At 42.3% G+C, this 65,514-nt stretch overlaps 2 protein-coding genes across 4 annotated transcripts; one reads left to right on the forward strand and one right to left on the reverse strand.

Annotated features, from left to right (window-relative positions):
* Window positions 1–10,437: 10,437 nt before the first annotated feature.
* On the reverse strand, window positions 10,438–20,386 carry LOC123810919. Its single transcript, XM_045826761.1, has 5 exons — window positions 20,188–20,386; window positions 17,519–19,866; window positions 17,121–17,245; window positions 15,758–16,393; window positions 10,438–11,468 (listed from the first exon to the last, which is right to left on the reverse strand). Exons 1-2 carry the CDS (start codon window positions 20,384–20,386, stop codon window positions 19,412–19,414), a joined length of 654 nt encoding a protein of 217 aa, XP_045682717.1. The 3' UTR covers window positions 10,438–11,468; window positions 15,758–16,393; window positions 17,121–17,245; window positions 17,519–19,411.
* Window positions 19,865–59,005, forward strand: MORC2 (MORC family CW-type zinc finger 2). Of its 3 annotated transcripts, XM_045826818.1 has the most exons (27): window positions 19,865–21,366; window positions 28,655–28,708; window positions 30,647–30,681; window positions 36,137–36,205; window positions 36,735–36,825; window positions 40,329–40,437; window positions 43,925–44,084; window positions 44,196–44,307; window positions 44,815–44,940; window positions 45,530–45,609; window positions 46,347–46,429; window positions 46,957–47,042; window positions 48,157–48,297; window positions 48,395–48,549; window positions 48,664–48,792; window positions 49,321–49,426; window positions 49,738–49,870; window positions 51,560–51,634; window positions 51,717–52,097; window positions 52,656–52,787; window positions 53,274–53,328; window positions 53,731–53,872; window positions 53,984–54,208; window positions 54,300–54,393; window positions 57,249–57,437; window positions 57,530–57,622; window positions 58,739–59,005. In XM_045826818.1, exons 1-27 carry the CDS (start codon window positions 21,299–21,301, stop codon window positions 58,805–58,807), a joined length of 3,192 nt encoding a protein of 1,063 aa, XP_045682774.1. In that variant the 5' UTR covers window positions 19,865–21,298; the 3' UTR covers window positions 58,808–59,005. The 3 variants fall into 3 exon arrangements, with proteins under 3 accessions (XP_045682774.1, XP_045682776.1, XP_045682777.1); XM_045826820.1 differs by lacking the exon at window positions 57,530–57,622; XM_045826821.1 differs by lacking the exon at window positions 57,530–57,622 and having other exon boundaries at window positions 57,249–57,428.
* The last annotated feature ends 6,509 nt before the right edge of the window (window positions 59,006–65,514 follow it).

Below are 65,514 nucleotides of genomic sequence, written 5' to 3' on the forward strand. Positions count from 1 at the left end.
AGGCAGTGAAGCGGTGAGCCTCACATACATCTTAAGTGTTCCCAGGTTCTCAGACTGCCTGCCTGCTCTGATATAAATGAGAGATAACACACTTCCATCAATGGGAATTGGACCTTCTTAACCAAGGCTTCTCACCACATTTGCTAACAGGCCAACTGGCACAGCTAGCATCCAAACACCTACACACATGAGAGCCATGGAATGAGACATATTCTATTGCCACCAGCACTCCTGGCAGTGATGGGGCAAATAAAGAACTGATTTTCCTTATAAACCTTAGATTTTCCTTAGATTAAATATGATAAAATATGTGTGTCATTGACACTGGCAAGTTAAGTTTAAAAGGATGGCAAGAAAATGGCTGGCTCGCTGGTTGAGCCAAGAGGCTTCCAAGGTACTGTCACCTTAATAACATTACTAACAACTGCTATTTACTGAGGGATTATTAAGTGCCAGGCACGGTGCTCAGAACTGTGTGCTCATCATCTGTCCAAATCCTTACAATTTTTAAAGTAGTAACTGTTAGCTACTCCTTTTTTTTTTTTAAATGAATTAAGAAACTAGTTCAAAGAGGTTAAGTGCTTGTCAGTGTCCTCAGTTTTGCCAATGAAGAAGTTTCTGTGGCTCAGTCTACTGGAGTTAACAGGTTGTAAATTTCTGCCTCTTACAACACAATGTCATATTTCACTATATGTCAGGTGCTGGTAATAAGTTGAAATGGAGTGGTTTAGTCAGGACTCTCCATTTCATGAAGAGAAGACAAATCAAACTGAATAGGAAAGAATTGGATTTATTGGCTTGCAAAAAATGTCCAGGGTTAGTTTAGCTTCAGGCATGAGTGGATCCGGGGACAATAATGTTTTAAGGATTCTCTTTTTCAGTCCTTGTGTAGGTTCCATTCTCAGATAGGCAATCTGTGGTGGTGAGATGATTGCCAGTAGTGTCAGGCTTATAACCTCACAGTTCTAAAGTCAGTGGATTAAAAACAAAAGGAAATGCCTTTTTCAGTTATTTAAAACTCTGGGAGGTCCTCCAACCTCCCAGAATTAACTGTGTAAGATTGGTTTGGTTTAGATCATACAAGGTCTATCCAGAATGTATCCAGCCATGCAATATGGAAAAGAAATATTTATTGAAGAACATATACAATACAAGCAGCATTGTACATAGGACAATGATGCCTTAGTTCCCTTCAAAGTAGGCACCTTGGGACTTCACACAGTTCTCCCAATCACCATCAGCTGCCCCATTGTATTTTCCTGAATCTCATCCATGGTCTGAAATCTCTTCTCTTTCAAAGGTGATTTTAGTTTTGGAAAAATCCAGGAGTTGCAGGGCGCCAAATCTGGGCTGTAGTGGGGCTGAGTCACCTGGGTGATTTGATGTTTCGCCAGAACATTGCATAAGACATGATGCATGAGCAGGTACGTTGTGATGAAACTGCCAATCACCAGTTGCCCATAGCTGTGGCTTTCTAAATCACCCCAATATATTCAGTGGAGGAACGTTCAAGCTTAACATAAAATTTGATGCAGATTCTTTGCTCTACTTGCTCAGTCACTTTGAATGTGATGACCACACAGTACACATACTCACTCAACAGGCATCTACTGCCCACACTGACTAGTACAGTGAAGTCGTCATTGTTCACACATGCACATTCCAGTCCCCTCTCCTTGGCTGTCAGGTTACATTGATATCATGCAAATTGTTCTTGTTCTATTAACAATGGCTGGACTTTTCCCTGACTGACTGTGTATACTCATTCCTTACCCAGCTACCCTGAACAAGGGCTGCAGGGCTCTGGTAAGTCGGTCTGGGTAATGTGCTCAAACTGGAGCCAGGGATAGTTAGCCTATAGACACAAAGTAGAGGAGGGCTGGAAATCCAGAGGGCAATTGATGTGCAGTTATCAAAAGAAGTGGGGATGGGTATTGGGAGGACAAAAGCAACAGATGTCTATAGTAGTGGGGGTTCTAAGAGAATAAATGAGGGTCCCCTATCTAATAAGGCAAGGGGATGATTTATTAATTTATGATGGGGAATATAGGACTGGCTCAGGACTCAAACAGTCATCCACCCAGGGTACTTCCCTCCTGTCAGTGAGTTTAGCTTGGGGCAGTTTGCTTCAGTAGAATAAAATTAGAATAAATGGAATTAGATGTTCCTCAGAGATATTTCCATCACAGTATTTGTGGACAAATTAAGTTCAGTTGTGAGAGAAAAAACTTCATATACAAACTATGTAAAGAGGATATATGTTTATCTTGTAAAAGAAGTCTAGAGGTGAACATTTCAGGCCTGTATGGTTGGCTTCACATTCATCACGAACCTAGGCTCCTTCTTACTGTTGCTCCATCACCATTTACACAGAGCTCCTTCTCTTTCATGGTCCAAGTGACATGCTCAAGTTCTAGCCATCAAGCCCGTGTTCTAGCCAGCAGAATGGAAGATGGGCACACACTCTTTTAAGGACAAGTCCCAGAAGTTGCTCACACCCCACTGGCTAAAATTTAGTTTACCTGCAGTGGAAGTTGGGAAATGTGGTATTTATTTTTGGAAGATGAGACACAGGGAGACAATCAGTCTTTGTCAGAATGTGGCACCCTAATGGACAACCTTTTCTTGGCTTTAGAGAGTGACCTATCTAAAGGTTGAGGACCAGTCATCTGGAAATCTATCACCTTCAAAAGACAACCCTAAATATGTAAGATATATAACTGTTAATCTTTGTTGCCCTCTTCACCTTCTATTAGCATATCCCAATTCAAAAATATCCAGCTGCAATTTAATTGCCTCTTAAAAATTTCCTATGAGTAAGCTTTTTCTTAAAAACAAGGGCATGTGCTTCCCACAAGTAGTGAGATAGTGCCAACATTTATAAAATGCTGTTTCTCCAAACTCAATTTAAACCATTAATAGCCTGCTGTATGTACTCCTATATTTCTTTTATGATCATTTTTTTGACACATTTGTAGGTTTTGTTTTCACAAAAAATGGGTTCTCATGACATTCATGGATTACTTTGTAACTTTTGTTTTTTCCTTAAATATACATCATGGGCATGCCACAGGTTAAGAGCTAGAGAGTTGTCTCATTCTTTTCAACAGCTGTAGAATACTCCAGAGTGTAGCTGTTCTACAGCTCATTCAAACATTCTCTTTTGATGGACTGTCAAGTGGTTTCCATTTTTCTGCTACCACAGGCCATGCTGCAGCAAATTTCTTGTACTGATGTCCTTATATCTCAGTGCTTTTAGTTGTTTGAGAGAGTCTTTGATGTAGACTTCTGTGTTAAAAGATGCATTAAAAAATTTAATCGATATGGCCAGATTACCTTCTAAAAAGATTAGAACAATTCACATTACCACCAATGTACAAAAGTCTTCTCTTACCCTAATTCTTGTCTGCACTGGAGGTCATTATTTTTTAAAATTTTGCCATATGATAGGTGACTGATGGGACCTTGCTTGCTTTGATGTGTATCTCATTGACCATGTATACACTTGATCTTCTTTCATATGTTTATTGAAATGCATAACAGCATAATGGTTCAAAGCAGACTGGAGTCAGACCACTTGAGTTTTAATCATAGCTCAAAATGTGTGACTGCCTATTATTATGGCTTGGGCAAGTTATTTTTCTGAGCCTGTTTTTTTAGGTATAAAACAGGGATATTACATTTTTCATAGGGTAAGTTGTGAAGATAAAATGAGATAATACTTATAAAATGCCCGAAACAACGTCTAGCATGTAGCAAACAAGTAAATGATTAGTGGCTATTACTGCTGATCTTTTAGAAGTTTTCTGAGTTCCCTATTGGGTATTCTCTATTAGGGTGATTGTTTTGTAGTGATCAGTTTGTAGGAACTTTTGTATAGTAGAGACATTAATTCTCAATCTGTCACTTATGTCAGAAATAATTCCCCAGTCTTTCATGTTTCTTATATAGAACCAAGACCTCTGTTTCCCCCAAATTTCCATTTATATAATCAAATATGTCTATAATTTCCTTTAGGGCTTATAGGTTTACTAGTTCACTTATGATCTCCCATCACTATTGTAAAAAGTCTCCCCAAAATTCTTTCAATATTTCATTTTAACATTTAAATTTGTAGTCCTTCTGGTATGTATGTGTATGTATGTTGTGAGGTAGAGATTTCGTTACTCTCTGGGCACCTTACTGTAGCTCTATTTATATAGTAGTTATATCAGATTATAGAAACTTCATGGAAAGAGAAATTTGGAAGAAAATAAATTACAGTATTCATAGTGATAGGTAATAATTGGGTAGTTCTGAACATCAATGGGTTTCATTTTTAATGTATTGATTTTGGAGAGAGGAAGGAAGAGAAAAACATCCACTTGCTGTTCCACTTATTTATGCATTCACTGGCTGTTTTTTGTATGTACCCTGATCAGGGATTGAACCTACAACATTGGTGTATCACAACGATGCTCTAACTAACAGAGCTACCTGGCCAGGCCTGGGGTTTCGAATTATTTATTTATTTTAATATATTTTATTAATTATGCTATTACAGTTGTCCCAATTTTTCCCCCTTTACCCCCTTTCATACAGTACCCCTATTACCCCCAAGTTCTTTGGCTACTCCATTTCCTATACTGTTCTTAACAACCTCCTGCCTATTCTGTACCTACAAACTTGTACTTTTTAAAAAAAGATTTTATTTAAAAATATATTTTATTGATTATGCTATTACAGTTGTCCCATTTTCTTCTCCCCTTTATTGTTCTCTGCCTTCTACACCTCCCTCCCACCTGCATTCCCCCACCTTAGTTCATGTCCATGGGTCACACATATAAGTCCTTTGGCTTCTCCATTTCTCATACTATTCTTAATCTCCCCGTCTATTTTGTACCTATCATATATGCTTCTTATTCCCTATACCTTTTGCTCCATTCTTCCCCATTCCTCTCCCCGCTGATAACCTCCATGTGATCTCCATTTCTGTGAATCTGCTTCTGTTCTAGTTGTTTGCTTAGTTTTTGTTTTTGCTTTTTTAGGTTTGGTTGTTGATAGTTGTGTTTGTCGTCATTTTACTGTTAGTATTTTTTATCTTTTTCTTTTTCTTAGATAAGTCCCTTGAACATTTCGTATAATAAGGGCTTAGTAATGATGATGAACTCTAACTTGAGCTTATCTGAGAAGCACTTTATCTGCTCTTCCATTCTAAATGATAGCTTTGCTGGATAGAGTCATCTTGGATGTAGGTCCTTGCCTCTCAAGATTTCAAATACTTCTTTCCAGCCCCTCTTCTCCTACAAGGTTTCTTTTGAGAAATCGGCTCATAGTCTATGGGAACTCTTTTGTAGGTAACTGTCTCCTCTTCTCTTGCTGCTTTTAAGGTTCTCTCCTTATCTTTAATCTTGGGTAATGTAATTATAATGTGCCTTGGTGTGTGCTTCTTTGGGTCCAAGTTCTTTGGGACTCTCTGAGGTTCCAGGACTTCCTGGAAGTTTTTTCCTTTGCTAGACTAGGGAAGTTCTCCATTACTTTTTCAAATGAATTTTAAATTTCTTGCTCTTCCTCTTCTCCTTCTGGCACCCCTATGATTGGGATGTTGGAACATTTAAAGTTGTCCTGGAGGTTCCTAAGCCTCTCTTCATTTTGAATTGTTTCTTCCTCTTGTTCTGATTGAACGTTTATTTCTTCCTTCTGGTCCAAACCATTGATTTGAGTCAGTCCACTGAGTCACACCAGCCAGAGCTCTTCCTGCTGTTCTGACTTAACTTTTTCTTCTTCATTGTGTTCCAAATCATTGACTTGATTCTTGGCTTCATCCACTCCACTGTTGATTCCCTGTAAATTATTCTTTATTTCACTTAGTGTAACATTCATTTCTACCTGTGTCTTTTTTATTCTGTTGAAGTACCCAGTGTGTTCCTTGAGCACCCTAATAACCATGTTTTAAATTCTGCATCTGATAGATTGCTTATCTCCATTTTGTTTAGTTCTTGTTCTGGAGTTTTGTTCTGTTCTTCCATGTTAGCTATATTTATTTGCAGCCTCCTTGTATTTCTGTGTATTAGGTGGAGGTGCTTTGACTCTTAGTAGGTGGCCTAATGTAGAAAAGTGCACTGTAAGTTGGATGGAGTGGAGCCTTAGCTAATCGCCTGGGTGGGCAACCCATTTGAACCATGTTGATGGAGTTTCAGATATGGTTTCATCACTGTGGATCTGTGTGGGAGAGGGCTCAGAAAAGGGACAATGGCTGCTGCCTGGCCTCTGAAGTTTTGCCCAGGAGGATGTTGTCTCTGGGCACTCACCTTGATTCCAGACACTTCACTTTCTCCTCACATGCCACTGGTGCCCTTCAAGCTGCTGCCCCAGTGGTGCTGGAACTTAGAGGGGGGTGAGTCTGCCTATGTCCTAAGTCTGTGTGGACCCTTTAAGAAGACATGCCTGAGAATCCCACAGTTTCTTCTGCTTCCCCAATTCCCACTGGTTTTTACAGCCAGAGGTTATGGGAACTTATCATTATGGCATTGGAACCCTGTGCTGGGTGGTCTGGGATCCCTCACTCATCTCTCTCCCAGTTTTTGTCCACCACATGTGGGTGTTGGACTGCCCATTTCACATCTCCACCCTTCCTACCCATCTGAATGAATGTGACTTAATTCCTTGCTTATCAGACTTCTATACAGCTCCATTTTCTGACAATTCTGGATGACAGTTGTTTTGTAGTTAAAATTTTTGCTGTGGTTGTTCAAGGAAGAGGTGAGCTGTCTTTACCTATGCCTCCAACTCGTGATTTTGAGTTTTTATCTTTTTTAATGAAAATTTCTTTTTAAAAATGTGGAATTGTTTTGAAATAAATTATTACAGAAAACACCAATATATAAAACCAAGTTATGTTTGAAGTGGTGAAGATAGGGCTTGAGAAGGAACATAATGAAGAACCTTGTAAACAAGGATAAGATTTCAGAATAAAAGTCTAGAGTATATACTGGAAAAATGGGGGAACTACTAAAAGGTTTTAGGCAGCTGACACAATTAGATCTGTGTATCAAAGAGCACTCTAAACTGCTCTGCAAATAACAGTAGGGCAATGGTAGAGGCAGTGAAACCAATAGAAGGGCATCACAACAGTCTTAGCAAGATACTGTTCTTTGGACAAGGGTGATAAAAGTGAAGATGGTTTTGAGGTATATCTTCATGATACACCAAGAAAATTTAATGATTAATAGGAAAGTCTGGTGTGAAAGAGAAGATCAAGAAGCATCAAGAATAATGGCCACACTCTGGTTTAACAAACATGGCCAAGGGTGGTACCACTTGTCAAGAAAAGGGAACACTGGAAGAGAAGATTTTGAGGAGAAATTGATGGGGTCAGTGTGAGGCATCTGTATGTTAATCAAGTGGGGTGATATGCAGATGATAGGCGGACATTCAGATCTGAAGCTCAGGCAATACATCTGATGATAGGATTCCATAAGTTATCAACATACAATTGGAAACCAAAGCCATGGGAATGAGATTTTTGAGTCAATGGGGAAAGAACACCTAAGACATAAGAACACTGCATCAGTTGGGGTTCTCTGAATGTAAAGAACAAAAATCAACCCTGGCTACAGGATGTCTTTATATGGTTTTATGGAGATACCCTGTGCAGCTATATGTAGCAGGCTGCTCAGCCAATGTTATTTACTGAAAGGACATGAAGCAGTTCACAAAAATTAGAGCAGCTTAACCAGGAACCTGGGAAACTGGCGAAATCTCAGTAATAGGAACTCATACATCTCTTACATATTATCATCTGGTAGCATGCGAGAGGGGAATCTTCTCAAGGGAAAGGTGAGGAGTTATTTCAAAGGTGGAGGGGAAAAACAATGGGTAGCTAAATGTAGCTGTCTACTAGTGTAGCTACTAGTGTAGCTCCCTTGGCTGCCAGTACATGGATTCTTTGTCATGAACAATTTTATAAATGCTTCCATTCAACATACTGTAGAAAAGGGATTCATCATCTCCCCAAGGGAGATAATGTAATTTCTAGTTATCACACACAGTATCAAGTCTAAGATTTCTGGGTGATACTCATTCTCTAGTTCTTAACCCCATCTTGATAACCTACAATTTATGGATTTACTGATATAGTTAACATTCACCAATACATCCACACACATTAGTGAGGGGGATACTGCCAACAAAACCACTCAGTTCAAATGGAAGGGAAATTTGATCGGACTAACTTGGATCATGCTTGCACTTCAGCCAGGTGTTAGGGGCAAAGTATTGAAATGGAGAAGAGAGGTAGATAAAGAGACAAGGCAAATTAAGAGATATTGGTAAAGGCTATAGATCTTATTTCTACAGTAAGTCACAGAGCTGTAGCTGATACTTATCTCCTGTTATTCTGTATGCTCTATAGTTTTTCTTCAGGTAGGGTGTTGTTTTTTTTTTTTTTTTCCTTTTTGACTAATAATAGTAAGACCCCAACTTTTATTCCTGAGATATGCAGGGATTGGTATTTTCCAAGTCCTTTGAATGCTCCCAGATACCAGAATTCCACAAGCCTCTTTTCTGATTAATGCCTCTGCAAATTCCATCAGCATTGTGATTTTTGCAATTTGTGGAATTAAATTCTTGAGTTGCAGTTTTGGAATTAAACACAAAGAGATTCATTCATCCTGGATCCAGGAAGGCCTTTGCTCCTCCCCCGCCCCATGACTGCAGGTAAGTGTCTGGGTTAGAGCTTGTTGTCTTACTTTAAATTGTCCAATGTAACCCAAAGTAACTAACCATCCTAACTCAACAGTTTTGGCCTTTCTTATTCACTTCCAATGGTCCTATTGTTAACAGCTAAATAGTTATCCAAATCTTGCCTGCAACAGGCACACAATTCCAGATATCAAGGGGAGGTACCTTTACTTGCTTTTTGCTACTATTAAACTCTTCACTGCCACTGCTGTGTCCCCCCCCCCCCCCCGCCCGCCCCCCAGGGACATAGAGCTTGAGTTATTGCCTTTAATTCAATCTCAGTATAATAATCACTTTCAGACTGTCTATGTTCCTAAAGGTCTAAATACTACTACTTAACTGTTATTAACCTCAACAATCATTCAGTCATCTGGTTGTAAGCAACAGAAATCCTCTTTGGCTTATTGCCCCCACCCCCAAAAAAAAGAAAGAAAAAAAAAAAAGGAACATTATAAGGATATATGGTAGTCTACACAAAGGCAAATCTGGATAACCAGGCCTGATAGTAGGAATCAGGGCACCTGTGGGGATGTCCTTGCACCCACTCTTAAATGCTTTCCATCAGAATGACTCAGGTCCGATACTTTTGTCTGTCACCTGTCTTAAGACTCAAAATCCTAGCAGATGGGGAGTTTTGATTGGACAAGCTTGGAGCACACATCCAGTGTTAGCTAAGACGTCAAAATACTGTAATTTAGTTTCACTAATACCACAGAATGGGAAATAGTGGTCCAAAGGCAAAGTGGGGATCCATCACTAAAAGGGAAAATGATTTTGGGGAGGCCAAAGTAAAGGGATGTCTACTACATCATTCTTTTAATGATGGGAAGAGCCTTTGCACCTAAAGATGTCAAGATGCTGGTGGGAGTTGTATGTGCTGCTGAGAGTTTAATGTGTATGCAATGAACTTAGCAAAAAAAGAGAAAAGTTATTTTGGACCTTGATTGCAGTAAGACCAGAACACTCATATTTCAAAGAAAATGTGACTTTTCTCTTTCTGCCTAGTGTAAAAAATGCAAGAGGTCTTCATAAATTAACATTAGTTGAGAATTAAAACAATCTTTTGGTGACTAAAACCATAAAAATCTGGTAATTTGAATATGCCTGAACATTTAAAGTATACTTGAAAAATTCAGGGACAACTACTGAGCTGAGTTTCTCAAACAAGTAAAGGTACAGCAATCTGTCACTTTGAGTAATGGATGATGAGCATCTTTTATCAAAATATCACTAAGGTAAAGGTGGGCATTTAAAATTATTTGATGAAACAGGCTCAGTGTTAAGTAACTTGCCAAGGCCAAACAGTGAGCAGTAAAATTAATGATTCTTTACTTTTAAATAAAGTTTATGCGTACTGTGAGTTATGGAAAACAGTCCAATACAGAAATGTATCAAGTTCAAAATCTCATAATCTGTGCTATTCAAAGAAAGCCATTAATAGGCTTTTCTACATAATCATAAACACAAATTTTAAAATTAGTCCATTCTATATATTTCTTTATCAATAGCTTGTTTCATTCACTTAACATAACATGGCCATTTTCCCATGTCCATACACAATTGAGTGTACCTTACTCATTTTAAAAGACGTGATTTTTCTTAATATTTTCAGTGTGGCCATGACCTATAGTTTAATAAATATTTGGACCTGTCAGGCTTCAATACTGGTATAGTATATTAAGACTCAATTTCAAGCAATAGAGACCCAACTCAAAGTAACTTAAACAAAAGAGTATTTATTGGTTCACAAAACTGAAAAAATCCAGAGGATATACTAGCTTCAGGCACGGGTGGATCCAGGAGCACAAACATTGTCATCAGGACTCAAGTCTCCATCATTTGGCTCCGCTTTCCTCTGCACTGGCTTCATTTTCTGACTGGCTCATTTGATATGGTGGACTCCTGGTGGTCTGAGGTTTTTTTCATCCTACAAAGTTAAGCAACCTCAGTAAATTGAGTTTCTGAGCTTTTCTTCTTCCATAGTTCAGTAAAACTCCTAGGGTTGAGTATCACTGGATCAACTTGAATCACATGACCATTCCTGAATCAATCACTATGGTGAAGGAGATGATTGTTGACTGATCAGGTATGAACTATGTGTCCAACATGAAACTTAAGGTTAGATCAGACTGTCTGAACTATGCAGACTGAAAATAGATATGGTTCCAAGAAACATCAGGGAGTTGTTACAAAGAGATGGAATGAATTGCTGGTCAATTAAAAATAGTATCAGTGATAAGACCGGATATTCTAAAAGTTTAATCTTTGCTCATAAAGTTGAATGATAACAGCTGGCACTGTTACTTTCTTAATAAAAGCATTAAAACAAAAACAAAACCATCATGGGGATTATATACTGTACTCAGGAAACTTATTGGAATGGAATAATCATGTCCAGTAACATACTCTGGATGATTCAATAGTTTCAATGTAAGTAACATGAGTCGGAGAGCCCAACTATCAAGTTGACATAATGCAAGACAACTAGTCTCCCAATGGCAAATAGTATGTGAGGGTTTTCAAGTCAATGGTAAATTTTAAGTTCGTGTAAAGTTTTCTTGTGTTCAAGTCTTTTGCCAAGTTGAACATTTCTCATTTCTGAACTGGTGAATCAGACTCACTTCTATATTACTGCAGAAGAGAGAAACTGACTGCTTTTGATCTGCTGTACTCCTTCAGATCTGATAGAAGGGGTCCCAGGTGCTGAAAATGATCGAATATATACATGCTTAGAGGCTTCTTCTGCACTAAAAAAGGTTGCTGCTGGTCAAAGAGTATACAGCATGGTCCTTCCTGTTGAGAACATTAAAGTCCTGGTGGGGTGAGGTACAGGTTGCTTCTGTTAAAAAATCTTGGTGGAACTGGGTATAAAATAGGCTGAGATCAGTTGTAATCATCTTGAGGACAGCAAGTCTGATTACACAAACATGTCAACAAAGGCAGGCAGGGGCTAAGATAAATAGGTAAGTAGGGTACCTTCAGCAGGGCCAGCCATACCAATAACCAGGATATAATATGGAAGAACACAGAGTTTAATACCAAAGCTCTGAAAATTAGTTTTTACCCTGAGCACTCCAGGGTTAATCTATAGCGTTTACTCTGGATACAATTTTCTGACCTTAAATAGCCAGTTAGGTACAGCAGCTTTCATTTTCCTGCTCATTTGTCCAAGAATGTTCAGCTCAGGAGAAGGCTATATTCTCAGTCCAAGTGAGGTTCTGTTTAGGTGTTTATGCTACACTTGTGAGTAATAGGGTTTGTCAAAGTTGGCCCTACTTTCTTTGGTAATCAAGTCTCCATCTTCTATGATTCAGCACATCTCTGGGAATTAAAAGCAAGTCAAGGCCTCAAACTGGTTGAATGGTGCTGCTGGACAGACTTAGATGAGATTTGAGGCATGGAGATTAGTAGGTAAGTTCCTAGGCTTGATTTTTAGGCTTTTTCATCCATCAATTCTGACACACGGTATTCAACTAGACTCTTGAAAGGTGGTCATCTTCACTTTAAGCCCCTCATTTTGACTGAGTGGGACAGGATTAAAGGGAATGAATGGCAGTATAGATGTCTTTTTCTGTACAGGTGAAAAAAAATCCAGCCGATATTTTGAAGGTAGTAAGAAAACTGAGTTTGTAGATAATTTTTCTTCACAAATAATAGTTGTATATACAAGCAGGATAGTCATCTTTTATTTTTATTTGTTGATGGTGAGCAGTCTAGAGTAACCAGACTTAGGCCACTTAGACGATCTGCAGACCAAGTCATGTAATCATAATTAGTCTAGTGGATAAGAGAGATATAAAGAAACCATTCCCAACATTTAACCAGTGCATTCATGAAAGTAGTTGAGGACAGCTGGCTCTTAAGTCAACTGTGAAGTAAATGAGACTTTTCTCATGATATAAATCAAAGTCTAGTTGTTCAACATGATCTGGTCTGGAAGTTTATAAGCTGAATCCTTCCTGCAAAAACAGGTAAGTTGTTTCAATGCCTGAGAGCATCTCATGGCAAGGAATAAGTTGGCCACTCTGAATCAGTGTAAAACAGTATCGAGACAGCTAAAATTCCATGCACATATCCACAATGAGGGACTGTGGTCTTGTGGCATTAGGAAGCAGCAGCAGGAAGCTTGAGTCTCCTGATAAAATCCTTAGCGGTAGGCTTTGTAGATGTTTTTCATGTCTACATATCCAGGAAGGGAAAAAAAAAAGATGATACACCAACTTGAAAGTCCCAGCAAGTAAGCTACCACAGCCTAGTCAAAAGGCCTACCTCAAAATATCCTTAATACCTACAGCTGATGGTACCAGACATCATAGGACCCACCTTAAGGAAAAATGCTCAGTGGTATAAAAAATGTTCCAAATGGTCACATTTTAAATCACATACATGAGAAAAGATGTTCAAAGACTGTCTCTTGTAGATCAGGTCTTACATGTAGTTAGAGATCAGTATTCATAATTTTAGAGCAGAATATACCAGGCAGATATACTGATGGAGGAATTGTTTTAGCTTTTTAAAGGTTATTAGCTCATTTATCCCAGAAACAGAAGTTGAAATGAATAAAAACCAAATAGGAGTAACACCACCAATGGTTGAGTCATAGTAACTTGTAGTCTGAGAGTAAGATGAATGGAAAAAAAAAAAACAAAAAAAACAGGTACCCTTTTAGTTAATGTTGCCAATATTTGAATTTTGCTTCATAGTTAATGGTTATCACTTGCATATGAAATAGAGTACCACAGCTGATGATGGGAGGTCCACATGTACAAGTTGGTCTACTACAGCCTCAATGAGGCATCAGCTTCAACACCTGGCAATTCAGGTATTCAAGGAGAATCAAGACTTCAAACTCACATTTCAAGTACCACTAGAGCATCTGGTATTTGTGAAAGATGTTGGGCAAGGGGGTTTTTGTCAGTGTTAAGTACGTATGAATCACTCAGTCTATATCCAAACCCAGCAATCACTGGAAGTCCATCGGGGGTAGAGGGCTGTAATTTTAGGTCCAGTTGATAACCACTTTTAGCCCATATAACTTCTTGGGGGGGTGGGGCTGGACAAAGACATACTGATCTTCTTAGACTTTTTTGAGTTTGCCCACAGAAGTATTCCTAAGAATGTTCTGTACCACCTGAACATGGACTGTACTGAGTAGAGGTACAGATCAGAATACCATTCAGGTCAAACGTATTGTTGTTTAGGGCAGTGTTTTTCAAATGTGTTCTGAAGAATTCTAGGTGTTGTAAAGAAGTCCTTAGGTGTCACCATGGTAGTAAAGGAAGATGCTTGTAGCAGGTTTCAGGCCCCCTACTCCTGCTTCATCCAGAGCAGCTTCACTTTTACTTTAGGTTTCCGCATAGTTTTCATTCAAAGGGCTTCATGGCCACAAAGCCTTTGGAAAACCAATGATCTAAGAATAAGTTGTTCACAAAATGCTGAAATACAAAAAATGTCATAGAAACCAAACTGTAAGCAAAGCCTATAGTAAGCAAAGATGTTTCCTGTTCACTCTTCCCCTAAGGTGGGCTACATTTATAGAATTAAGAAATTAACATTCAAATCTGCTATAAATTCTCATTGCCTGAAACTAGGCTTGTGACTATGCTCAGAGAACAACACTATTGGTTTTAAGTGACAACAGCACTGGGGTTTTTGCAGTCAGCATACAGCTGCAAAATACATTCATTCCTTTGTAAATATTATTCTAAGAATTGCATGGCTGGATGACCTCTCTTCAAGTACTGATAAGATCTCAGTGGGCCACAACTCAGAAATTCTAAGAAAATATCTACTTTTCACCCCTCCTCCCCATTTTCCCCCTTTCCAATCTTCTCACCCACCTGAGATGCAATGCCCTTGAACTAGGTTTACAATACAATTTTAGGGACAGAGAAGTACATGGCCAAATGTTGTAGAACCCATCCAAATTCAGATGAATTAACTTTCCCCTAACCTCCCGCCACTCATATTCCCACAAATCTTCTAGAGATTCCCTTGACAGAAAAATCAAGGTAATGGTCAAGATAAAGGACTCTCAAATCATGGACATGTACTAATTCAAAGCAGTTATTGATAAAAAAAAGAGGGGGGAGGTTTCAAAGATGGTAGTTTATTCCTGGGGTTCATTGGCATTCAGGAAGCACTGGCTATGCCGTCTTAAGGCAGTTGCCTCATTTCATTAAAATGCTACAAAATAACATCCTCTGCTTGATTAACTTAGAACTAGGTTTAACAGTTAAATGAGATTTTTGCTAAGCCCTCTGTGATCTTCTAATACACTATATTGTATTACCAATCAGGGAAAGGACAATTTGCAGTATTTTTACCACCTTACTGGACTACAGAAACCATGTATGACATGTAATATGGACATGTCACCCATATAAACACACATGCATACACAGCATTGCTCTAAATGGATGGCTCATTTTGTGTAAATATTTGTTTGGGGATAAAAAACAATAGCTAAGATCTTGGGTGTCCTAGAGTCCAAGACTTAAAAACCAACAAAGAAGGGATCCCCAATCAATTAGTGTCTCTTTGGGAAGACCACAAAGATGGACAAAAGATCTCTAAGTAGCTTTGTGTTTCATGTTGGGCAGTGTTGCTATCAGATGAAGATGTGTCTTGTTGACTGGATAATCTATCATCATGGAAGACAGCCTGCTCCTAAGCCTTAGGGGTATTTTCATAGAATTCTGGTCTAGGTACAGTTTATGACATCCTGGTTGAGGGTACCTGATAAGGAGGCTGGAAAACTTTTCTGGGATTCTTAACCTGCAGTCATTTTAACCCTGTGGGTTAAGTAGAGGCTAACTTAATTCCAAGGAGAGAACTGGACTGGGAGTCAGAAGGCTTGGCTTCTACCACATGGTAGCTATGTCACCTTGGACAACCTTTCAAATCCCATTTCCTGATTTGCAGAAAGGGATTATAATTTATTGTGTGATTTTGATAATTGATATTAATACATGTAAAAGTGCTTTGAAACTGTAAAGTGCGATATAAACATAAGGGTTTACCATATAGGTTCTACCTGGATGTCTCAAGAGGCCTTTTCTGGAATCTGATTGAAGCCTTGTGAGATGCTGTTAGGTAAAGGATTCCTTTGTAAAATTTCTTACATTTGTGTGAGAAGTTCTGGTTCCTGAGTAATCCCAAAGAAGATGCTATGAGACCTTCATTGTGCCTTTGTTTTAATTCCAGTAAGTCAGAATATCTGCTTTCTCTTTCAGTAGGATACTACAGATCTGAAGTGGAAAAGAACAGTGTCCAGTGACATGGATGGGATTCTTGACGCTTCATATACTTCAAACATTTGAGACTGTGGGATGTGGTCCAATGTTGTTCTCAAGATGTTGCCATTCTTTAGACAGTGTTGAAAACTAAAAATCCCCTGTTCCAAATGTATTATGTGTCTCTGAAGGTTTGAACTGAAGAAACAAAATACACACTTATGGGCCTTTGTTGTGATTAAACAGCTTCAGCTATTTGGCTTCATCACATAAAGGGTGGTGCTCAATCTGGGCAGAATAGGACACAAGTAGGTGAAGGCCACATCATGATGGCTGAATGCTCCTGGGGTCACAGTGGTCCACTGGAATGGTGTCTTCTTCAGTAGTAAGATAATAGGAATCACCATGGGCAAAAATCCAGGTACCAAATCTGTAGGCTGATGGAACAGTACAAGGAAGATAGTGAGAAGGTTCAGGGACAAAACTGGTAACAAATGCATGGCATTATCAACACAAGACTCTAACACTGGGATGGGCCTACTGTTAGCACATTAGCTGCCTGAGGGGTACTAATTATTGAAAAGCCTAACCAAGAAGCTGACAATGCTAAAGGGAAAAAAGAAGCCTTAAAATCAGTGATGATAAGAACATAAAGAGTTCTCTGGAAAAGACTATTGCCTGACTCTTGAAAATAAACTGTCTCTGAAACTGCTCTAAGTCTCCTACTTTGGGGGAGTAACTCGATTGCATTCAGGCTGCTGGGTAGTGGTTGGTGGGGAAGAAGGGCTTTGCAAAAGGCACAAAAATGGAATTTAAGTTTATATAACACCAAGGTAAATGAGATATTGCCCTCCTTCCTTTTATCATGCCTCTCTTGAATCGTCTTATGAAAAAAAGCTACTCTTAACCTTCATTTTAACAAGATTCCATCTTGAATGGGGGAGAATAAAATACCTAGGCAATAAGCCTAGTCTGTGGACCCTTCTGTAATAATCTATACAATTTTTCAGTTTCTTTCTTTGAGGGCTCCTGAAATATTTTTAAATTCAAAATTTAAAAAATAATAAAAACATGACACAAAGGAAACATGGCCCATAACTGGTGATTTTTTCCCCTAATCAAGAGTAACCAGTTTATCAACGCAATGATTAAGCAAGCACTTACTGAATGCTTATTCAGAGATAGCCTGCTTTCTAAATTGCTCCGTTCTATTAAAAGCTTCATCATATGTGGTAGTATGTGTGGGTAAAGATTCGTTAAGATCCCTTTTTCCTCAAGGGGTTTGCTGTCTGCAAGAGAACAAAGGAAAAAAAAAGCATGCAAATAACTTTAACAGGGTATTATATACAAACATAAAAGATATGTAACAAAAATTTTACAAGATTATTTCTGGCTAAAGTTAAGAGACAGATGGACAAGAGAGCATCTGAGGTGGATATTGAAAAAATGGCAGAGTTTTGGCAGGTGAAGAACTGGAGGAGGACATTTTAGGGTAGAGAAGAGAGTATGAACAAAAGTGTGGAGATGGTAAAGAATGATTCATTTTGGAAAACTGCAAGTACCGTAGTTCGCTTTGGATGCAGCGTCACCAGTTTGCAACTGAGGATCTGGCAGAAACTCAGGACTTCGAATTCCCCGTAACAGTGCTGGTGGCATTGTTTGTTTAGTCAGTCTCTCTTCTGAAAGTGAGGTCAATAGTCCCAAAATTCAAAAATAAAAGCATCCAACTTCAGAGTTCTTGTCACATCCTCATAAGCTCCTGCAGGTCCCCATCTTGCAAATCTGGAGCCCATGCGTGGCTACACTGAAAGACATCTGCTCCAGCTAGTGCAGAATACTGTAGTGAAACACTTTCAACCTTCTATCCTGGACATCTCACATTTTGTCACAGAATTTCAAGCTTAGAGTTCCAGTTGTTTTTTTCCCCCTTCTGCCAAGAAAAGCATCTTATCACCACAGTCTTGTGATTCTTTTGTAGTACATCCAGATTTTATTACAAAAAACCTAAAAGGCCAATACATTTTTCTCCAAAAAAGTTATTTCTCTGGCAGTGAGATCATTTGTCTCTGCCCTTTAGGTAAAGGGTACAGTCAATTGACTTTTTCCAGATATTTGTATGCAATAGCAGAACCAGGTAACACCTAACCAGACAAAATACACTTAAACTTGTGTGTTCACTTGCTTAGAGCTGTACCACTCCACAAAACAAAATGTCTGAAATCCAACTGTTCAAACATTTCTATAGTGTTTGCTGGGCAATAGCCTGGAATTAGATAAAAGCAGCTGACAATTAACAAAGAAGCAAAAAACTGGCATTTTGGCCACTGTAGTAACACACTTGCAAGCAAATAGAATACAAAGCAGTCCAGGAAAATGTTAAGCTTTGAAACACTTCCAAATCCACTGATTGTGAGGTTCAGCAGAGGTTCCAACAAAACTTTTCAGCAAATGTTAACCTTCAATTAATAAAGATAACCCCCAACATCTTTGGGAATTCCATGGCTGGTTCATTCAGTCTGTTCCAGTGAGCCAGATTGCTAAAAATCCACCTGCACCATTAATTAGCTAGACTTGGCAGCACCATTTAAAAAGAAACCTGCTCATCACCAACCACATAGACTAGGGATATAAAATAGGAGCAAGTAACAGATGACAAACATGGTCGTGAAAATGGTCAGTGAAAGAGTCAGAAAGGCAGTCAGGCACCAGTATAAGCAGCAACAAACAGTTAATGGGCCAAAGATTAAATATGCCTCTTGACACTAGAGAACATGTCCACTCTTATTTTCCGCTGCTTTATAATGGGTGCCACAGTACCATATGCATTAGCCACCTTCAGGCACCCTATGAGGAAAGAAAAGACTCAGAAAAGAAGCCAAGCAGTGGAGTGTTGTTACCCCGAATACCCATTATGCACAAAAAAGCTCACATATCCCAGGGATTCAAACAGGGGCTTCGAATTGGTTGTGAAGGATCCCAAATGACATCTAGGCCTCAGTTTCCTCCCTATGGCATAAACAAATTGTGGTTCTTAACTCTTCAGGGGTGATACCTCCCTTTGAAAACTTGTTGGAGATGGATCCTCGTTCCCTTAAAATGCACAGTCCCACTAATTTCTGCATACAATTTCAGGGAGTTTGGGGATCTCCAACTCCAATCCAAGGTTCCCAGGTTCAAAATCCATGGATTGGGCAATTGCTGTTTTCTTACAACTCAAAAAAATTGACAAACGATAATTATCCCTTACGTACACTGACGCTTTATAGTTTATAAAGCGATTTTAATTCCACAAACATCGATAGGCAGAGGAGGAAACTGAGGCGCAGACATATTACAGAGTGACTTGCCTAAGGTCACTCGGCCAGCTGGTGGCTAGGCCCGGAAGCAAACCCAGTTCTTCCGACTCCGGAGCTTGTCTCCCACCCCCGAGCTGCCGCCAGAGCTCCCGCCTCTCACTAAGGCGGCATAAGGAGGAAAAGGCAAAGTAGAAAGCCCACCACCAACCATCCCCCAGCACCTTCCTGTGCCTCCAACTGGGTCCTTGCAGGCCCCGAAGGGTGGCGCCAGGCCTCCAGGCCCGCCCCGGCCACCCCCGCTTCCCCAGACGCGCCAAATCCCGCCGCCGCCTCCCCGGGAGCGGGGCGGAGCAACTGCCCGCCACCGCCGACCACCCGGACGACTCCTCTTCGAATCGCAAACGCATAGGCCGCCGCCCGAGTTCTGCGTACGAGAAGAAAGACACGGCGCGAGCGCCAACGGCCACCGGGCGCGCGCCGCGGCGGCCGGGCCTGCGCCCCAAGAGCTGGATGCCAGAGCAGGAGAAAGAGCCGCCAACCGATCGCTCGATCGACCGCGCGCCCGCTCCTTCGCCCTACCAGACCGGGGAGGGGGGGAGGGCGCGCCAGGGCTTCTTCGAATTAGGGGCCTGACTCCCCGGCGACGAGACAAGATGGCTCCTCCGGTCCGCTCTGCAGCTACCGTCCCGGCTGCGTCGCTCGACCCGCCCCCGGTACTGTTTCTTTAAATGGCGGAGAGGGTCAGGAAAGCAGGAAGAGAGGCGCGTTCTCTCACGTGATAGGGGTGGACCCAGCTAACAAGATCCGGTCACGTGGAGACACACTGTCAACCAATCAGAGGGCGTCGTTTTAGGGCGGAGGTGGGAGGAGCTCTAGCTCTCTGATTGGCTGAATGCGCCGCGGAGGCCTCGGGGGTTTGGGGCGTCGGGGAGTGCGCGAGGCATCCCGTTTCGTGTGCACTAGCCGAGACAAAGCGGAGGGTGAGGTGGCCGCGGAAGCGGCTGCGAAGCTGCCCAAAAAGCCCAATTTCGTGGTGCTCAGTCCTGTCATCATCTCATTCATCACGGCGCACGGGCGGCTTGTGTCGTGACGGCGGCGGCGGCGGAGGCAACGGAGGCGGAGGCGGCAGCACATGGTTCCAAGAACGCGCTGCGGTTGTAGGGTTCCAGTTCCGTGGGGAGGGAAAAAGGCAGCCGTGATCGCTGGGCAACGCCCGGTTGGGTAGTGCGCTCTCCATTGCCTTCGATCTGGGCTTTGAAAACTGGGCTTGACTCCTTTTCCAGAGGAGAGGCCCGGAAAAGGCCTGAGGCTGAGGTCTGAGGAGAGTGGGGGAGGGGCGCGCGGCCCACTTGAGGTAATTCGGGTGGGTTAATTCTGAGGCCTTTTAGTGGGCCTTTGTGAGGTAATTTGACCCACGAGCCTGGGGAGACTGGGGCGGGGCTCTGAAAACGGGAATCCGCCATCAGCGGTTAAGAGATCTTTCAGTTGGGAGCTGGTAAAGCCGGAAGTATCGCCATATATACTCCACATCGCGGTCGCCAGTCTGGTGTCTCTTTAAAGATCCTGGGATCATTGATGGCGAAGACATGGGTGATTGACCACTCTTATAACAGAAGTTGATAAATTTCCGGATTGGTAAGTTTCCGGATTGCTGAATTTCCTAGAAGAACGAAAAAGGGCTCGAAGAAAATGAAGATGGAGCAGTAATAAAACCGCCAACTCCGTACCATCTACTTTCAAGATCATCCACGTTTCGATTCGTTGAACAATCACAACTTAACGCCAAAGCTCCTTGAGACCGCAGATTTATTGACATAGTTCTATTCACGATACTACATCAAAGTCTGAGAAGATAAAAACTTCCAGGAGAAATCAATTGTAGTTTTAGACATCTCTGAATATATTTTAGATAGGTACTCAGTAATCTTGTTTAATTGTAAGGAGCCAGACTCAATTACCAAATCTTTCTGGGAAGAATCCTGGAAAATCTATTTCGTTACAAGGTTGTATTTCCCAGTTGGTAAAGGACTGGACCTCACTGCACTTATGGCTTTCACGAATTACAGCAGTTTGAATCGAGCTCAGCTAACCTTTGAATATCTGCACACAAATTCGTAAGTATCTATAGATGCCACTATAGTCACCGATAAGTCCTTTCTTGATATTAGTGTGGAAATCTCAAAAGTTTGCTTTTTCACTTTTGGGGATATATCGCTGGATGAACTGAAATCAGTGAAATATTTCTTGCTAATCCAGAAGAATACGACCATTTATTGGATCAGAATTTATTTGATCAAATGCAAACTAGTTTTTTGAGTTACTATATCAACTTCTTTCTCAAGCATTTGTTAGGAATCCAATAAGGACTGTTCTTTGGATCATCAAAAGTTGGACTATCCTAGTATATTTTTTTTAGTGACAACAGCCAAAACAGTTTGGTTATAACAAGTTTTATTCTTTCTAACAAGGAAAAAAGTGAACGAAGATATTGAAATGACAACTTATTAGAAGAAAAAAATTTTTTCCCCCAGCAAACAGATGGCTTTATATTTCTGGGAAATTCGTCTCCACATCCAACATAGTTTTAATATGCTAAGCAGGAAGTGGCATCTTGTTTAAAACCATGATTTAAATAGCCATTCCCAAAACGTGTGCAAATCTCAGAACACGTAGAGTGTTTGTCGTTCTTTAGTTCATGAAGAGATTACCATCACTACATTGGTCTGCAGTGTTTTGGGGTTAACCCTTACGCTCACTCATGGAAGTAATTGATTGGAGTTGTAACTACTTAGTGTTTTAATACATACATTTGTCACTTTTGAGATCAAGGTAAGTAGCCTAACATTTTAGGATATAGAGAGGTGACGAGCAGCTAAATGATGGCCCAGACATCTGAAGAATCACCTTCAGGGCTGAGAATGTGAACTTCAGTTATTCAACAATAGTTTAGTAATTTTTATCCTTTCACGGGAAAGGACTTAGAAACAAAACCAAAACCCTTAATTTTTCAGAGTTTCTGTGATCACATCTGTAACTTTTTGTTTGCTATTTTTCCTATCAAGGAAATAAAATTTCTCTTAACTGAAGTGAATTTCCAAATTACGAGAGCCTGGTTTTATTTTGCTTTGTGTAGGAAGCTTATTATTGAACTAGTGTCTTTTAGGATAGGTGCTGTAGAGTTTACCTAGGCAAATTCTTGTGCTGTGGACGGTGAATCTGAAATCCAGTTAGGTAAGGTTACTGACTAGTTTATAATACAGCCTTGGGCAAAACCTTTGTTTTCCTTCTTTATGTTTGAACTGTCATATTAAGAATCAGCAGTTAAAAAAAAATCAGCAGTTGAAACCACTATATATTCACAGATGATTGTGCTTTGGAATGAGAAGCCAAATTTGGAATGGTAGACTATTTAATAATCTTGGAAGAACATGAACAGGACTTTAGAAACTGGATTCTTGTTTCAGCTTCCCTAAAGACCATTTGATTATAAAATAGTAGTAACTAATTGATCATGCTAGTTACTGTTTTAAACATGGCTGAAAGTTGTCTTTATAGCAACACTACTGGAATTATTCCAACTTTGTATTGAAGAAACTGAGGCCCAGCTTTATCTTTAAGGACTTCTTTCCTTGTCTGTACAGAGAAGGGTTTACTTACTGGTTTATTTTTTTTTAATTGATTTTAGGGAGAGAAGGGGGGAGAAACATCAATTTGTTCCACTCTTCCATGCATTCATTGGTTGATACCTGCATGTGCCCCAACCAGGTATCGAACCTGCAACCTTGGGTTGTGGTGGGATGATGCCTTAATCAAATGAGCTCTCTGGCCAGGGCTACTTCTCACTTTAAAAGTCTTCAATTTGATCTTAGCAAGCCTCTAAGTTGAGGATTCTGGCATATTTCTTTCTGCTTGTTCTATTTTATAGCTTATTAACATTAGGTGGACACAGCCAAATTGAAGAATTGAGCCTCAGGTAAATCACTTCTTTGAAGTGATAATGGAGAATTTTCTTTACCAATGTTGAATTGGAATCACCTGCTTGCATAGAAATTTGAGGGTTGGTTGTAGCATTTTGGAAGCTCTGTAATATTTGGGTTATGCCATTGAATTAGTCTACTTTTAAATATCCCCAGTTGTGCCAGAAGAGAATATGAACCCTAGAATGACAAAATAAAGTTCCTGGTTTATAACTAATTTAGAGATTTCTTTAATATGGTGACCTGACTGGAAGCTCAGTTCTAGAGGAAACACAATTTTAAATTTCCTTTCTTTCTCTTTTATTGTTTGATTGTAGAGAGAGGAAAAGTGAGCGCGAGAGAAACATTGATTTGTTGTCCCACTACGCATTCAAATGTTATTTCTTGAATGTGTCCTGGGGGGGGTGGTCAAACCCAAAACCACGTATCAGGATGATGCTGTAATCAACTGAGTAGCAGACCAGGGCCTTAAATTTTTTTAAGATGTGACTTGGTACTGCTCTTAATGATGTTAGATATATATCCTCTGTAATAAGTGGTGCAATCTCAACTTCAGAGAAGGTGAAATTGTTCTTACAATACCTTGTTTGTTCTGTTATGTTAAAAAGAAGATCACTTAAGGGTGTCTGGCATCTGCAATATACGCCATGTTGTTAATTATGAAAGAAATGACCTTTTCCTTACCTTCTAGGTAATGGAGAGTTGTAAACAGCCTGGAAAGGGTGGAAGTCAATGTGATGCAGTGGAAAGATCATGGGCTTGGGAGCATGCCAAGCTATGATTTGATTGCTTTTTGGCTGTGTCCTTGAGCAGAGGTCAACTTCTCTGAGCCTCAGTTTCTTCATCTATAAAATGGGACTAATTTGACTGTGTTTCTGAGTACTATGTAAAATACCGTTTATAAAGTAATTAACTCTTAAATAGTACATAGTAAACATTAATAGATGGTGGTGATTATTGTTTATAATATTAACTTACATAAACCAAAAGTTGGTGGAAGCATGGTAGCAATGTGCTCTTTGGTGCTAGTCATTAGGCAGATAAATTCCTAGTAGATTCTGGCCCATCTGTTAGAGACAGTGAACATCTTTTTATATTCCAGTGCTAACTGCTGACGGTTATTCTCTCTTGGTTCCCATTAGCATTAAGGTTTAAAGCAGGTATAGGAAATTCTCAGGATAACATGGAAGTCTTAGGATAATTTTTTTTAATACTGGATATTCTAGAATTTTTTTACTTTTAAGATTTTATTTATTTATTTTTAGAGAGAGGGGAAGGGAGGGAGAAGGAGGGAGAGAAACAGCAATGTGTGGTTGCCTCTTGCTTGCCCCACACTGGGGACCTGGCCTGCAACCCAGGCATGTGCCTTGACTGGGAATCGAACTGGTGACCCTTTCCTTTGCAGTCCAGTGCTCAATCCATTGAGCCACACTGGCCAGGGCTCAAGTTTTTAGATAAAAGGAGTTTTATGCTGTTACTGCTTTTTGGTGATGGGTTTTGTGGCTGATAGTAAAAAGTTCATGAACAATATAGGTGTAGTGCTGGTGGTAATGTTCCTTTGGCATAAGATACGTATCTTAAGTCACTCTTTGCAGTAATGCTAAGTGGTATGATAGAGCAGGATGCTTAAGTATAACATGTCTGCTTTCTATGTCTGTTCCTGTTGGCATATTTAATAATTTTTATCTTGGCTATTAATATTTTTGGTTTGTTTTATCCATAAAGTGAATATGGAGGAATCTGTTAACTCTAGATATATTCTTTCTTATGACAATTCTGTTGAAATGTGGATTCTTAACTCTAATTATATTAAAACAATATGAAATGTAAATGGTTGCTTTAGAATTTCTCAGCTTTATTTTCTATCGATTAGGGCAGTTAACTATTGTCAACATATCCAAGAGCTCAGCTGGTTTAAATTCAGGCTGAATATGAATTGGGAGACCGTTTCCTTAATAATAAATATATTTACATGTGAATTTGTCACTGGAAATGCTGAGCTGAAATACTTTTTTTTTTTTTTTTTGTCCAGCACAAACGGTGTAAAAGCCTTGATCAGTTCAAAGTAGAGTTTGTTAAAATATTTGTTTTTCCACATGGTAGATCTTTCTTGGGTCACAAACAAGGAGTTATTGGGTCTATGAAGAATTTCCTTTGATAGTTATTCAGATATTTGTATCTCAGATACTAGAAATGAGTGCATCTCTTTGAATATTATTTGAAAAAAGGGGAGAACTTGTGCAGTTGGTACATTTCTGGTTCTTAACCATTTTAAGAGGTATTTAGAATTCTGGCTTTACCTGGCTGGCATAGCTCAGTGGATTGAGCGTGGGCTGCGAAAGTGTCGCAGGTTCGATTCCCAGTCAGGGTATATGCCTGGGTTGCAGGCCATGACCCCCAGCAACCCCACATTGACGTTTCTCTCTCTCTCTATCTCCCTCCCTTCCCTCTCTAAAAATAAATAAAATCTTAAAAAATTCCAGCTTTAACATTTGTTAGTAGGATCTATCCTTAATTGGTTGGAGGATTGAAGAAGATTTTGTGTTGTTTCTGACCTCATCAACAGTTGTCACAACAGTCCCCTTTTATGATGTATCAGTACACATCACAAAAATACCCTTTAGTTATAGCTGTGTTTCCTTCCTTCCTTCCTTCCTTCCTACCTACCTACCTACCTACCTACCTACCTACGGGAAGGGAGGGAAAAGAGAGGAGGAGAGAAACATCAATGTGAGAGGGAAACATGGATAGGCTGCTTCTCACACCCACCCGATCTGGGGACTGAACCACCACCTAGGCATTTGCACTGACTGGGTCTAACCTGTGACCTTTTTAGTTTACTGGATGCTGCTCCAACGAACTGAGCCACATTGGCCAGGGCCCCCTTAGTTAGATTTTAAAGATACCTGTTAATTTATCTGAAATATGTAAGTGTGGAATAGCATTGACACTGTGTGGAACAAGGAAAACTATTTGGAATGTGTATTTCTAATTTTAAAAGTACAAGGCACATTTCTGAACATTGTATAGGAAGTAGTGAAAACTTAGCCAGAGATAGTTTGTACTTTCTCTTTTGAGATCTTACCATTGAATTCTAAATGTCTCATTTTTTATATGAAGATCAGAAATATGTATTCCTAAGAAGCAGTTGCTATTCCTATTTTTTATTTCTTTGCTCTGATGGCAAAGACTATCAGAATTAGTTTTCTAGATTATTCATATTCGCCACTCTCACGACCAAAGGCCAGATCCTTCATTCTGTAATTTATTAATCCAGAAATTTCTGCTTACAAGTTGTAGTCTCATTTTCATTGTGTTTTTTCAGGAGCTATGTTTCTGAGATTTCTTGACTTAAGTTAAAGTGCTAATTCTTATTGAGATAAGTATTGCAGCAATTTATATTTTTATATAACAGTGCTCGAAATTTTAAAAATTTAGGGCATTAAAAAACTAATTCCATTTGTAAGTTTAAATCAGTTATAAGTCATGGAAATAACTGGTTGAAAGCTTGAGAGCCAATGTTATTTTTAGTGCTACTTTAAACAAATCATGTTAATTTTCTAGCTTAGTTTTTTAGTGGAATAATCTACAGAATACTTATTTGTATTTCAGTTGATAATTTGAAGAATTTAATAAGAGTCTAGAGGTTTAAATATTTTTAAATTTTTTATTGATTAATTTTTAGAAACAGAGACAGAAGGGAGAGAGGGAGAAAGAAACATCAATTTGTTGTTCCATTTATTTATGCATTTATTAGTTGATTCTTGTATGTGCCCTGAGCAGGGATCAAACCTATAGCCTTGGCATATTGGGATGATGCTCTTACCAACTTAGCTACCTGGCCAGGGCCTTAGAGCCTTAAATATTTTTAGTAATGAAATCTATGGCTGTTTTATGCAGGGTTTTTCTCTTAGAAATTTTTTTTTTTTCATGTAAAATAAGAATTTGATGTTAGAACATTTTGAGCTCTTTTTTCTAGTTGAATTGGAGAGAAATTTGTCTTTTTGTTAAAACTTATTTATTGGTGTCACCTTTGGATTAGCAACATATATTCACTGATTTCATGGTAAAGTTCTTCCTAAAATTCCCAGAACTGTTCGTTTTAATTCAAAATTTGCATTTGTGAAAATTTCCTGACAGTTTAGTTTTGAGTATTTATTTATAAACATTTTACATCCTGCATGCTGGTTATTTAGTATTGGTATAAGTATTTTTAATCTCTAGAAAATTTCAGATTATCTATTGGGTGGAACTTTTTAAGATTTTATTTATTTATTTTTAGAGAGGGAAGTGAGGGAGAAAGAAACATCAATGTGGGGTTGCTGGGGGTCATGGCCTGCAACCCAGGCATGCACCCTGACTGGGAATCGAACCTGCAACACTTTGGTTCGCAGCCCACGCTCAATCCACTGAGCTATACCAGCCAGGGTGAAATTTCTTATACAAAAAGAAAATCAGCTAAAATAATTTGGTTATTTTCAAAAACTTGATGATGGTAATGCATTATGTGTGTTAATGATTTTGTATTTTCCCTAATCCAAAGTCAGTGTTTCTAGGTGGTTCTAGGTGGACACATCCTACTTTTATATCTAATGAAGACTATTATGGGAAATTAAAGAGAATATCAATGCAGGGAGAATTGTATGGATAAATACTATGTATAAATACCAGTTTTATTCAATTCCGAATACCATGGTAATTACCCAACCCAAACTTTGAGCATCTTCTCCAAGGAGATGACCAGTAGCTTCTCTCTTTGAAGTGGTTAACTTCAACAGCATCCCCAATATCATATCATGCTCTTGTCTTCCTAGGAGGAATTGTTCAAGAGAGTCTTGCATTCCTTTAAGGTGTGAAAAAGCTCTATTTTTAGCCAGAATAAAAGAAAGTCAAGAAATGGATTTCTCTCTCCTATCTCCCCCCTTTCAAATGGGATATTTTTGCTTGTAAAAAAATATAAGCAGTGAACAGATTTTCTTCTTTCACCAGTAGATCATACACAGATACTAGTAAAACAGATTGCTAACAAGTTGTCCATTGACTGTGTTTAGAGATATGTAGAAACAGCTGGTTAAGGCGATGAAAAATAAATTGCAGGCGTTTTTTCTAGGCGGGATATGAGTAGTAAAAACACTGCTTTTTAGCGATAGTACACGTAGGAATATTTTAACACTTCGGAATAAGTTTTTCAACATAGCAAGAATAAACATTTCTGTGTAGATATAGGGACTTGATAGACTAATACTTACGGGAGATTAATGAGCTAATGGTGGAGAACTTTAAGTTTCAGTTGTGTAAATTGATGCAAATGGTGATTTTAGATTTTTTTCCTATAAACTTAGTATTTTATAGCCTTGACTTTTTATTAGGATTCATAGTTCAATCCCATAATACTTTTGCTGACTCTTAGTGTTTATCATTTCAGAACCACTCATGAATTCTTGTTTGGTGCTCTTGCTGAACTGGTTGATAATGCAAGGTATGTAGTTTTGGGGCATACAGTCTGTGCTTGAAGACTTTTTGGGTGGTTGTGACCTTTGCTGTGATGACATGGGAGGAAGGCAAATCTGTAACAGCTATAACTCATTCCTAAGAGGCCTGTTACCCAAAAGACTATTTTTAATAGCATGTTAGTTGATATTTCCACTGTATTTGATTAACTTGAATTCATTCATTGCTTTGTGTTCCAGCATAAAAATAATGAACCTATAACCTCCAAAGCTACTTTCCCTTGTGTATTACAACAAGACAATCGTAGTAAAACAGAATTAAGATAGAAATTTAGGAATCAAATTAATGAGACAGATAAGCTCTGGTTTAATTTGAACCATGAAAAGAATATACTGCCTGATGTCTTTAAAAGTATATCACAGTTCTGTGTCTTCCCAAACTGTATATTTTGTTGTCAGATGACTGCAGTTTATCAAAGCATTTTCCATTGTTAGCAGCTGTGCTTGAAAGAAAACATTCTGTAGCACTGTGTTATACTGAGTTCTTGGTGATGGAAGCATGTAAATGTTCCTCTTCAAGACTGAAAACTTTAAGTTAGTTCAAAGATAAGCAAACAAAAATCTAAGCAAGATTCTGTTTATATTGAAAGTGGTGTTTGTCTTGTTTCTGAATACAAACAAAAATTAGACATTGTTTATTGACTAGGTATTGATGACTGAAGAAGAGGGAAAAAGTTGACAAAGTACTTTTTTGTTTTTAAAGATTTTATTTTTAAAGAGAGAGAAAGGGAGACAGAGAAGAAGAGGAACATCAACATGCAAGAGAAACATTATTCAATTTCCTCTCGAGTGCCCCAGTTGGGGACCTGACTTTGAAACCCAGACATGTCCTGACTGGGAATCAAACCGGGGGAATCAAACCCCTCAGGTGTTTGGTCTGAGGGGACAATGCCCAATCCACTGAGCCACACCAGTCAAGGCTAGAAATAGTTTTAAATAGATTGCCAGCTATTGAGTTTGCTGATAATTTTCTATGTCTACCTATGTTTATACCGTAAACCTATACTATTGTTACTTTTCACTCGACTATTCATGGGAGTATGAGGTCTATCCAGAAAAAGTCCAGTCATTGTCAATATGAGAACAATTTGTGCAAATCGATGTATCCTGGCAGCCAAGGAGAGTGGACTGGAATGCACATGTGTGAACAATGACGACTTCACTATATTAGTCAGTGTGGGCAGTAGATGCCTATTGAGTGAGCATGTGTACTGTGCGGCCATTGCATTCAGAATGACTGAGCAAGTAGAGCAACGAATCTGCATCAAATTTTGCATTAAGCTTGAACATTCCTCCACCAAATCTATTGGGATGATTTAGAAAGTCACAGCTATGGGCAACTGGTGATTGGCAGCTGAACTTGTGTTTCAGCTAGACTATAATGGGGTACCTCAACTTCCTTTCAGTGTTAGAGAGGATAAGATTGTGGGCTTGTGAGTCAGGCTGCTGACTGTAGTGCATGTACCATGAGACTTGATTTTTCATGAGCTTTGTGGCAGGTTATTGTTTTCCTTTTTTCTCAATCTCTTGGTGAGAAGGAAAAATGGAGAAGTTACTGGAACATATTTTTATGATTGTAATCAAGAGGAACACAGACTTAAGTCAGTTCTTAGCATCTAAAGAGGAATGTTTTTACTTCTAGACGTTTTCACTAAGTATTTAAAAATATATATCTAGGTTCTATGTGTTATGTGGTTATTTTAAATAATTTGGAGCTCCAGAAATTTTAACAGACATACAAGGAAAATTGTATTACCAAGTGTAAAATGTATAGCTTTAATGTATGTAGAATGACTGAATTCCTGAAAATATACTCAAAATAGTATCCATCCCACTTGAAAACTATGCATATTTATTGTTGGTATTTCAGATTCTCATTTGGATCTTGATTTTTTCCCTTTTTGCAGAGATGCTGATGCCACAAGAATAGATATTTATGCAGGTAAGATGGATGTCACTTTTTTCTTCTAATGCCCAGTTCCTTTTAATGCATTCGTTGTAATGCCTGAGAAGAAATGAATAGGAAATAACTGGTTTTTGGAGCCTAAGGATATGGCACAGTCACTATAGGTCTTAGGCAGAAACAGGGTAGCCCTGGTTAGGCATGGATGATGATAGAAACCAAGAATATTGGTGTGAAGAAACTAACACAGGGTGACCAGATCTATAGATCTATTCAAATAGCCATCAGAAGATGTATGGGGATGATGGAGTAGGGTAGTGGGGAGTGTAATACCAATTACCAGTGATTTTACTGGTTGAACTTAGCAGGTGAACAGGTTTGTGGTACCTGTGGCCAAAGAGAGATCTTGTTGGAGTCCAGTTTCTCCTGTAGCCGTGGTGAAGAGCCCAACTTGTAGAGTTGCTGGTGTCCATTGCATAAAACAGCTGAGTAACTGGGTTGGCACTGAGGTTTGCAGAGGAGATGTTCTAAAACAGGTGTCAGGTAGGAAGGAGGGCTGCTGTGCTTGAAATTTAAAGATATTGAAGAATGTACTGTTTGCTTATTTAATTGGCTCTGTTTGACAGTAAGAGGGGGTGCAACAGTAGAAGAATTCTTAGTCATTATCAGTGGCTTTTTTTTTTTTTTTTAGCAGTTTGCTTTCTGCTTGTTCAGTGTTTGTACCAGTACTTCTTTTTGGTTGTTTGAATGCTTAAAATCTGGAAGCCAAATAGAGGAAGAAGATAGCTTTTAAATCTAATTTGGATACCATGATCTGTTTTTCTGACAAACTACTGAAGTCCTCTAAAATGTTTGAGGTAATATTTTGAATAGCATTAACTAGCTTCTGAGAAGATTTGAATGTTATGGAAATACACAGTTACCAGATCATTCCTTTTCATCATAGACCCCATTTTGATAAATGGGACTAGGCACACAACTAAGAAGTAATTACTAGAGACTCCAATTTCATATAATATGAAGAACCTCCCCAGATACAAATTTCTCATGCCTGATACACTTTCGAGTAAAGAAAATAGTCAGAACAGCTAAAAGTCAGCTATACTGCTTAATTTCCAAAAGCCTTTTGTTTAAAAGGCTCTGCCAGAGTGGTGAAAATAAGACTCCTTTATTTTTAGAAGAAGCTAACAGGAAAAGGGGGCACAACGAAAGACCATTAGAAGATGGTTACTAAACCCTCAGGCCACATGGAGGTGCCAGTGTGTATCCTTTAACTTAGTGTACTCTATTGAGGAGTAATTACAGCATCTCTGAAAGAAGTGGTGGCTATTTTAATCATTGCACAATGGCAGAGCAGAGAATGAGCCCATACTCCAAGTGACGTTGAAGGGACAAATCATCATAACCAAGTCTATTTGGATGATGCTTTTAAAAATAGATAATCTCTGCTCCCTTCTCTCTCACCTTTGGTAGGTGAATTTCAACAAGGAAATTTAGTTGTGGGCACTGAGAATGCTGCAGAACAGTTAGATTTCAATTTAAATGAACAAAAGGCCAAGAGCCCAATTATTCTGTGCTCAGTGCTACTCCTGTTTAACTTTAGGAGGTGTCCAGAGAGAATGAGATTGGACCGGCAGCACTCTGCAGAGGATTAGATAACAATAGGCAGTTAAGGATTAAATGGTATGATAGAAATGCTAAGCACTATAGCATTTTGGAAAAAGACATGATTTACTCTTAAGATTGGGAGTCTTGACTGAAGTGTCCTTAACTTCATACTTTTCTATGGGAGGAATAAAAGCAACCTCATTTTACAAATAAAATAATATAATTAGTAATATTTAATATAGGCATACCTTGCTTTATTGCAACTCACTTTATTGTGACTCACAGATGTTGCACTTTTTACAAGTTGAAGGCAAGATCCTCTGCTAGCAAGAAGATTATGACTTGCTTTATTGCGTTGGTCTGGTAGTGAATCCTGCAATATCTCCAAGGTGTGCCTGCAGTATAAAGTTTTGCGGGGGGCAGTATTTTCCTGTCTCCCATTTTGAAACTAGATTGATCCTGAACTTGGCAATTTACTTAAATATAATATGTGGTTTCAATTCACCATAAAGTCATGTTTTAGAAGATTGTATTTAAACTTAAGGAGGGTGCCTTGGTGGGTGTGGCTCAGTTGGTTAGAGCGGTGTCCCACAAACCAAAAGCTTGTGGGTTTGATTCCCAGTCAGGGCACAAGCCTAGGTTGTGGGTTAAATCTCCAGCTCCTTGTTGGGTAAGTACAAGAGACAACTGATTGACATTTTTCTCCTTTCTCCCTCCCTTCCCCTCTCTAAAATCAATAAGCATGTCCTCGGTTGAGGATTTAAAAAAATAATAATTAAAAAGATAAACCTAAGAAGGGTGAGGAAGGAACCAGACTGTCATATTGTAGAGGTGTTCACTTACCCAAAGCATTCCTATTAGATGGGGCCAGACTATAAGGTGCCTGTAGAAGTAGACTGTTTTTACTTCTTGACTTCCTTGGTTAGGGAGTGCCACCCCTCAAAGAAAGATCTCTTCTGTGAGGTGAGGTCAGTGTTTAATAAATGGAAAATTAGTCGGAGCAAATGTAACTGAAACGAATACTGTTCAAATAGATTGCAAAGTACAGTGAAGAACTTGGAAGTCATTTTGTTACAATCTCTGCTAAGGAAAACAGTATTTTATCTTTTTCTGACTTTTGACTTATAGTTGCATTTTACATCCTTTCATTTCTTTCTTTTTGCTGTCTTTTCAGTGGAGTTGGTGGAGAGATGTGAGGCTAATTTGGAGAAGCCAGACTTGGCCATGTTGGGGGAATCTTAGATGTATAGCCTTCCAAACTGGCTCTGATAATCTTACATAGCTGCTGCCAGGATCTGAAGCACAACTCAAAGAAGACAGTTTGGCTTTGTATAATGAGAGGGGGAGCATACAACCCCCAGCTACTTAGACTCTTCTCTGTCCAGAACCCCTCTTCCCTTTTCATCAAAATCTTTTCCTTGGAGGCTTCAGATATCACTCAATTGACTGATTAAAGTAAATACCAGGTGTTAGGAATGTATCCCTAACTTGTGGAATGCCTGGGGAGATAATTTTGAGCAAGAAACCTTGTAGTTCTTGCTTGAGCTTAGTTATTCTCAGAGTGGTCCATGATGGACATGTGGGAGCATGTTAGAAAAGCAAACTCTCAGGTACCACCTCAGACCTACACAATCAGACTGTCTAGGGTGGGCCCCAGAATCTTTAACAAGCTTTCAGCTAGAGCAAACTACATTTTGCTGTAGCTGATACTCCTCTTAGTCTCCTCCTTAAATCCTCCTGTTTACCTGATTTGCTACAGAGAGTAGCATCCGTTAGACTGTAAGCTCCATGAAGGCAGTGCTCACATCTGCATTGTTCACTGCTGTTATCTTCACGACAGAGTCAGGCACAAAGGGAGTCATAGTAAGCATTTATCAAATAAACAAGTGATGGGGATAAGCATTGTAGCTAGGTAAAGATGCCACACTGCCTGTTTACAAAGTTGAAGAAGTCATTGCTATGTTGGCTAGTTCTGTTGGCCCTGAAGTGTTGCACGTGACCATGGATCTGGACACTACCAGCAGCTTACAGGCTCTAGGTCACCATGTGGCTAGGAAGATCCTCTACAGGTGGGTTTCTTAACTTCATAAACCAAATGAAAAATCTTGAAGTCCTTGAACAAGAAAGGAATCTCAGACCCATTGTTTAGTGATGCCTGCAAAGTTCTGTTATAAGAAACAAAAGGGCCTAAAAGTAACTTCCTACATAGCGTTCAAGAAATGCCACCAGTGATCCTTGGGGACTTTTCTAATGCACTTAGTTTGAACCAATTTCTAGGTCCCAAAGCAGCGTCTTCGTGTAGTTTATGGCTGAAGTGTATAGCATAATGGCACTTGGCTAGATTTAGAACATTTTTACCATAATCTGTACCTGACTTAGTTTGAGTCTCCACATGACACTTTACTCCCTCTAGAATGAACTTTGAAACCTTTATGCACTTTTTTTCTTGTACTTGGTCCTGCTTGCTAGATCTCATTTGGATTCTCTAGACTGATAAGGGCACTGCCATTAGGAGAGATTTTCTTATCTGTCAGTAATACTTCCAGGAATGTTCTTGTTCTTTAACTTTGAAGAAGCACTTATTAATGTTTCAGCAAAGTTTACCTTCCCAAACACTGAGTGGTACTCGAATATCTGTGGTTTATAGTACTTCTGAAATAGCATTTTAAATTACATTAAATAGTCCATTTAACAGAAGGTGGTCATGACTCACTTGAATCTTTAGCATGAGAGGAGGACATAGAACATTTTAAACAGATTTCTCAGCTTAAATAGTAGTATAAAATTGGTGAACTGCAGCTTAGGGGGGACAAAAATTCTTCAGTTAGGAACTAGGCTTCAAAGCAGCCCTGGGTGTGTTCCTATAGTACCTTACATAGACCTCCCTTTTAATAGAAGTGCTCTTCTGATTCCAAGGCCTCTGCTGTCTCTCCTTTGCCTACCTAGTCCTCATCATTGGGTCAAAAGGCACCTTGGAAACTGTAGTATGGGCCTTGCCCTATTTGGGAATCTTTTCCAGTGTTCATGACATGACCCAGACTACTCTGAGTAACCACTTGGCACTGCAAAAGACAGCTGCTAAAAGAAGAGTGTCTTCTACTCACTGGAATGGCAGTCACAGTCTGTTGTGCTCCTTCCTGTTGGCAGAGAAACTCTGCCATGGCTGCTCTGTAACTTACCCTCAAAGGATTATTTCTTCTTGCAGTCAAGCTTACCCAGCTGGGAACCAGGCAGCTTTCACTATACCCCTCTGTGCCATCTTAATCCTCTGTAGAGGAGCCATTTCAAGGACCCATAGCCATCTGGAGATTCAGTGGTGAATACAGATAGCCCAGAAACTGCAGTCTGGGGGATAGTCACATAGAGACTTAATAATTTGAATTATAGATAGCTGCTGCCACCCACCACAATGCACATAGTATGTCTGGCTTGATCATTTTGTCTGAACTTAATCCAGAAAGGAGATTCCTTGTTGCATTTGAGAAGGTATAGCATGCAGTGGTGGGAGTACTTCAGTGACTTGGGGTTCACAGTAGAAAGTAGAGGTGGATGTAATCAAGGTGGAGACAGGCAGAGGGATGGTTGAGGTATGTGTGAAATACATGTCTATTCAGTAGTCCTGGGTGCTGAGCTAGGTATTCCTTGTCCTCCATATATAGTCTCTCAAGCTTTGTCATGAACTAGAAATTATTGGAGAAGCTTTGGGAATTTCCATCTCCAAGGGCCCTGATGTTTAACTCACACTAGTTAGGTCTGTTACAAGGAGAAGCTAGGTTTACCTCACCTTTGTGGACTAACCTTCACATTGATCCACCTTCTGATCATACCCATGTTGCTGCTCTCTGGAGGGTAAACCACATAGTAATGGCAGCCTTTTCTTTTACAGAAAGGCGAGAGGATCTTCGAGGAGGATTTATGCTTTGTTTTTTGGATGATGGAGCAGGGATGGATTCAAGTAAGTGATTGCTTATTTTGGGGAAGATGTACCATAAACATTTTTATAAACTACTTACTGTATTAACTTCTTTTTTTGTTGTCTCACTTCTGTGACTTGATCTACCCAGAGAGAGGAGTCTGTTGCAACATCTCAGGCTTAATTCCACTAATGGATATGCTAGATCTTGTCTTAGCATGGGAGATAGCTTCTGAATGTAGCCTGAATCAGTCAGATTGCCTATCTTTTGACATTATATGTATCAGCTTTTACAACATTCTCGAGCCAAAACTATAGGAACCCCTCTCCTAGCCTTAAGCCTTATTACTTTGTTTGGGTAACAGAACATGGTCATAGTCATGGCTTAACTTAAACTGACAGGCTAGTCAGGGGTTATGTCCCGTTGCCTCATGGTTGCGAATTTCCTTGGGCAGAGGTTTTCACTAGATACACAGCCCTGCTTTGGTTAGCAAGGCTCAGGCCTTCAATTTTTGAGGAGCCTGAGAAAGAAATGCAAACTTTTCACACTTTCCTATGCCTGTCACTTTAGGCGATGCTGCCAGTGTGATCCAGTTTGGGAAGTCAGCCAAACGAACGCCTGAGTCCACCCAGATTGGGCAGTATGGGAATGGGTTAAAATCGTAAGTATACTAGAAGCCTGTCACAGGACTCAAAACAAAATCAAGTGACACTCTCCTGTTCCTGTCCCATGAAAACTTTCCTCCTCCTTGTCTCTATCACTGTAACTCTGGAGCAGAAGGCAAGTTTAAAAGGAGTAGTTGGGGATGGACTATTGTTCAGCCCAGTGTACTTCACGGATTGAAAAGTATGAATGTCCAAAACTAGTTGAGGTGGGAGAAGCTTTTCTCTTGGCACTGTGATCTGGTGTAGCACCTCTCCTCCTGTTGCAAATTGCTATTTTACCGCATGGTTGAGGTATTGAGTGATAGTTTTGTGGGGTTGATATGTATCTGATAGTGAGGAGGTTGCTTCATGGCGTAGCAGTGTACCCTGATCATCTGCCACATACCACATTTTGTGCTAGGCACTGAGATCCAGGGTGAGTCAGAGAGACCCAAACCCTCCCTTCTTGGAGGGCATGGTCTCCACTCTCATACCCTGCTAGGTCCTGTAGCAGGGACCTACCTAATGTCTTTAAATCCTTGGGACTTCTTTCTCAGCCCTTGGCTCCCACTTGTTCTGTGTTTGGAATGTGTTGTTCTGGTTTTGACTGAAGCCCCAAGAGGAAGGTTTCTATTTCTGAAATGCTCACTTCCAGCTGTACATACCTTCGAATGGAATAAGATTTAGTGGAGTTGGAGTTTGCACAAACGGAATTCTAGTTCACGTTTCCAATTTTGCTGTGGAAACGTGTTATTTTGTTTGTTAGAGTGTGGTGGTCAACGGCATTAGTTGTCCCTCACATGGAGCCTGCTTTGAAAGAAAGTGCTTCCCAAGACATCGGGGGACCTGGTTCCTGGGCTTTTCGATTTCTCTCTCAGGGCAGAAACCAAATGGTAATAATAGGCACTTACCATATGCCAGGCACTATGTTAAAAACTTTACTTGAATGATTTTGTTTAATCTTCCCTGTGGTCCTCTGAGTTGTAAGTACTTTCATTCTCATTTTCAGATGAGGAAATTGAGGTTTATAGGGGTGAAGTGATTTGCCCCAAAATATAAAAATGTCCAAGTGTAGAGCAGAGATATGAACCAGGGCTTTCTGAAGGCAAAGTCAGAGCTGTTCGTTTCATTTAAGTCGGAGAAACTAAAGTTCAAATATCACCTCAGCCTCTTAATTACTTTTTTGAGCCTCAGCTTCCTGTTCTATAAATTGAAATTATGATGCATACTGAGTAGGTTAAAGATTAAATGCTATCATTGCTGTGAGAGCACTAGCCAGGTTCTAGCCTCTGTGTGTGTGTGTTTTTTTTTTAAGGTTTTATTTATTTACTTTTAGAGAGAGGGGAAGGGAATGGTGAGAGAGAGAAACATGCAAGAAATACATTAATAGGTTGCCTCTCACATGCCCCCAACTGGGGACCTGGCCTGCAACCCAGACATGTGTCCTGACTGGGAATCAAACTAGTGACCATTCAATTCACAGGCTGTTGCTCAGTCCACTGAGCCATACCAGCCAGGGCTAGCCTCTTTTTTAATTTCTTTTTTTTTTTTTGATCTTTCAATGTCAGATTTCTGACCTAAATCACTGGGTCTCAGATAGGGCCTAGGAATCTGTTTTTCATAGGTTCTATAGGCGATTCTGGTGTGGGCTAGGTAAGTCCTCAACAGGTGAGGTCCTCCAGAGGCATTGTGGTGTAAGAAACATGGCCTTGATTGCAGGCCAACTTTCTCCTATCTGTCTTATCAGTTCTCTGGCTTCAGGTAAACCATTTGATCTCTCCGAATATCTATTTTCCAATTTAGAAAACAGGATTCTCATCTCTGGCATTCTCTCTTACAGAGTAAGTTTTAGCAGCAAATAAAATGTGACTGAAAAAGCTTAGAAAACTGGGAAGGAATATGTACAGAAGTTCAAGGTGTTGTCATTTCCATATTTTTAGTAGAAAAACTTTCGTAAAGGACCCATTGAGATGGAGCCATCTGGTGTTCAGAGTGAATTTATTTGGAAACCATTTCAGAAGTTCAAAAAGAGTTTTAGGAGGAAGTGATTTGTGGTGAGAATAGGGCTGAGAAGCAGGGAAGCCAGCAGAAAGGTGGCATTTCAGTGTTGTTGCTATTCAGCCTTCAAGGTCATGTTCAAAGACAGTGGGAAGAAAGAGGCACAAATTGAGAGTTTTTGCCAAATTTAGGCAAAAATAAACTTTACAGAAGACAAGATAATGTGCCTTATGATGCCATCCAAAAGCTTTAGGGAAGGAGCACTGTGAAACTGTCAGGGGAAGGAGCATTGCCAGAATCTTGGGAACTAGAAGAGGAGAAATAGAACTTGGCAGCCTCCAGGGTGTCTCTGGATAGTGTCCTGGGAGTTTTCCTGAGCATTTGGGAAAATGAGACATAGCAATTGTTTGTGTATTTGGCATACCAGTCTGGTTTATATTTGTACATAGATGAGAGTAATAAGACTTCTTATTGCCATCACCTCCCTAGGAGTGTTATGAGGACTAATGAGATAATAGCCATAAAGCCTTACATGCTGCTCAGAAGAAAGGAGCTAAACAGCTCCATTGTTCAGTGGGTAGTCCTCCCACTGGTGCTCATGCTTCTGCTGGGCAACTGTTTCATGTTGTCTGGAAAGGCCTGCCCTGACCTGTTCCTTGGATGAACCAGATGGAGGAAGGAAGCAGTTGATTCCATTCAGACTTTTGCCTTGTGGAAGTGAGCCTCTAGGCACATTTCCCAGAACCACTTGCATCCAAAAGCAGGGACCTGCCTGTGTCATAATGAGCTTGAGGTGGCAAAACAATTCTGAGCCAGAAGATGGCTGTAGTTATAAGACCTGAGACAATTATATGCCTCTTCAAAAACTGATCAAGAATTATATTTTATACAGTTAGCCCCCATTTTGGCTGAGGCCTGAGATTGTACTGTTTTTTTGTTTGTTTTTTTTTTTTGAGGACTTGTGAGCATAGGTAGTGGGCTGTTTCCTTGACAGTGCTGCCATTTGATGCGTGGATGGGAGGGGGTTTATATTAATGAAGGAAGGACAGGATGGTAACTGGTTGTGGTTAGCATGGAAGGTGAGGTATTAAAGGTGTCAGTTACTAGAGTGAAATCTGATGGTGGCACAGTCAGAGGGTATATATAGCAGCCCTTGTATGGCTGGCATAAACCTGGAGCATGGGCAGCTGGGTTACTTGTTGTGACAATAGCTGGAGTGTGGGGCTGATGATTGGCAGTGAATGTGCCCTAGAAGGGTGTTGGGAGATCCCTGCATGGTGAGTAAGCGTGGTTGACAAGGTTTGAACGAAAGACTGAGGCCAGGGGAAGGGCAGAGGAGGAATGTCACATGGAAGGAGAGGGGATGAGGGCTGTGGAACTTAGCTCAGGGTCCTGGGACCTTAGGGAGACCTTTAGGGAGCCCTCCAGAGGCCTTTCAGTAATGTCCAGAGGGTAGATTTGCTCCTTTTTCAGATGAGCTTTTGAATCACTTGGAGAATAACACATTTCTGCTTCTTTTCAGAGGTTCAATGCGCATTGGGAAGGATTTTATCCTTTTCACCAAGAAGGAAGACACCATGACCTGCCTCTTCCTGTCTCGTACCTTTCATGAGGAGGAAGGCATTGATGAAGTAGGTCTTATCCTCGTGGTCTGAGTTGCCGTTCCATATTTCCTGGGTCTGCCCAGGCTGTTTTTCATAGGTCATTTGCAATCCTGGGTTCATTGGGGTTGCAAGATTGCAGCCATGCCCCTGTTAAGTGGGTTAGCTGGTTGGATGAATTGGTTGAGCGGTTAAGGCAGATAATCTTAATGTGAAGTAAAATCTCAAAGCTCCGGGCAGTCAAGTGGCAGGAACCAAGATTTGGATTTACAGCTCCCCTAGATCTATAGCTTGATTCAGTCTCTTAGGGTGTCACTATTAGAAAGTTGTTTTTCCAGGTGGGTATTTGGGGCTTCTGTCACTATGGGTGGAAACTACAGCTGGCAATAATAACAAGAATAGTGCTGTCTTTCCCATATGATGGTGATTTTGTGGAATGCGCTACGAGTGCATTTTCTATGTCAGAAGCTACAAGTCAGATACCCACAGGGACTGGGTAGGTAGGAAAACTGGTGAGCATATGGAAAAGATCAGTGTAAGATTTTTGCTAAATGACAGCTGACACTCAGCCCTGGATGATTATTGTTATGCTGGAAGGAAGGCCTAATGAGCCTATAATATTCTGATGCCAGATATCTGCAGAGCTGGTCTGCTGAGGCCTTTGCCTTCTCATGGGGGGTGGGAGTGGATCACAGAAGGCCTTGGTCTGTCTGGTCTCAGACTAGACTCATCTCCTTTCATATGTGAGAAATGGAGGCTAGAGCTTGAGAGAAGGGGCTGAGGGTCTACAGAGAGAATTCTATGGCCATCACATCAGCAGAGTGGTGAAATCAGTTAAAAGTTTTCAAATTTTTTTTGGTTACCTGTGATTAAATTTGTACTAGTCCTGTTTAGATATGAGCCTAAATCATAGCAAATTAGTTCATGTTGGGAATAAAAGGTTATCTTTTTCTACCATCTTCACTTAGCAAGCCAGTGAGTTAAGTTTGCCTTTTTGGTGAGTGTTAGTTCATTCAGAATGAGGAAAGTGCTGCAGCTGGGAAAACAGGCTCCTGGGAAATGGTGGGGCAGGAGAATTTAGCGTAGGCTCGGGTTTTCAGGAATGTTTCCTTACAGACTGAGGGTGGCCGGAGGAGGGTGTTTAAGTAACTATAAATAGGCTGTTCGGGTTGTGGGAAGGGACTTGGCAGAGAGGCCACTTGAAGAAAGATGGTGGCCTCTAAGGAGCAGGGAAGGCCAGGTCAGGCTTGACCTCAGGGCCTTGGTGAGTATATGAGACTTTATTAAAAGCAGCTGTTACAGAGAATTTAAACAAGGGTGTGGTGGTATCAGGTTCTCTTTTGAAAAGAGAGTTTGGTTATTGTGTAGTGGTTGGACTGGAGAGATTGGTGTGTTAGAGTGGACTACTTGAAAAGCCCTCTGTGTTTACCCTGAAGGGACTCACAGCAGAGAGGTGAGAGAAACTAGGAGTTCTCTTCATCTTTTTAGCTTGTGGGACCCACAGGTTTGATATTTGGTCAGTGGAGAGAGGAAAGGGGAAGAAGGAGTCACGGATGACTCAGGTTCTAGTGTGGCAGTTGGGCATGGTGGACTGGTTGGCTGGAGCTGGGGAAGAATGGAAGAGGGATAATTGAAGGGGAAGAGTGTTTTGTCCAGGGCATTCAAAATAAGGTTGGAGCTTGAGGGAGCCTGGCTCCAGGATTCATGGTAGCAGGTGAGCTCAACCAAAAGAGCTTGTAGAGTGAGAAGAGGACCAAGGATCTCAAGCAGGCTGACATTTAAAGGCTGGGGAGAGGAGAAAGTGGCAGAGGAGACAGGAGTGGCTAGAATAATAGGAGGAAAACCGGAACAGTGGTTACATTGAAACTAAAGGAGAAGTGTTTCAGTGACAGGGATGAGTGCCAGTGGGACTGAATGAATGCCCACAGTTAAAATAATGCCATTGTCACCTGGGACTGCTGTGAAGAATGGGAGGTGCAGATGAGGTACAAATTCACAGAACACAAATGGAATTCAATTCCCTGGTGGAAAGCTAGGTTGGAATTTTTTCCTTACTTGGTGCTAGAAGGTCACTGTTTTGGATTGTACTGTAGTGCGAACTCAGCCAAGATTTCAAAATAAGATCATTTTTGGCTGGTTAGGAATGTGTCCAAACCAGTTCTGGGGTTGGATACTATAGGCATGAAGTTTCTTAGAAACCAGCAAAATCTGTCAGAACTCTTAACAGTTTATCACCATAGCACTTGTCAAAATAGGGAGGTTTTTTTCCTCACGGTGGGCCATCTGATTTGAACATCTGAGGGAATCCCAGCAGGCAGCCATCCTTAGGGCTCCCTGAGAAAACTGCCTGGGTAGGGGGCGAAGCACAGTGAGGCCTCTGGGGAAGTTGCATTTGAGGTAGGGTCTTTAATGAAAGAGGAGGATTTTTTCTAGCTTTATAGAGACATAATTGACAAGGGTAATGTTTTTAAAACATTACTTAGATGTAAGATTTAATTCTACACATAAGAGTATATTAAAATGTATGTACAGTTTAGCAAATGGTTACAAAGCAAATACCCATGTAGCCACCGCCATGGATTAATGCCAGAAGTCCCCAGTGTGTCCTTCACCAATCAGCTTACCGACCCCCGAAGGAACTGTCTTCAGTGACTTTGTGATGATTTTCTTGTTTTTCTTTATAGTTTAGTCACTTATGTATGTATTCTTGAATAGTTTGGGTTTGCATATTTATGAATTTTATATAAGTGGACTCATCGTAGGTTTTTTTAAAAAATTGCTTCTGTCATGTAACATTGTGAGATTCGTCTGTGTTGATGCTGGTAGCTGTCAGTTCATTTTCATCACTGTACAATATTCCATTGTATGAATATGCTATAGTTTAATTTTACTTTGTAATGGATATTTTGCTGTTCGTACATGTTTGCTGGTATATACAGGGTTGGCACAACTAACACCTGTTTTTAATTACAAAATCATAAGCGTGTAATTTTATATCATAATAGTATCACACATAAGCACTCTATATGACATTTTAGGTGAGGTGTTCAAATTAGAACTGTCAATTACTATACCCATATTATTACCCTACCAACCACAATCAAGCAGGTGTTACTTCTGCTGGACCCTGTATATACAAAAGTTTGTCTTAAGATGTATACCTGGGAATGGAATTACTGAGTTATAAGTTATGTTTATGTGTATTTTCAGCTTCACTAGATAATTGCCAATATATTTTCCTTAGTGGAAAGAGTAAGAGTATTAACAAACTAAGAAAATGGCCAAGGACATTCCAAGCAAGAAGCCCCCTTTGCAGAGGCCCCAGGGCATAACCTAGCATATGCCAGAGGACCTAGTGATGTGAGGCTGACTCTTGGGAAGAGGCAGGAGCCACAGAGCCTCTGGTGAAGGGCTGTGGAGCTTGGGCCTCACGTCTGGGTCAGTGTGGAGCCACTGTGGGGAGGGATAAGATGAATGCAGTTTTTAGGGGAAGTGTCTGTCTGTGCTTACTCCAAAGGTGATAGTCCCATTGCCCACCTGGAATGCTCGGACCCGGGAGCCTGTCACAGACAACATGGAAAAGTTCTCCATTGAGACAGAGCTCATCTACAAGTATTCTCCCTTCCGCAATGAGGAGGAAGTGATGACTCAGTTCACGAAGATTCCTGGGGACAGTGGTAAGTAGGCTTTGAGTCTGCATTGCTTGGAATCTGGAGCTCCAGAGCCCACAAGTGGTGTGGGAAGGGGCTGGGGGCACCTGGCACAAAGAAAGGATTTCTGTTCTCTAGGAACACTGGTGATCATCTTTAATCTCAAACTTATGGATAACGGACAGCCAGAGCTAGACATAATGTCAAATCCAAGAGATATCCAGATGGCAGAGACTTCCCCAGAGGGCACGTGAGTGTGGCTGGGAAGGGAGGGAAGCCCTGGAACTGGTACCCATTCTGTCAGTTGGGAGAAGCTCAGGAGGTGACTTGAGGGGAGAGCTCATTCCAATTTCCCAGTATTAAGAGTTCATGAAACTGAGAACTCCACATCTTGGCTCAAGGCAAAGGGAATCATAGCACAGCAGATCCTCAGCTAAGCCAAAAGAAAGGGTGAATGATTCCTTGCTCTAATTCCTTGATTTGACAGAAGAAGAAACAGGCTGTAGATTGGGGGGAGGAATTACCAGGTCATGGTGGGGCCATCTGGGTCAGATGTCTTATGGGGCATCTGTGCTGGGGACATGAGAGGGGGCAGGATGTGATGCCATCACTGTGGGAGTACACTTTTAGTGTGGCAGGAGAAGCCAATGTGCAAGGTGGAAAGGTGGAGGGCCTGCAGAAAGATTGTCCTACTGTATTCTTGGTGAGGCTGGTTGTGGGGCGGGTGACAGCACTCCTTTGTTCTTGCCACCTCCAGGAAGCCTGAACGGCGCTCATTCCGTGCCTACGCTGCTGTTCTCTATATTGATCCCCGGATGAGAATCTTCATTCATGGGCACAAGGTGCAGACCAAGAGGCTCTCTTGCTGCCTGTATAAGCCCAGGTAGGGGCCTGCCCACCTTGCCCTGCTGTTTCCCTTGGGCCTGGCCACTCTTCTCTAGGGCATTGTTGGAGTGATGGCTAGATGAGAGGTTGTAACAGTGTTAACTGTGTTAGAGCCTTTAAGCCGTCTGTGATTTACTGTGGGGAACTTCTGGCTCTTGAGGAAGAGACAGAGGTAGCCAATGGGCTGTAGAGATTGGTTGGTGAAGCTCATTGAGGGTAAGTGCCCTCTGTGACGTGGAAGGTGCCCTGCCTGGCACAGTTAGCTGTCTGAGCCTCTTGGGTTCAGGGCTGTTAGACAATACACAGCAAAACAAAGGCCCTGGCTAATTACTGAGGTTTGTTTATGCTGTGGGATTAATGACACCTTGTGAGTAGTTAGGTTGCTTATGAAACTGCATCAGGAGGCAAGGGGCAAGTAGAATGAGTTGAGTCTTTTTGCTGAAATAAGCATGCCTCTGACTCACCAGGAGGGACCAGGACAATGCAGCTTGGGAGGAGGCAGGAAGTCTGGGTGCTTCCTGAGCTGCTTGGGTTGTTGCCCTGCCCCCTGCTGTTTGGGCCCTTAGGTTGCTTTTTCCCCTGTTCAGGATGTACAAGTATACATCAAGCCGGTTCAAGACTCGGGCAGAGCAGGAGGTGAAGAAAGCCGAGCATGTAGCACGAATTGGTAATGTTGCCCCTATGCAGGAGGGGTTAAATGGGGGTCGCTGGGTACACAGCTTGTGGCTAAAGCAAGATCCAGGAAAAAGCTCCATCCAATACCTTGGGGCAGTTCCTCCTGCACCCCTCCCGCTCTGGCCAATCTTAGCAAGTTTTTCTCCCGATTCTTTTCTCTTCTTCAGCCATCTGTAGGAACTTACCTAAAACAATGTCAACTGCTGGGCTTGCCCAGAGTGAAGAATCCCACACTGTCCTCTGCCCCATATATTTGTTAAACTGGTTTTTATGACTCCAGGGCAAAAATCTCAAGGTCTGTCATGATAACAGGGCTTCTTGGTTGCTTAATGGAGAGTGATTGGCTGAGGATTTTGATAACTTCCAGCTGTTGCTTAGGGTTTAACTTGCATTGCCTTTGGCAGTTTTTGACCTGCTCTGATTCATTTGTAAAGTTTGAAAAGCATGTGTCAGGTATAATAGTGCCAGTTTCCTTGTTCCCTCCTTGATTTTCCTTTTTGAATTGACTCTGCAGTCCAAGCAGGGAGGTTGCTCACCAGCTCACCTGTACATTGACAGTGTACATACACACCACACACACACACACACCACACACACACACACACACACACACACACTCACTCACTCACTCTTCCCTTGTCCAGTAGGGACTGCACTGTGGGATCCGAGAAGGATTGCTAAGACTTTTGAACCTTTGAATTCCTTATCATGGTTTCTTTTGGGTTTCAGCTGAAGAGAAGGCCCGGGAGGCGGAGACCAAAGCTCGGACATTAGAACTACGCTTAGGTGGAGACCTCACACGAGACTCCAGGGTAAGGATCCAGACCTGCACAGCTCTTCTCTGGCATTTCTGGCAGTAGGATCCCAGAGCTGGCCTGGCTCAGCCCCAAGACAGTCATGAAACCTTTGCCCTAAAGCTGGGATGTTTTGATGTTTCCCTAATCACTGTTAAACACACTGTATGGCAAAGTCTTGGTTGATCATTTCAACATCCCAAATAACCATATAAGGTATGAACACTGTTCGTATCCTTGGTTTATAGGAAGAGAAATTGAAGTGAAAAGCATCACTTGCCCCAGGTTACTCAGTGGTGAGAGTCAGAGCAGTTCTCTGACCCTCCCAGTCTGACACACACCTCTGTAGGCTGTTGTTTCAGTAAGCCTGGCCAAGTGAAACACAGCTTTTGAGCTTGTCCCCATTTTTTGTAGCAAAGAAGTAAATATCTAGGTGGTGGTCTGCTTCCATGTGATGTAAAGTAAAGTTTTAGATGTGTTGTAATGTTTCCTGCTATGGCCCAGAGCACCTGCTACCCTCACTGGATGCTGACCTTTGTTTCCAGGTAATGTTGAGGCAAGTCCAGAACACAGCCATTACCCTGCGTAGAGAAGCCGATGTCAAGAAGCGGATCAAGGATGCTAAGCAGCGGTGAGTGCCAGGGCTGGCCTTTGACCTTTTAAGATTATGGCGTTTTTGTACTGATTTTTGACAGAGAGCTTGAGGAATTCCCCCTTACCCTGTAAGTTTGCCATTCTGTCACAAAGATTGCTTTGAGAAAGCCATTTATGTTGTAATCCCAAATGCTGGTCAAATGTCTGTTGTAGAACAGTTTTTCCTAGCTCAGTTCCTTCTTGAGCTAGGAAAAGGCAGGGCAGTGCCAATGGAACTGAACACCAAACCTTTCTCACTGGCACCCGTCTATTGGTCTGTGTTTCTTTCCTTCCTTTTCTTCACCCTTGTCGCACTCTCTCCTCTTTTATCTTTCCTCCCGTTTCCCCCCTTGCCTTTGCTCTTTTTCTTTTCTTTTAGAGACTATCTAAAATGCTCATTGTATAAAGCTTGTAAAATATGGAACACATTAAAAAGTTTTTTAAACTTAGCTATACTTCTACTACCTGGTGATATTTACTCTTAATTTTGTTATCTCTGGTTACATTTGTGGGATAATGCTATAGCTTGAGTTTTGGACCTTTCTCATCCAGAATGGGTATTTGTCCTGGCTCATTGAGGTATCTCCCTGTCCCGCCTCTATGTGTGGAGCCTCTCTGGGCTCTGGGCCTTGAATTCCTGGCTTGCTTGTGGCTCCCTTGTCACAGGCATAGGTTTCAGGTTTCTTCTGTTGGAGTCCGTCTATTGCATCTGTTTTTCAGTTTCCATGATTTTGCTGACATTTGTCACATGACGGTCTCTTCTGTCACACTATATGTTCATTGTTGTGAATTTTTGCCTTTTCAAAATTACTGTCACATTAGTGGAGTAGGTATGCAGAAAACCTTGTGTTTATTCACCATGTAACACAGATTTGCAGCAGTGGCATAGTATCCCCTTCAAAACTAAATATAACTCTGTTTTGTTACCAAAGGCCAAAGTTGTATGCTTTTAATTATGTGTTTATTCCTATGAAGTCTAACAGTTTACATATTGAATGAAAATACAAAACTTTTTGCTAAACATGTCTCAAGTTTAAGCTTAACACATTTTAAACACCATGGTTTTTGTGTGTTAACTGGTTGATCTAGTAGAATTTCTTTTGCCTTCTCAGGGCGCTTAAAGAACCTAAGGAACTAAATTTTGTTTTCGGGGTCAACATTGAACACCGGGATCTGGATGGCATGTTCATCTACAACTGTAGCCGCTTGATCAAGATGTATGAGAAAGTGGGCCCACAGCTGGAAGGGGGCATGTGAGTACTGCCGCAGGAGAGCTTTGCAGCCCAAGGCAGATGGTGGGAGGATTTCAGCCAGTGGAATGACAGAGCTGTGTCTTCTTTCTCCATGCAGGGCATGTGGTGGGGTTGTTGGAGTTGTTGATGTGCCCTACCTGGTCCTGGAGCCTACACACAACAAGCAGGACTTCGCTGACGCCAAGGAGTACCGGCACCTACTGAGGGCGATGGGGGAGCACCTGGCACAGTACTGGAAGGACATCGCCATTGGTAATCCCATTTCTCTTCACCTCCTTTATGGTACTTGCACTCACTGCCTGAGGGGGTAAAATTAGGAAGAAGGAGAAGCTGTCTCCTAACAATGTGTGGTTGTTTGCCTTCCAGCCCAGCGGGGAATCATCAAATTCTGGGATGAGTTTGGCTACCTCTCTGCCAACTGGAACCAGCCCCCATCTAGCGACCTGCGTTACAAACGCCGGAGAGCTATGGAAATCCCGATCACCATCCAGTGTGGTGAGTCAGTGGTCAGAACCTTCTTCTGACTCCTTCCCATCACAGTCCATGACCGTCTTTTCTCTTCATCCCCATGCTGGCGTTCTAACTGGACTGACATTCATGGACTCAGAGTCCCACTAGGATATGAGTCTGTTTGGTGATGGCCCTGGGAGCTCAGTCATAGGGCTGTGCTGAGTTTCACTGGTCCCTCCTGATTGAGGCAGAAAGTCATCTAACCTGCCAGACTTCAGTGGGTTTGGTACCACATTGTTTATAGTGTGAGTGATGACTGAGCTAGGGTTCTACTGGTGGAGGGAAAGGGGCTGGGGACACTGAGAGTTCACGACACAAAATTTTCATCCTTGCTGGTATCACTCCCTGAGAAGTATTACTGTTCTGTAAGAAAGGCACAGTGGGAACCAGAGTGAAGGTCTTTGAATGGAAAGTCAAAGGGACGTCTTTGCCTTGGACCTATCTGGGAGGAGCCTGACTATAGATATTGTTGGTTGGCGTGGCTGACTTTGGGGGATGATTTCTGTGTCACAGATTTGTGTCTGAAGTGGCGGACGCTCCCCTTCCAACTGAATTCTGTGGAAAAAGATTATCCTGACACTTGGGTTTGCTCCATGAATCCTGATCCTGAGCAGGACCGGTGAGCACTTTTTTTAACAAGGAGATTGTGGGTATCTCCATCCTTCCACCATGTTTTTTCCACTCTTTGGGCAAATAACTTACTATGCTTCTTGAGGTCAGTGCTTACATCTTTACATCTGTCTTGCTGCACATAATAAGTGTCCTGGAAATAAGAATATTTGTGTCCTGCAGTGAGTATAACTCCATGCGCTGGGAATTCTGAGGTGGTTGCTCTGGCGAGAGACAGTATGGGTTGGCTGAGGAGGAAGGACCTTGCCCTACCCGGAGCCCTGTTTTGCCACAGCCTCCTTTAGCGCCTTCTCTGTACAGGTGTGAGGCTTCTGAGCAGAAGCAGAAGGTTCCCTTAGGGACGTTCAAGAAGGACCTGAAGACACAGGAAGAGAAGCAGAAGCAGCTGACAGAGAAAATTCGCCAACAGCAGGAGAAGCTGGAAGCCCTGCAAGTGCGTAGTCATGGGCAGTGGGCAAAGCCAGGCTGTGTCAGTGTTCTGTCCAGGATGGGATGGAGACTCAGTGGTTCCCTTCTGCAGGCTCAGTCTCACTTTGAACTGTCACCCCGAGTACTGCCAAAGCTTTCCAACCCCAATCTCCATGCACACTGGTTCTCAAGTATGCCTGATTATTCTTTTAAAAAGACATCTTGTTTATGTATTAAAAAATGGTCCAATTAATTTATGAATGTTTAAAAACTCTAGAAAATGAATATCTTACTTTGGAGGTAACTACCATTAACTATGTATTCTTCTATCTTTTTATGACTGCTTGCATACATGTAAATACACATATATTTTATTAGAACTATGGAGATCGTGATGTATTGTGACATACACACAAATACAGTTTTTTAGATATGTATTTTTAGTACATAGTTATTTTCTTTGGGGTAGTTTTCTAAAAGTGAATTTGAAAGACTAAAAAGGTTCTGTAAAATTCTATGGCTTTTAAAAACTTTCCAAATTACCCTGCAGAAGATCTATTAATTTTTGTTTTTCACCAGCTGTACATTTTTATTTTAAGATTTTATTTTATTTTTAGGGAGAGGGGAAGGGTGGGAGAAAGAGAAGGAGAGAAGCATCAATGTGTGGTTGCCTCTCACACGCCCCCAGCTGAAGACATGGCCCGCAGCTCAGGCATGTGCCCCTACTGGGAATGGAACCAGCAACCTTCCAATTCGCAAGCTGACGCTCAATCCACTGAGCTACACCAGCCAGGGCCATACATATATTTTTAAATGTTTCTGCAAATTTGATTGGCAGAGGTATACATTTTATAATTTGAATTTCTTTCATATTTCTAAAATTGGACAATTTTTCATGTGTCTTTTTATGTTTCTTATAGAATTGCTTATTAGAGTTCTGTGCCCCCCCCCCCTTGATTTGTCAGGGTTATTTTGCTTTTTAAAAAAAAATTTATTTATGTATTCTTTAGAGAGGGTAAGGAGAGAAAGAGGGAGAGAAACATCAATGTGTGACTTCCTCTCATGCACCCCCTATTGCGGACCTGGCCCGCAGCCTAGGCATGTGCCTTAGACTGGGAATTGAACCCGTGAATCTTGGATTCGCAGGCACTCAATCCACTGAGTCATACCAGCCAGGACAGGGTTTGTTTTTTGTTTTTTTTGTTTTGTTTTGTTTTGTTTTTTTTAAGATAGATTTGTGGAACCAGCCCTTTATTGTATATGTTACAAAAGCTTATTGCTTTCTGGCTTCTGTGTCTGTGCAGATGCTCTCGTTAACACAGACATCTTGTGCATGCCTCCCTGTTTGCTGAATCCCACCTGTCCTTTCAATGTGTGGCCGCCTCCTGTGCGCCCCCTACTGGGGGACCTGGCCCACAACCTAGGCATATGCCCTGACTTGTTCATCAGGCTTTTCCCACCTCTTTTGGGCTGCTTATGGGAATTTAGCCCACTCTTTCAATTGCTGGGTTAATCATAGAGAATCCTGCAATTTGCTAATGGCTTAGTGTATAGGTATTTTTTTGTTTTCCCAGTGAGAATGGGAGACTTGTACTATTAAGACTGTGGCCCAGGTTTTCTTTTTTATTTGTCCACTGTCCTAGATAGTGGGATCCAAAGAGTTTGCCTGAATGTACCAGGATAGGCAAACAACCTCATCATGTTTCCCCTGCAGAAAACCACACCCATCCGTTCCCAAGCTGACCTGAAGAAATTGCCTTTGGAAGTAACCACCAGACCTTCCACTGAGGTAAAGCCTAGGGGCAAGAGAGGGCTTTTCTTCAGGTGTCTTGTACTAGTCAGTGTTTTCACTCTCTCTGGACCTCTTTTAGGAACCTGTACGTAGACCTCAGCGTCCTCGGTCACCTCCTTTACCTGCTGTGATCAAGAATGCCCCGAGCAGACCCCCTTCCCTGCAACCTCCGAGGCCAACCAGCCAGCCCAGAAAGGCTTCTGTCATCAGCAGCACCCCAAAGCCTCCTGCTCTGGTAGCCCGGGAGGAGGCCTGTACATCTAGGCTTCTCCAGCCACCCGAGGCACCCCGAAAGCCTGCTAACACTGCAGTCAAGACTGTGCCTCGGCCCACCCCTCCAGTGCAGCCACTGTCACCATCTGTACTGCCCAACTCCAAGACCCCTCGGGAGGTCCCAGTCCCCAGAGCCATCAGGACTCCAGTGGTCAAGAAGCCCGAGCCACCTAGTAAACTTCCCCTGGTGAGATGCTTTTCCTCCTCCAGCCCCCAGCCCATTCTCAGTGGTGTAAGAGTAGAGTTGGGCAGTGTTCGACTTGTGCTGGGGCAGCCTGAGGGGGAGGAGGAGTCTAGATAGCTGAAGGGACTTGGTCAGGGGCATAGGACAGTTTGGTTCTTTATCCAGGGAGCTTTTCACTGCTCCTCTGAGTTGTGGTTTGCCACAAACCTGAAATGCCTCCACTGGCTTCTCATGCTGTGGGCATAGGTTGGTGGTCTAGTGACAGACAACCTTGCTGGGCTATAGTAGTGGTTGGTGTGTCTCAGGGAGCTCACAGCTGGCTGGGCAGGCAGGCTGCCCAAGTATGGAGTGAATTAAGAGACTTACCCTGTGAGAGCTTTGAGCAGAGGTCCTTGTGGGCACAGGGGCCAGGAGATTGCTGTGTACTAAGTAGTGTCGGGGGGGTTGCTTAGCCCTGACATTGGCCCGCAAGCTTCTCTCTGAAGCTCCTTTAGGCCAGAGGGAGTCTTCCTGCACTTCAAGGGCTGGCATGGCTCCTTAATATTCCTTCTCTTGCTCTAGGCCACCCCTGCTCGGAAGCGGACTCTTGAGGTCTCTGATGAAGAAGAGGCTGAGGAAGAGTCTGAGAGGAGGAAGGAGAAGTCCAAACGGGGCAAAATTGCTGTGAAGGAGGAAAAGAAGGACTTGAATGAGGTAGGTGCTCAAGGTGAAGTTCTCAGAGCTTCCTTCCCCAGGGTGTCCATCCCCCCCCACCTGCAGTCTGTGTGCTAGCTCCATTTGTGCTCTGTGACATGAGCCCGCCAGAAGCCCGGTTCATCTCTGAAGGACTCTAAGTCACAAAGAGGACTAGAAACTGTAATGGGTAGGATCCTGAGTGAGAGTGGCCTCTGGCTGTAGTCACAGGTCTGAAGTCACATTGGTGCAGATCAGGGAGGCTTGAAACCCCTTGCGTCCTGTGTCTGTGACATTCTGCCCCTTGCCTGCTATCTTATTTGTAAAGGTTACAGGAGGGTAGATATCTAAGGTGGTGGTTTAAGGGGTGGCTGCCAGCAAGGTGATTTAAACTGCCGTGTAAATCAGCACACAGGTGACAGCTGATGACCCTGGGAAGGTAGTCATGCAAAAGTCTGCTCTTTGGGGGCCCTGGGGAAAGCCTCTAACAGACTGTTCTCCTTGTAGCTCTCAGACAGTCCTGAGGAAGAAGACTCAGCTGACTTCAAGAAGGCTCAGAAAGGTGAGTTCAGGGACATACCTGCAGTCTGTGGGGGAAGTGGGGCATCTCAGCCAGCAGGTCAGCCTATCCTGAAAGCTTATGGAGGTTTTCCTGGCCCTGGGCCCCTGTGCTGCAGTGGTTCCAAGTCTAATTCCAAGAATTCTGCAGAAAGTACACCCTTATGTGTATTTTTAGCACATAATTCCTTGGCATTCACCTCTGGTAGTCACTCATTCTGCTGCTCTTTGCAACTCCTAGGGAAGGAGACCAGGGTCTCTGGGCTCCATGTCCCTGGCATAGTGCCAGGAAGAACCTAAGGGGTTCTTGTCCCTGAAAACCCTGGGACAGCCTTTCTCTAGATGTACCTGACTGAGTGAGGGACCCAGTCTAGTTTTCTGACTTCTACCCCATCCCCATTCTCAGATAAAGGGCTGCACGTGGAGGTGCGTGTGAACAGAGAGTGGTACACAGGCCGTGTCACAGCTGTGGAGGTGGGCAAGCATGTGGTGCGGTGGAAGGTGAAGTTTGACTACGTGCCCACAGACACAACACCAAGAGACCGCTGGTAATGCCCCTTTTAAGAGGCTGGGTTGAAAGAGCTGGCCAGGCCAGGGGAGGCTGTGTGCCATTCTGGGAGCTCATGATACATGTGACAGAAGCACTTTATCCTCCCTAGGGTGGAAAAAGACAGTGAGGATGTGCGACTGATGAAGCCTCCTTCCCCGGAGTATCAGAGTCCTGACACACAGCAGGAAGGTGGAGAGGAGGCTGAGTCCACGGTGGTCCAGCAGGCTGTGGTCGTGACAGACCCTTCCACTTCTGAATGCATCCGAATTGAGCCTGACACCACTGCCCCGAGCTCCAACCATGAGACCATTGACCTGCTCGTCCAGATCCTCCGGTGTGTTTGTCATCCTGTTCTGGGGCCAGGAGTGGTTCTCTACCCCTCCACACCATTGTGATTTCCTATCCCTACTTTCTTTCTTGTTTAGGAATTGTTTACGGTACTTCCTGCCTCCAAGTTTCCCTATCTCCAAGAAAGAGTTGAGTGCTATGAATTCAGATGAGCTGATATCGTTTCCTCTGGTGAGTCTGGCCTGACCTTTAATTTTGCACTCCACATGCCCCCTTGGAGCTTGTTATGATTGTCAGCTCTCAGCTGTGCGCCTCCCAGCCAGCTTCCCTTTCGTATGATGAGAGGATGAAGGAAGAGACTTAACATTGTGGAAAAAGATACGGCCTAGCTGGACATGGCTCTGGTGTCACGAGACCCTGGTCCTGAGTCCTCACTTAGGGACAGTAGGCCTGGTTCAACATTTTACAATAAATACACTTGTTTTCCTTTGCCCCAGACAACAGTGAAGAACAGTCTCTAAGTGCCTGAAACTTGACTCTTAAGGGGGACATGTATAGAGAGAAACTCGTGATGTGTGGAAATGAGCACCGAGTCTTATTTAACCCAGCAAATGCTGATGTGGCACCTTCCCTGAGCAGGCCCTGTGCTGGTAGGGAGCAGCGAAAGTCCTGCTTCCAAGGGGCTTAAGAATCAGTAGAGACTGACATTTTACCAGGTAGCTGGATGTGAGGTGGAGAGCAGTGAGTATTGTGGAAGTGGACAGCCTGGGAGAAGAGGAGAGAGTGGCAGGGGGGCTTTTTTGAATAAAGGCTCAGAGGGATGAAGGGGCATGTGGGGGTGAATATTTAGGAAAGAAGGTGGCCAGAGAGCCAGGATATGATTCATTTTGAATCTCTAGTCTTAAGTACAGTGGCTTAACACTCTATGAAAATGAGTTGAGCTGATAGAATTGTCAGTCTGAACCATGTCTAGGGCAGGGGTCAACAAACTTTTTCTGCATAGGACCAGTTAGCAAATTATTTTCAGCTTTGTAGGCTACATAGTTTGTGGCAACTGCTCACCTCTATTATAGCCTGAAAGCCACCATAGACAATATGTGAAGGAAAGGATGTGGCTGTGTTCAGTAAAGCTCTATTTACAAAAATAGGCAACAAGCTGATTTGGCTCATGGGCCATAGTCTGCTGCCCCTGCCTCTAAGAGAGTAACTCTGGTAGCATGTTTGGGAAGTATGGGTGGATGGGAGATACAGGGATAAGGAGGCTGGTCCAGTTGTAAAAGATCAGAGGTGAGGGACCTAGAAGGGAAGCCAGAGTGGTAGGAGTGGACCAGAAGGTGAAAGGGCCGTGTCAGATGTCATTAGACTGGTCTTTCACTGTAGGCAAGTAAGTGATGGGGGAGGAGGCAGAGGCTGCATGCCTCCCTGTTACTCAAGCCTGAGGGAATTGAAGGTTTATGACAAAGCTATTAACTGGGAGAGAAAACAGGGGTTTCATCAGAGAAAGATGGTTAGTTGAAATTTAATTGTGTGGGGCTGGAAGTACTGGCACTAAATTTCTGATTATGTCCATTGGGCATTAAGGGGGCTATATGTAGAATGGGGGCTATTATTTGGGGTCAGGAAGGTTGGGCTAGAGATAGGGATCTCAGAATCATCCACATCAAGTGGGATGTGTTTATGGTAGGAATAGCTAAGTTTTCTAGGGTGGTTTTTCTAGAGAAGGGACATGGAATTGAAACTGCAGGATTATATATTCAAGATGCTGGGCCCTCATTTGGCAGTTATGTTCTTGATAAGGTTTTCCAGAGGGAAAAATACGGGGTTTTATCTCTATTCCACTTTAAAAAAAGAAATGAGGCTAGGAGTCAACACTAAGCCTCTGAGAGGTGAAGGGTCTATTGTGGCAGAGCTCAGGTTTAAATCTGCTTTAGCTTAAAGTTGCTAAACTCAAGGCGAAGCCTGGGTGCAGTGGGCTCAACAGCTCAAACTGAAACATGGTCAGCAGGAGCTTCTGAGCTTAAAGTAGTCTGTTAGCTTATTCTTGTTAAAGGAGGTATATCACCAATGCATCAACTTGATGCCCTCCTGACTGTAGTGTCTAAAATAACTCAAACTTTAATTTTTCTGATGTTGGGGACACAATAGAATCTAGTGTTCATTATGTTGTTGTCAGTCTGAATGATCATGTTTTTCCCCACCATGCTGAACCAGGGGTTGCATAAAGTCCACAGGGATCCTGCAAATATTTTATGTGTATATATATATATATTGCCTGGCGGGTGTAGCTCAGTGGATTGAGTGTGAGCCTGTGAACCAAAGGGTCCTGGGTTCAATTCCCAGTCAGGGTACATGCCTGGGTTGTGGGCTAGGTCCCCAGGAGGGGCCGTGTGTGAGGCAGCCACACATTGATGATTCTCTCCCTTCTTTCTCCTTTCCTTTCTCTCTAAAAGTAAATAAGTAAAATCTTAAAAGATACTTATGTATATAAAACTGTGAATTTATAATGCCTTTAAAATGAAAATTTTCTCTTACTTTAAAAAAGACAAATAATTACTTGGGGAAAAAAAAAAACAATTACAAATCCCAGTCAGATTCAAGACATTGTATACTGAATTTTTTTTTAAATTTTATTTATTTATTTTTTTAGAGAGGGAAGGGAGGGAGAGAGAGAGAAACATCAATGTGTGGTTGCTGCAGGTCATGGCCTGCAACCCAGGCATGTACCCTGACTGGGAATCGAACCTGCGACACTTTGATTCGCAGCCTGTGCTCAATCCACTGAGCTATGCCAGCCAGGGCTGTATACTGAATTTTAATACTTTGGAGCAAGTTCAAACATTTATTTTGTGCTGCCAAAGTAATTCTTTGTATAGAACTTGAAGTTTCTTTTGCCAGCTTGGTTTAATGAGATAACATTCTTGACTGTAAGGTGAATGACCCAGTTAAATACTTGGAGTAACAGTTCTTTTTAAAGATAGCAGTCAGGAGCTACCCAACGCTAGGTAGCTCATATATCCTCAGAGAAGTAAATAAATGCTAGAGTTGGTAAGACTCATGCACCAACCCTCTGGCTTCCCTCCTGACAGAAAGAGTACTTCAGGCAGTACGAAGTGGGGCTCCAGAATCTGTGCCATTCCTACCAGAGTCGTGCTGACTCGAGAGCCAAGGCTTCTGAGGAAAGCCTGCGTGCCTCTGAGAGAAAGCTCCGTGAAACAGAGGAGAAGCTGCAGAAGCTGAGGACCAACATCGTGGCGCTCCTGCAAAAGGTGCAGGAGGTGAGCCAGGCAGCCCTCTCATTGCAGCTGGACCACCTGGTCTCTAAGGGAGGGGGCTTGGGCACCTCTCGCTCCCTTCTCCCCACTCACAGGAATCTGTGGTTCCAACCTTGGCTGCACAGCATCCTGACCAGGCGGGCTGGAGGTGGTGCGGCTGCCTGGGCCTCATCCCAGCCAGACCCACGGTATCAGACTTTTGCCCTTGTTTCAGACATTTTGAAGTACAACCTGGTTTGAGAATCCTTCAAGCCATAAAATAGAAGTTCTCACTTTTCCAGATGACGCCCAGATGGGATTGGGTGGCCCCAAAATGGGGAGTGCCCTGGAGGGTCTCAGTCCTTCCTTTAGGAAGTAAACACTGAGGGCCTGCTCTGTGCCTGTCCTGTGGATACCCAGTGAACCAGACAGGCAAGAGACAGTCCGTGCTCTCACAGCCCAACACTCCAGTCGAAGAGATAGAATTACTGATGGTGGGAAGTGCCACCATGAAGTAGATACAATGAGAGATTGGAAAAGTGGAGGCCACTTTACTAAGATGCTCTGGGGTGGTCTCTCTGAGGAGGTATTTGAGCTGGGAGTGGAACCGATCATGCAAGAGTGAGCGTGGTGCTTCTTGCTGAGAGAAGAGCAGGACTCTGGGCCTAAAGCAGGGAGTTGTGGGCTGTGGGAGAAATGGTGGGGTCTGTAGGAGATAGTCCCTGGAGCAGTGTGGCATCATCCAGTTTACAATCTTAAGACACTTACTCTGGTTGGTTGTAGGAAGGCCTGGAGGGGGTAGAGGTTAGAACCCGGGACTCCAGTGAGGTTCCCACATTTGTCTGGGTGAGAGATTCTGGTGGCCTTAACCTTGGATGGTGACAGTGAGGAGGGTGGGAAGTGGGCAGATCTGTAATATCTGAAGGGAAGGGAGGAAACAAGGGTGATACTTGTGGTCTGTCTTGAGCCTGTGGGCAGAGGGAATATCGTGGCCTATACTGAGATGGGAACAACTTGGGATAGCGTGGTCTAGCTGTGTTGTTTTGGATGTATTGAGTCTGAGAAGCCTGTGATACCTCTAAGGCAACCTGGAACTTGGGGTGGAGTCAGGACAGAAGCAAAAAATCTGGGCGTCATCTGTGCACAGAGGATTGGGGTGGGGAGGGCTGATCTTGATGGGACAGGGCTAACAGCTGGGGGTGGGAAGGAGTGGAGGGAGAGGAGGGGGCTCTGGGCTCAGGCCCCACAGGCTGCAAGAAGGGTGGGGGAGGCAGGCCCCCCACCACCTTATGATCCCCAGCTGACTGCGCTGTGCTCTGTTTCAGGACATTGACATCAATACCGATGATGAGCTGGATGCCTACATCGAGGACCTGATCACCAAGGGGGACTAAGGGGGCTCGGAGCCAGAGATCAGCTCCCCTGCTCCTCAAGGCACAGCTCTCGGGTGGGGGTGGGGGGAGCTGTTTCATTAATGGGTTGGTGGACTTAGTTTGACACACATGGGACATTTGTGCTTTTTGGAGGGAAAAATACTCTGATTCTTTAACTCTTCCCCCCTAAGTTTATAAATATTTATTTTTTAAAAGAAACAAGATGCTGTGCCTGCTGTGCGAGTATACTTTTTTTTTTTTTTTTGGTGACTCTGGGGCAAAGGACAGGGAGCCAGAATGTCAAGCTTGAGCAGTTCCTCTCAGCTTCTGGCTCCTCAAGATGTGGCAAGTCCAGCACCATCCACAAGTTGGAGATGCTCTATGGGCAGGGTGGGTTTCTCTCCTAGAAGATGAATAATGTTGGGATCTGAGGGATAGGGGAGGGAAAGAGCCCCCTGGTGTAATGCCTCCCCTAGGGGTTCTGACCCAGGGGACACCCAAGGGGTTATGGGTCAGAAGGAGGCTTGGTACTGGGTGGCTCCTGTCTCAGATTAGGGGCTTTAAATAGCTTGGAGAAAAAAGATCCTCTTGTTCAACCTTAGCATCCACCACCCAAGTTCTTACTGCTGAAGTGATTTCCTCAGTTCAAGCATTGACAGTGAGGTTTCCTGCCTCAATAACTTGAGGTTGAGGAGTAGGCAGATCTGACACTGGTCAGACTGTTGACCTGGGTATTACAACAAATGTTTGAATTACAAAGATTTGTTTTAGGAAAGGACATTGTGTGTGAAAGAGCCCCTGGTACTGATATGGTGGTGGCCTCTGTCTGTGGTGTGGCAGGGTCTAGAGAGCCTCTTGCTTTCTCTTTTACTGCTTCCACTCTGCCCTGCACCACCACACCCAGTCAGGGTCCCTGCTGTGGGGCTGATGGAAGGGAGTCTCTGAGCCACACTCACCCACAGGTGGAGGAGGTGGGCCCCAGGTTCTCCAGAGGCATACCACACCTTTCCTCCTGTCAGTCACAGCCTCATACACCTGTGTCCCTCAAGCATCTTCTCAGGGTCAAATACAAAGGCAAGAGTTGTTTTAATAGCTATTGGAAAAGTTCTGGTTTGATTTTTCTCCCAACTCTCTTCTATCCTGTCTTTTATTTGGGGACTTTGGGTTTTCTGAAGGCCTTGTACCATTGGCTTCTGGTTCAAACCAGCATGTACCCAACCCATGTCAGCAGTGGCCCATATGCTGCCCTGTGAGGTCTGTCTAAGATGAAGCACTGGAGAGGGAAGCAGGCCACACTGGAATCAGGAGTCTATCCACTTGTGCACATGGTCAGAGGCATGTATGGCATGTGGGTTTTGGACTTCCCCAAACTACATCCCTTGGAGAGGGTTGTTTGTGGGAAATACCACTGAGACCGACCCTGGCTTCCTCTGGGAGGTTGAGTGTCTTGGGATGTCTTGAGCTGGTGACTCCTCCCCTGTCCAGCTCTTTCCATTCCCAGGCAGCATGTGGTCCATTCTTGTCCCCAAACCTGTTTTAATCTAAAGGGAAGTTGGTTCTGCACTTTTACTAGAGGGTAATACTCAAGTTTTTTATTTACAGGTCTGTAATCAAAATGCAATACTATAAACTTTTACTGGAGAGACTCCTGAACTCAGTCTTTTTTTTTCTCTTAGTAAAATCCAGCACCTTCCTCCTCTTCATTCTTTCCACCATGACACCTTTAAACTGTCTTCAAATTCTCTATCTCTACCATCTTCATTGTTTTCTGTCTTCATCCTCAACACCCACAGAAACTGAAATACTGAATTTCTCTAATGTTTTACTTTCGACTTCTGGATATGCCCACTGTGCTGACTGCAGCCTGTTTCCCAGGAGAGTTCCTGCCTTTTCTTGGTGGAAAGATAAAATGCAGAGGTCCCTTCCTTTGCTTGGTCTTGGAATAGTTGACCTGCTTGGGAGGAGGGAGGTGGCCTGGCTGGTCTGTGGCAGGAAGGTCCCTATTTAGTTTAAGACAGCAAACAGGTGAATGAGTGCAGCAACCCTTGTTAAGGAGTGGGAGGGATGTGAGTTTTCCTTTAGTCTTTTTTTTTTAAGTGACACATATGGTGAAAGTTCTAACAGTACAAAAGGCTGGATCATGAAAAGCAAGGTTTCCTTCTACCCTGATCCCCATCTTCCTGGAGACGGTATCCATCCTAAGTGCAGAAATATACACCCATTCCGTTCTGTTTCCCACTTAGTGTATCTTGGAACCTGTTTCAGAATAGCCCATATGGATCTATGTTATTCTGAACAACCACATAGCACTTCAGTGACTCGGATGTACTGTCATTTGACAGTCCCCTATTTATAAACATTTCAATTTTTAACATTTTAAGAAAAATGCCATGATGAATGTGTATACATTCATTAACTCATCTGTCTGTGTATAGGGTAAATTTCAAAGAGAATGGCTGTCAGATGGTGGATATATTAAAAGTCTAAGATACATTCCAGAAGAGAATTACAATTTCAATTCCTGCCAACAATGTATTTCCCCCACCCACTTGCCAACATGCAGTCTCTTTACTAGTCTGAAAGGTGAAAAGTGAAGGATTTTTTAGTTGATTTGAACTAATTTAAGTGAGATGGAATGTCTTCGTTGGCCAGTTGTATTTCTCTTCTGGTACAGGCTGTAATCTGATTCTTGGCTAGGGACTCTACAAAAGAGTTTATAAAAAACAGATGAAGAATAAGGGGCAAATGTCTCAGGATAATGTCTACCTTACATGACCCCTCTCCACCCCTAAGTGTCCCATGGATCTAGGGTTAAAAACTCTGCTTTAGGATTAATACTGTTTATTACCAGATCAGGACAAGGTTTACCAAAGGAAGGCATAGGTTAATAACAGGCTGAGAAATAATCCATCTGAATGACAATGCTTTCTGGCTCCTCTTGGGTTCAATTCCCTGTCGACATGACTCTCCCCTGTTGACATGACTCAAACCTATAGTTAGTTCAAGCAGTGTTAGCCAAGAGTTCAGAGCTCTAGGACCCATAAGTATTTAAGTCTGATGAAGCTCAAACTTACTTGCCACCTACATAGAACACAAGGTTTTGTCTAAGTAGGGGGTGCCTCCACTGGCTACTTGTCCCTGTTGCAAGGTGGTTCTGCAGCTGGCCCAGGCTGTCAGGGATTTGTTGGCAGTCGCCAAGGTGCCTAAAACATCCTCAGAATTCCACTGAAGGGTTCTGCCTTTGTTGGAGATGGAAGCTTTGAGGCCTCCTTTGGAACCAAGGGACCACATTGCTCTTGGTTCCATGAGCAGTTTTAACAGCTGGCAAGGCTTCAGGAGGCAGAGGTCTTTCCCAAGGAACGCGTTTTCTCCACCTCAGCGTCTGAAACCTCAGACTGTTCTCTGCCCATTCTCAGCACTGCTGGGGGCACAGTCTCTACAGTAAGCAAAACAGACTGGACAGACGAAGGGCCCGGCTGGCAAGGCACATCCTGTTTAACAATAAGCCAAAATGTTAATAGGCCTGTTTTGTTTTTACACTTTCCGTTACCATTTATCCCCCCTATACCCTCTTCCACTCTGCCCCACCCTTCCTGGCCAAGCCTGTTTTTCAGTCTGGCTATTTTCATCTGGTAGCTTGGAATGTGCCAGGCCCAACTAGGGCTCCTGGAAGTTGCTGCTGGAAAACCAACTTTCCTTTGAACTCCCAAGGCTTCAGACAAATCACTGCCCACCTGGTTTCCCATTCCTCCTTTAAATAAAGGAATCAGATGATAGTACAGGTTTCCCAGCTTATTTAGCCACAGGGCCAGTTCTCTGCCGGAAATTTATCCAGAGGTCCATATAAGTTGCCAATCGTCTGGACTTGGTGTGATTGAAGTTGGAATAGTGGCCCTTAGCCCCTTGCTGCCCCCCAATCTTTGTAGCCAAGATTCACTCGTCTCCATCTGCTACCTTTAGGTCTTCCACTGCTTCCTCAATCCCATGGCCATCCTTGTGGCCTTTTTTTTTTTTTTAATCCTCATCTGAGGATATGATTTTAGAGGAAGGTGGGGCGTGGGTGTGGGGGGAGAGAAACATTGACTGGTTGCCTCCTCTATGTGCCCCAACCAGGGATCAAACCCTCAACCTTTTGGTTTACAGGACAACGCTCCAACTAACTAAACTTCTGAGCCAGAGCCATCCTTATGGCCTTTTAACCATTTGGCAAGTTTCAGTATCCCCTAAGGGTGAGGTGGGTGCAGCTTTCACCCAGCCGCTGCTGGGCCTGCACCTCAGGTGGTACTTCTGGGGCCCTGACATGCTCAGCAGCTGCCAGCCAAGGCCTGGAGGGTAGGGAGATCCTACCTAGCACTGGGACAAACGGATCAGTGAGAGGGGAAGGATCTGAAGGACACATTCCCTCCTTTCTTGTCCACTCTGGTAAGATACCTCGGTGAGATTCTTCGGAACCACTTCCTGCCTGTACAACTACAAGTTTCTTGGGAAACTATGGCCAGCCCTAACCCACCATTTAGAATTTGTCCCTCCTTCCCCATTATTATTTTTCTCTATTGAAACTCTGGACTCTCACTCCCCTCCCCAGTGCCCCACCATTTAAACCAATCTGTTGTTAATGGCCGGGTTTGGGATGCGGCGGTGGGAGGAGAGCCGTATTTGTCAGAAGGAAGTGTTTTGAGTTCTTCATGCTAAATTATAACAACATGAACCTGAGGGCTGGCTTCAATCTCTCACCTGGCCGATAGGGCACGGCCAGGATCCAGTCACCTCTCCAGAGGTTTTTGGGGGTATCCAATGCTCAGTCGTATTGGTGCCAGCCTTCTCAGGACACCCAACGCTTGCGGTCTCCAGAGACCTCTACCTACACCGCTTCTTTAGACCCGCTAGACGGGTGCGCAACAGCGCCTGCGTAGTGTGCCCACTCCGCACGTGCAGTTACATCCTGCGCATGCGCCTCGGAAGGCCACAGGCTCCCGCCCACGTGGCAGGTGTTCGGTGGATTGGCGTCCACGCCCCTGCACGCCCCAGCGGAGGTGCTGGGAGAGCGACGTGAGCAGGCTCGTGTGAGAGGCAGACAGCAAGACCTGACGTCGGGTGCCAGCGTCGCATTGAGTATGACTTGACCCCAGGACCAGCCTGAGGGCCTTGACGGTCTCCTCACATCCCAGGGCAAGTGGAAAGCCTTGCAGACCCAATGGCTGGCTCACACCCCAAGCAGAAAAATGGGGATTTTTTTCCTCTGCCGTCTGCATATTAACATGGAGCGCAGATGAAACCTGTTACCTGGATTGTTTTCCAACGTTTTTGGTCACTACAGAAAACATTAAAAAAAAAAAAAAGATGTCCTTAAGGTGTGGTGCTTTCATATCTGCAGGATAGAAGACCTGGAAAGGAAGCTGCATGCTTTACCTTGTAAAAGAGACATCTCCAGGTAAGTTTCCTTGAAGGTCCAGTCTGCATATAGCCTGTTGACCCCTCTCTGCACTTGCGGCCTCTTTGTTTCACAACGTTGGCTCCTTTTCTACTGATTTGTCCTTGGCTTGGTGTGTGGTGTTTTTAGAAAGGTAAACATTTTCAGGTTGGAGGGTTTCCTATCATGATTTAAAACATCTTGCCACCCCCACCCCACCGTGTAGCATTCTCTTACATTTTGTTGCAATGTTTTTAAGTTTTTGTATTGACCCCCACTCCTTGTGGAGCATATTTCAGTATAAGTGGGTAGAACAGGAGTCAAGCTTAGTTCTTTTTTTGATTTGTTTGTTTTCCCAGATGGAGATTCACTTATGCCAACTTCATTTATTAAATAAACTACCTTGGTCATTATTTATATTCCACTCTGTTTGGTTTTGGATCTGTTGGGTTTAAGATACCCCTAGGCCAATGGAGAGACATCCTGATATTAGTTGGATGGGCAATTCCTCCGTGAGGGGTGAGATCCTACCTGAAACTAGAATTTTGGACATCATCAGTATCTAGATGGGTCAATCCCCCTATTTTTGTTTTTAAGATACTTTTCTAGGGTATTCTTAGAATTTGTTCTTTCACATGAAATTTAAAATCACTTTAATTCTCTCTCATTCTTGCCCAAACCAAAAATTCTATTGGGATTTAAATAATTATATTAAATTTAGATGTAAGTTTTGGGGCACTTGATATTTTTGTGATCCTAAAAGCTCTCCAGATGATACAAAATGGTTTCCACTTGTTAGACTTCTTTTAGGTTCTCCAGTGTGATTTTATGCTTTCTCTATATGGGTTCTGTAACTTTCTCATTAAATTTATTCCTAGTATTTTATGGTTTTTGTGAATGGGATATTTTTTCCCATCTCTATTCCTGATTTTAATATAGAGAAAAACTAATGATTTTAATATAGAGAAAAACCTGTGTTTTATAGGCACAATCTGTCGATTTGTCAGTATACCAAGTTAAGTGCTAGTTTGCTTTAGTTAGAACTCTGAAACAATGTCAAATAATCATCCCTGTCTTGTTTCTAATGTAGATTGAAGTCCACGTGTGATGTGGATAGAAATCACATGTTAACAATTGAGCAGGATGTTAGCTGTTGGTTTGGGCAAGTGGCCTTTGAAGTGTGGAAGTAGTTTCCTTCTGTTTTTTTTAATTTATTTTTATTTTTTAATTACAGTTGACATTCAATATTATTTTCTTTTTTAAAAAAAGATTTTATTTATTTATTTTTAGAGAAGGAAGGGAGGGAGGTAGAGAGAGA

This window comes from Phyllostomus hastatus, unplaced genomic scaffold (genome assembly GCF_019186645.2).
Source record: "Phyllostomus hastatus isolate PE091 unplaced genomic scaffold, TTU_PhHast_1.1 phas_scaffold_760, whole genome shotgun sequence".
NCBI lineage: Eukaryota > Metazoa > Chordata > Mammalia > Chiroptera > Phyllostomidae > Phyllostomus > Phyllostomus hastatus.

Excerpts from the sequence above, each read along its gene's own strand:
- LOC123810919 (XM_045826761.1), bottom strand. The coding sequence starts at position 20,386 with ATGTGCTGCCGCCTCCGCCTCCGTTGCCTCCGCCGCCGCCGCCGTCAC. Across the intron at positions 19,867-20,187 it reads CACGAAACGGGATGCCTCGC|AAGCCCTGGCGCGCCCTCCC; the intron begins GCACTCCCCGAC and ends CCTAATTCGAAG.
- MORC2 (XM_045826818.1), top strand. The coding sequence starts at position 21,299 with ATGGCTTTCACGAATTACAGCAGTTTGAATCGAGCTCAGCTAACCTTT. Across the intron at positions 54,209-54,299 it reads CTGCTCGTCCAGATCCTCCG|GAATTGTTTACGGTACTTCC; the intron begins GTGTGTTTGTCA and ends TTTCTTGTTTAG. Across the intron at positions 57,623-58,738 it reads TCATCCCAGCCAGACCCACG|GACATTGACATCAATACCGA; the intron begins GTATCAGACTTT and ends GCTCTGTTTCAG.